General features: G+C 38.7%; 3 protein-coding genes, 1 long non-coding RNA gene and 1 pseudogene across 19 annotated transcripts in view; 3 read left to right on the top strand and 2 right to left on the bottom strand.

Moving 5' to 3' along the window:
• LOC148738110 (uncharacterized) overlaps positions 1-1390 on the top strand; it is a 6239-nt pseudogene extending 4849 nt beyond the window's left edge. Inside the window, exons 1-3 of the transcript XR_015996913.1 lie at positions 1-165; positions 612-639; positions 1280-1390. The exon at positions 1-165 is cut by the window's left edge and continues 4849 nt beyond it. The product of XR_015996913.1 is annotated as an uncharacterized LOC148738110 (transcript). The remainder of the gene's footprint in view (positions 166-611; positions 640-1279) is intronic.
• LOC111319920 (uncharacterized) overlaps positions 1-5763 on the top strand; it is a 29586-nt gene extending 23823 nt beyond the window's left edge. For 5 of the 7 annotated variants that reach the window (XM_088749892.1, XM_088749891.1, XM_088749896.1 and 2 more), the window contains 3 exons: positions 612-639; positions 1280-1390; positions 2577-5763. In XM_088749892.1, the coding sequence (XP_088606018.1) occupies positions 612-639; positions 1280-1390; positions 2577-2857 (420 nt within the window). In that variant the 3' untranslated portion in view covers positions 2858-5763. The remainder of the gene's footprint in view (positions 1-611; positions 640-1279; positions 1391-2576) is intronic. The other 2 variants (XM_088749895.1, XM_088749897.1) reach the window with 2 other exon arrangements.
• A 13181-nt stretch (positions 5764-18944) lies between these two features.
• On the bottom strand, positions 18945-21952 carry LOC148738109 (uncharacterized). The gene is made up of 2 exons (XR_015996926.1): positions 21509-21952; positions 18945-21204 (listed from the first exon to the last, which is right to left on the bottom strand). It is a non-coding gene; the product is annotated as an uncharacterized LOC148738109 (long non-coding RNA).
• Positions 21953-22008: 56 nt separating this feature from the next.
• Positions 22009-54470, top strand: LOC111342742 (uncharacterized). Of its 7 annotated transcripts, XM_088749918.1 has the most exons (12): positions 25468-25669; positions 25950-26050; positions 30485-30811; positions 31969-32125; positions 33945-33984; positions 41031-42188; positions 42664-42977; positions 43472-43739; positions 45054-45713; positions 46015-46203; positions 51712-51756; positions 53013-54470. In XM_088749918.1, the coding sequence occupies exons 3-12, from the start codon at positions 30507-30509 to the stop codon at positions 53015-53017; spliced, it is 3141 nt and encodes a 1046-aa protein (XP_088606044.1). In that variant the 5' UTR covers positions 25468-25669; positions 25950-26050; positions 30485-30506; the 3' UTR covers positions 53018-54470. The 7 variants fall into 7 exon arrangements, with proteins under 7 accessions (XP_088606041.1, XP_088606042.1, XP_088606044.1 ...); XM_088749915.1 differs by lacking the exons at positions 25468-25669; positions 51712-51756; positions 53013-54470 and adding exons at positions 22009-22507; positions 47594-48835; XM_088749916.1 differs by lacking the exons at positions 25468-25669; positions 51712-51756; positions 53013-54470 and adding exons at positions 25353-25371; positions 47594-48835.
• Positions 52073-59721, bottom strand: LOC111342753 (uncharacterized). Of its 3 annotated transcripts, XM_088749956.1 has the most exons (6): positions 56486-56597; positions 55441-55661; positions 54952-55247; positions 54208-54322; positions 53110-53355; positions 52073-52750 (listed from the first exon to the last, which is right to left on the bottom strand). In XM_088749956.1, exons 3-6 carry the CDS (start codon positions 55126-55128, stop codon positions 52425-52427), a joined length of 864 nt encoding a protein of 287 aa, XP_088606082.1. In that variant the 5' UTR covers positions 55129-55247; positions 55441-55661; positions 56486-56597; the 3' UTR covers positions 52073-52424. The 3 variants fall into 3 exon arrangements, with proteins under 3 accessions (XP_088606082.1, XP_088606080.1, XP_088606081.1); XM_088749954.1 differs by lacking the exons at positions 55441-55661; positions 56486-56597 and adding an exon at positions 59288-59721; XM_088749955.1 differs by lacking the exon at positions 55441-55661 and having other exon boundaries at positions 56486-56622.
• Between the last annotated feature and the right edge of the window lie 7779 nt (positions 59722-67500).

Genomic DNA, 67500 nt, shown 5'->3' with positions numbered 1-67500 from the left:
TCGTATGATGTTGATCATGTCGCTGACCTTTAACCTCGCGGTCTGCAGAATCCAATTTATTCATGGCAGATTTCGACTTAGAAGTCAAATATTTTCTATATACCATCAACTCAAAAGATACGGAAACGCCGTCTGTAAAGCTGTGGTGGTGTCGAACGACGTTATGTGAGTAGGGAAGCTTGCAAGCTCTTTAGAAACGCTTGAAAAGCTAATCCCAAAAACTAGATCCTAAAAAAAGCCAAGATTAGCAAGAAAAATGCGAAGAAAGCGAACACCGTGGGTAACCATAGAGTGGTTCAGTATGGCGATTCCTTGGCATCCAACTTTGAAAAAAGCAACCAAAACTGGACAGTTCCCTTGACCTTGAAAATAGCGCGAATTAGTTCCCCGCCAATTCACGGGCTTGTGTTCGTTCGGGCATGGTAAACAAGTTTAAGACATTTTTCTTCCTCTTTTTAAGAGCTTTCTAAGTAACTTTTTATGTCTCCAATACTCTTTCTCCACTGAATTACCTAAATCACCTTCCTTATTGTTCAGTTATTATTTAATTGATGGACTTTCGTTATTCCTTAAACATTTGTGATATTGCATGTATTTCCTCCGATTTGCAGGCTTTGTCCGACTTTGAAAAAGGAGCTGGTAAGTTAAGTTTTGGTGTTGTTTTTGTGGTTGTCGTGTTGATTAGATATTATAAGATATTCCATATTGTTAAATTTGCAAACCTAGAAATGCACGACTGGAGGTTTTTTTTTTCATTTTTGTTGTGTTAATATGGCGACCACATCACGTTCTCTCACCGTAAGGTCAAAATAACTTGCCTAATTTCATGTTGGAATAAATCAAAGCATGTTTCCCTCACGATGAGCAGCGATGAACAGTAATGCAGTTTTCTCTCCTGTCACCTAAACTCGGTACAGAGCCGGTGGGTGTGTCCCTCCTTCCTCTTTGAATTTTCAAGTGAAAATGAGTAGCGCGAACCAGTTTGGAAAATGCGTTAATGATAAATTTTCAGTCTTACTCTGGTTATCATTAAAATTCTAGAATATAATAAGCCCGAAAAATCTAATGCATCCTAACATTGCTTTTCAACTGTAATCTTAGATCAAATTTCGTTCTTAGAAAAGTCCCCTTTGGAAAATGTGACAAAGAATTGTTGCTCCTTTTTGATTAGAATAGAACTATTGATACACACTACTCTATATTAACGTCATCGGATACAATTAATCCTACAAACTTAGGTAGTAGCCTCTATACGCTATTAACTTTTGTTATAATGCAGGCGTTTCCACCCAAAGTGTGCACCGGTCAACATGCAAGCGCCCAATTGAACAATTATTGTCACACAGCCCTGTTAAGCCTCCAGAGGAAAAGAAACTCTGTCTAGAAAAAGGTAGTTCTGCCATTTAACGTTTTGTGCTTAATTTTCTTTTTTATTGTATATCTTTCTAGCTGCATGTTGCTATTGCATATTTATTCCCCGTAAAACTCAGGTTGTTAGAAAGTGTTGCATTGTATTTATAATGAGAATACAACTTTGTATTACATTACTTGTCAAATTATCATCATAATTGTCAATACTATTATCGATGATATTGACTGTTGTTGTTACAACATTACTATTATTTTTAGAAGTTCTTTTTGTGATTGAACTAGAATCGGTGTTTTTGCAAATTTGGGAACTTTAACCTTTTGTAGCATTAGTAGAAGATCTGATTTCTTTCATATTTAAGTACTTGTTAGCGTAAGGCACAACTTAAGTAACGGTCGATCAGTGCTGAACTTTTTATTTAAGCGTCACGCTTATATCTTTGTCCACGACCCATCCTCAGCTTATTTGAGCTATTTCAACTCGTGCTGAAATAGCTCAGTGCTGTTCTTGAAACCCAAGGCACAACCCTAACTGTTACGTCTCGCTCTTTGATTCAACTGATAGCCAATCTTTTATCTTCTTCTGGCAAATTTTATAGCTGAAGCGTCCCTAGTTATGGTTGCTCGTTTTTCGTGCCCTAGAGCATTTACACCGAACCGCTGCGGGTAATTTTGTCGACTCAACAGTCTGAAGACAACAGTCTGTCGTGCAGCCTTTCTTTCCTCTCCACGTTTAGCTATTTAGAAGGAAGGGGGTTGGAGAGGAGCAATGATTGCTCGTAGTTTCAACAATATCCTTTATAGACAACAACAACAGCAGTACAATTCTGATGGTCAAACACCACAAGAGAGTTGCAATGGTTTGAAGTTACAGCACAACGGTACAGTTATCTTGGACTTCGAACGGTAGAGACAACTGAACTTCTAATTCAGGCACTGAATTCATTTGTAAAGTGAATAAGGAAATAAGATTGCAAAATGGCCCAATATGTGCCTAATTAAGCTTTTTCATTTTTAACTTTTGACCAAAATTCAATAGCCCTTTCCCTTCCCGCCTCAGAGAAAATCCTAAAAATATGAAAAAAAAAGAAGTATAATATGTTTAGATATTAAAAAGGGAAAGGAGTTTCAGAGAGACTTGGCGAGGGTTGTATTTGACATTCGACTTGATTAACATTCGCCCTCCTTTGCTATTCTTATCTTTTATGTCAAAGAAAGAGTGCCCAAAGACGAAGATTTAGAGTGGCTGTCACAAGAGATCGCCGAAAGCTGGCAGCCACTTGGACGTCGCCTACAAATCGCGGAGGCAAAGCTTACAGCGTTTCACAAGGAAAATGAGGAATATTCTGAAAAAGCCTACAAAATGTTACTGCACTGGAAACAGAAGGAAGGACCAGCTGCAACATTTGAGGTCCTGTGTGATGCTTTGTGTCATCAGTTAGTAAAGCGAAGAGACTTAGCCAGTAGAATTTTAGAGTGGAATGAGTGAAATTACTTCCCAGGCCCTTATTTTTGAAGAGCCTTGTTAGAACTTCACCCACCACAAATTGCTCTTAGTATCGCACTTGAAATTGAATGCTTATCTCAACCCTCCATTTTTGCTACATTGGCAAGGCAAGCATTTAAGGTCATTAAACTAATGTCTTTCTTTTATTCGCATCCTTGGAGCAACGATAAAATTATCATTTTCAATAAATATATCAGGTGACTCACCACAATTTGCAAGAACCGTCCAACTTATCGTTGAAAGGATTCTTTGGGCTCAAAACCGACGTTCTCCTTTGAATCAGGCGGCAGCGCATCACTCTCAAATCTCCAGACCTAACATTTAAACCTAATAGGTTTCAAGACCGTTTCAGTTTCATATAGCCCAGAAGCAGTCGTTGCCCTGTTATTGGCTAACATTTCATTTTCTGGAAAATTGACCATGCATTTTGGCCCACACCCTCATTTCGGCTAGCTTGTTTCTGTTTATCTCTTGTGAGTTTTGCATTCAAGAGAACATGCGTGCAAAAAGTCAAACAAAAATGCAAACAAAAATGCAAACTGTCTCCATCTTTGCTCACAATTAGCCCCTAGTAAGAGAAAAAACGCTATGTATTTTTCCCCTCAAATATGTTTTTACCTGTGAGATGAATGAACTTATCCCTTTAACTCTCAGGAATTGATCGATCGGGTCATAACAGGTCAACAGTTGAGCACTTTAGCTCGCTTCGTGTCAAGGTAAATCTTACTAACATGTGCCCTTGCACAGACTCTCCCTTATTAGGAATATGTACGTTTTAGAGGAATTTGTTGTTAGTGACTTTGAGCCACACGAAAAAACAAAGTGCCCTCTTCAGTTCCAAAAAAATGTTGGTAAAAATGACGCTTTTTAACTCGTCAATTGCGCGCATGCGCAAGAGCGAGTTGTAGCTATGATGTGATGAATGGCGCTTGCTCGCTCGATTGGTCGATTCCTGTATACTTTTTCTATTTTAGGCTTTTGAATGCATTTGATAGTTTTTGGCGAGTGATAAGCAGACGAAGTGGCGACCTTTGTTGCTAAGAATAGTGTTGGGGCGAAAAAGAAGGCAATGATAATCTTGAAAGAGTAAAAAAGTATAGGTTTTTCATTTGTGAATTAATTAAAGTTTGCCCAATCTCCGAATACACTTTTACCTCTTGCAGCGTACATTTCATTTGTGGCGTCAATACTTCTATTTTTAAATGTATATATCCAGAAAAATGATTATTGTGTCCGAAAAAGAAAACAAAGAAAACAAAGAAAGGAAGTTAAACAAAATGCGACGTTTACTCGAGGACGGTTCAATTGTGGTTCACAATTGGAAACTGCACTGAAGGAAGCTTAAGCATAAGTTCAATCAATCGATATGCTGTTTTTTCAATTGTGTAACTCACACTGTGTATGCGCTATTAGTGCACTGTTAAGTTTGTATGTTTCCAGATACCTTTCAAGAATTAAGGATTTTTTTTTCTTAAAAATGCGTCCTGGAGTGAGGAACAGGAAGTTCTAAAGATGAAAATTGATATTACTCAAAATGAGTGTAATTATCAGTTCTCAAAACAAGGAATATGCACTGACAAATACAGCTTAAAACTGATAGCAGAGTCCTTACTTTAAGGTGACTGAAGTTTCTCATAGTAAGACCTATTTTTTTAATAATGAGTAAGTAAAGATCTCAAAAGAGAGCACTTACTCCTCAAAGATTTTTAAATAATACATCATCCCTATGTCCTTGAGGCAAAGATCTTCACTCCAGGAAGGGGTTCTTTCTATCAATATTTTGTGCATGTAACACAGTTTAGCAGGGCCATACTACAAACTCAACAACAACTTTTAATCTGACATAATCAACCCAAATTGTTCTTTATTTAAAATGTTTTACATCATTTTGAACTGAAGATACCTGCACAGCAGCAAGTTTTATTTTGAAGCAAGACTTAAGTTAGACCTTGTAGAATTTAGCATTCTTTGCATTCTATTTCAGTTTATTAGCATTCCCTCGGGAATACGTTTTGTTTTTCTTTCCCGCGTTCGCTATGATTTACATGTTGTAATATTCTAGCTTTTTAGTTTCATCGTTGATTTCACCGAGAGAACATCTGGTGTAGTTGCCCTTTTTTCGCGGCCTACAGCGCCGATACAATGTAAGTTCCTAGTTATTATGTTCATCGCGTTCGCTTTAGCCGCCTTTCAGTTTTATATTTCTGCATTTTGTAAACTTGTATTTTCATTGTGGTTCTTTATTAGTTCAAACCTCTTCCTCTATCGAGCGTTTGAAATCATTGCTGTCAGTGGCCACGAAAGGACACGCCTTTTGGCAGTTACAGACCTCACTTCATTTGATGTAGATCAAATGTACAGCAAAGTGACATGGGTTTATACCTAACACCAATTCTTCAAGAAATGGCACAGCTACATGTTAACGTAATATGCTGAAATTTTAACTATTCAATAAAAATCTTCATGCAGATTTACCAACACTAAAATAAACAGTATATAGCGGCTTCATGACAAACACAAATTCCTCAAGGAATAGGTAAAGTAGCCTTTCCTTTGAATCATACCGAAAATTACTCTTCCTCTTTGTCAAAAATCTTGTTACAGATTTGCCTGTAACTAAATGTTCGTCATAGAGACTTTACACCTAGGAAATGTTCTTCAAGAAATTGATACAGCAACTTTTCTTTTGAATCCTATTGAAGATTAAAACAATAATTAAGTTGACAGTGACAACAACAATCCCTTCACAAGGATAAATATCCTTGCTGGTGTATGACTATAATTCTGTCAACTAGTGGTTTATATTTAGTTTGAGATTCCTTACTCTGGTTCAGTAACTTTTCGTATAATAATCACATGATTGTAAATAAAAATTACAAATGGTAGCAGTTTACAATCCATGCTTATTCTTCTGGAAGTTATAAATTTATGATTTATTTTGACAACCTCTTTGATTGTCATTTGGAAGTAAAATTTTTTGTGAATTACATGCAACAAGGATATTCCTAATGCTTTATATTTAGGTTGAACTAGGAACACTCAAAACTGTGGTCTTGTTTCATGAATCACAGATATTGAGTGTGTTGAAAGAAAAATTAATGTAAAAAAGTTTTTCAAATTATATTTATAGTTATATTTCCTTGGGAATTTGACAAGCACAATTCCACAGTTAATCTGAAATTTTGGCAAGCATTCATCATAAATCTAGTTGGAAGAAGAACCTTTCTACATAGAATGAATACTTGCTAAAAGCAAGGATTTAAGATATTTTTTCAACAGTGGAAATACCCTTAAAATGAGAATTCGAAGTCATAAATCTTAAAGCAAGGAATGTAAATCTTATTTTTAATGGTGGTATTCTTAAACTGAGGAACTTTTATTGGAGAGTATAAAATTCTTAAAAGCCGAAATCTTGATCCTTACATTTCAAGGAATTGACTCTCAAAATAAGGAAAAAATCCTTGTTTTCAGTATCCACTGACTTACAATAAGAATTCCGAAAAACATAAACTTTAGAGTGGTGTGAACATCCTTGTGCTTGTTTTCATCCCTGTGCTAATAATTATCTCAGAAGTGCAGGACAGGCTTCAAGCGCGGTACTCAGTTGCAACACAAGCATAGGCATGAACATAACAAGCTAATGCGCAGGTGCATAGGCACAGCTGCAACATAAACATGAGCACAAGCGCTCAGTCGATGTTATGTTTAATACGGACATGGTTGGTATAAGCAGTATAGTGCTTGCTGATTGCCTGTTAGTCTTTCGCTTATGTTAATCCTTACGCTTATGCCAACCAAGTCTTAACTAGACAGTATAAGCATAAAAAGAAAGCAACGTTTTGATAACAATATGCATATATGTTTATCCTTATGTCCGTGCGTTCCATACAGCGCATAAGCTTTTACATGCCCATTCCTATGCTTGCATCGCAAGCAAATACTGAGTTCAATATTGGAACAATAGTTTTTTGATAAACAAAACAGCACTCTTTTGAACTTTCATTACATAAACCTTTACAGTAAAATTTAGAACAGTGATTGTCTTGCACTAAATCCTAATTAGGCCATATTTTCTGTCTGAGGCCTAGTTTAGTTTGACATCACACTCCTCATAATGATCATTTACCAGTCTAACAATTCATACCTTAGTATGGAAATCAAACCCCCATTTCTATTGACCACACAAATTACATTGGCTTATCCAATTCGCGATTTGGCTCACAGAGCCTTTGATTTTCATCATGTGCCATTTTTCTGAATTCCATCAAACTACGTAGTACGTTTCCTATAAAATGACCTTCAAAATGACGCTAAATCTAGTTTGGGTAAATGATTTCTCGCAACGAGTTTTTCCACTCACGCACGAGCATGAACAACCATGACGTGTGCGCAATTCGAGTGCGTGTTCAAATGATTGCACATGCGTAGTCAAATGATTGCACATGTGTACACTGTTCAGAGAGCTCGCAAACGCCTGTTCGCACTGCGTTGTCTGAAGAAGTCAGGTGTTTTGGAAAGGTAGTTAGTTATGGTGTATTCCAGCCTGATTCGCTCAGTGTTAGAGTATGCCTTCCCAGTTTGTGCAAACCTGCCTGATTATCTTAGCCTCCTAATTGAGAGTGTGCAGATAAAAGCCTTGCAAATAAACTTTCCTGGGCTTCCCTACAGGGACGCACTTGTGCTGTGTGGTCTTTGCACTCTCTCTGATCGGCGTGCCGCTACATGCGCTAAGTCTATCCAGAGAGTTCGGGACACTGGTGTCCTTACTAACTTGCTGCCACATCGCACAACTGTCTCCCGTGGATACAATGTACGCTCAGGCTCTCTTAGAGATGATCCCGCTATGGCTTTTACTAACCGTCTCGACAAATTTATTGCATATAGATATTCTTAGTAAAATGTTTCATGTTATTGTAAAGATATGGTTTGTACCTTGACCACTCTTGTAATTTAGCTGTAAGCTACAAAAAGAGTAATTAAACTGATTATTATTAATATTATTATTAAAAGGACGTAAAGACAGCAGAGTGACAATAACTCTCAATAAAGAAACGACAACTTTGAGTTTAAACTTCCAAGACCTGTTTCGACATTCTTATGTCATCCTCAGTTGCAAATGAGCTTTTAACGGTTGTATATTTGAATTTATATTCAGGTACGTTACAAACTACGTGTAGGGCTACGTTACAATTTAATATTAAATACGCGAAAAATGTAAATAGCGCGCGCTTGACTAGACCAAGAAAAAAATAATGATAATAATAATAATAATAATAATAATAATGATAATAAAAATAACAATAATAGGCAGAATGCAGAAGTCTGTAATCAGCAGTTCACTCAAGATTGCAAGATCTTTGAAAGTCATGAGTTGGAGGCTTCATCTTAGCCAAGTGTTATTTTGTTGAGTTTTTAAGACATTAGGGACTAACCACTAGGGTTTTTTTTTTTTTAGAAGCTTTTTTTTATGATTTTGTATTAGTTTTTCTTTCTTTTTTCTTTTTTTCTATTTTTTTTTTTTTGGGGGGGGGGGGTACAAATGTAAATTCTAAACATGTTAGCTGGCCACGTCCTAGACGCCCAGCTTTCGTGTATGTAGGTTCTGGCATCCAGACGTTTTAACTGCCATAATTAAAAAATAAAAGACCAAGGAACAACATAATTAAAAGGAAAGAGACAATTCTAGATGCTTCAATTGCTGATTAAGAATGGGTTTTTCCCACTTAATATGCAATGCCTCTTTGATCTTAATTTGGTATTTTGAAGCGGTAGAATAAGACCGTGAAACATTCTGTATCACAAGAGTCAAGAGAGGCCCTTGATGATTGCAGGTGCTTGTAATTTTGCGTCCATCAGGGTATATTTTGACTATTTAGAAGACATGCAGGAGTTAGTTTTGGATATGTGGGTTGAAATGGGACACTTAGTAATATTAGAGCGTAAACGTAATGGAAACATGTGACTTGTGACGTGGCAACATCCGGGACAGTTAAAAGAAGAGCAGTTGTTGTGGTTTTTGGAAAAAACAAGAAAGAAGAAACATATTCTTCTAGAAGTGTTAGTTATTAAGAGTTCTTTGTGGTTCTTAGAGTACGGGTAACAGTAACATATGCTGGTGTTTGCATAGTTGGTGGCAAAAATAAACTGCATTGGCACCACGCTTCCAGCAGTCCTTCACAGCCCTAATTTGAATTCGTCACGCAACGCCATTTCTCCAACGTTGCGTGACGAGACCAACAACGACCTGCTCGTAGGCTATAAAAGTGCTTACTGCCGCCTCTGTCAGAGACAAAGCCATAAGTATTATTCTGGCTGCAAAAGGCCTGTATGGTTTTTCCTGTGGCGGAAAATGCACGGCAGGCGTTACGTAGCACTTTTTAATTGGCGTAAAGCAATGTGGTGGACATGGCCTAGAAAGAGGCTGAATTTTGGTATCTAGTATCAGTCAGGCTTAAAGTGCTGGGCCGATAACCAAGTTTGTTTAAGTTTATACTTATCTTTCGTGTGAACTTAAATATATTTCTTTAAAGCACAAACCTAATACTGTAAATCACTTCTATTGTTAGCGTACTGATGAGAACAACCATCCTTGGGAACAGTAAAAGTTCATTTGCTGATTGTTTAAATTAGATTAATTAATACAATCGTTTTATGTAAACATTGGCGATTGGATCCTTCAGTAGATTTTTATATGGAGGATGAAACCACAGGCGTCCCAAGTTCACGTCTCGAGCAAAAGCGAAGGATTATTTATTTGAAGCGTCACGCGTTGTGTGACGCAGTGTTAAGTTACGCGAACAACCTTTGAGAATTTTAATGCGTTATAGGGAATAGTATAGGAAATAAAATATGATCCAGTTAAAACACTAAATATTCCGAAATATGAACATTTTCCACGCTAGATCAATAAAACTTACTCATTCTTTGCGTATTCGTCGTGTTTTTTGGCGATTTCTGCTGTTTTGGGCTTGCTTTGCCATTACTGTTTTTCCTCTTATCTATCCTGGTCCCAGAAATAGGATAAATCTCTTCTCCCTGAAAAAACGGCGCCAAGCGCCGGCTATTATTTTTTCGATACCTGTGATTGGCCAGTGAAAAAATATGTGGGGGAGGGTGTAGTATTCCGATATCGTACCGAAGGACCGGCCAGTTGGTAGTTTTTGCGTTGCCAATATTATACACACAGGAGTGTGGCAAGTATCACACCTCAAGACCGCATTGCTCTACGAGACTTGTAAACACGCTTTAAAAGAAGACAAATTTTAGTATATTTATCATCAGAACAGGGTGTTATCGGAAAGTTATTTTAACACAATAGCCTCTTTTGATTCTGGAGAATCGTTTTCCAGAGATAGATCAACTCACAAATGAACAAAACGACGCCTTGTTTGCTTTGCTTAATCGTGAAGATGTGTTCGCCATCTTGCCAACTGGTCACGGCAAGTCCATCATTTTCCAGTTTCTCGCTGACATTTGCGATGATCTTTCGCTCAGAGGATACGACTATCCTCGCAATGCAATCGTATTGGTAATTTTCCCATTGAAGTCACTCATTGATTCGCATACAAGAAAACCACATTACCGTGGAATCACAGCCATAAGTCTAACCGGAGACGTATCGGAGATATAATCGACTGCCGGAAATCAGTAGTAGTTGTAAACTTGTCCGGCTGCCCCACGTGCCTTTAGTCACTGCGATTTAAATTTGAAAGGCAACATTTTAGTCATAATTTTTCGATTAAAAACTCAACTAAACTTAGAGAGAAGAGAACCTCTGGGACCAGGGTAAAACCAGTTACAAGAGTGTCGACAATATAACAGAAATCAGTGCTTTAAAGGCCCATTTCCAACCGAGATGCCTTGCGCGCCCGTATCATTTTTCATATATGAAAAATACGCTATTTTCTTCGAAGTTGCGGAATCGCTTTGATATCTTCTTCCATCTTACTAATTAGGGCTTTCAAAGTTCCATCTTGAATCATGTGCGAACAACAAACTATCGTAGTATCCATATCAGTAAATAGTTTTTAATTCTTACATGTATGACGGTGAAAAACGTCATTTGAAATGTTGATGCCGCCGAGGAAGCCGCTAGAGGAAGGCCGAGTCTGCCCGGCTCGGCAAAGGTTATTCGACTTCGAGAGTCTGTCTATGATTTATGGAGGGCAAGGAAAACAACCATGGGTTTCGTTAACACTACAGACAGTGCTTTTGCAGAAATGTTATTGTATTGTTCCCACGATGGAACTAGAGACTCCGGGGAGATTTTTTCGAGGTGAGAATAATTATTTGACTGATTTTTACATGAGATCCTGAGATATGTATGTAAGCGACTCATTTGTACAATTCATTGTTCTATAATTGAAATGCGTAAGGTAAATCCGTTTTGGCCAATATTGGTTATTTGTTTATATTTTATTTAGTGTTGAAGCCGAACAATTTCCTTCAACATCAAGTAAGCTTTGTACAAGTTTTATACACAGACTCGATTTATGATTTTTCAGTCTCAAATATTTAGCTGCAAATTTGTTTACTGTGTTCTTCACCAAATCTTTGTTTTTCTTTTTAACAGTGTTTGTGAATGACTATCAGAGTTCGCCATTTAACAATAGCGCGATTCCAAAACAAAAACAAACGACTACAAAGGATCTCGGATGGAAATGGGCCTTTAATGCTATAAATGTTCAGGCTCACCAACGTGTACAAACTGTGGTAAACCAGGAGGCCAGCAAACCGTGGTAGAATCCAGTCTCGTCGCTGTTTTAATTAACGCTTTCATGAACGACAACGAATAAATGCAATATCGGCAGGGAAAAATAAAGAGGAGAAACTTACCGAATTGCCTCTGCATTACGATAAGGCGAAGTGAAGACTCCGGCTTAAACATAGCGACTACACTATGTGATGGTTTCGCGCCAGTCTTCACACTGGATGACGTCATGCCTCCCAACAGATCATTGTTCCATTTGTGGTTTGTATTTTGGGTTGTTTCGGCGAAATGGGCTTCACGTCACGCCTCAAGCAAGCTCGCGATCGACGATTGGCCACGACATCGAAATATTTCATGTAATGCTAAGCAATTTAATGTTCAGCTAGAGCGTCTGATGTTCTGCAAAGCTATTCGACGTAACTCTACACCATTTGTGTGTACGCTGTACCATTCGACACTACGCTGAGAAAATTCGCGCTACGCTACACCGTTTGTATGTTCGCTGTACCATTCTACATTACGCTGAGCTATTTTACGCAACGCTACACCATTTGTGTGTACGCTGTACCATTTGATATTACGCTAAGCCATTTTACGCAACGCTACACCGATTGTATGTACGCTGTACCATTCTACATAACGCCGAGCCATTTCACGGCACGCTTTGTGTGTATACTGTACCATTCGACATTACACTGAGCCTTTTCACGCTTAGCTACACTGTTTGTACGTACGTTGTGTCAGTCGACATTACGCTGAGCCATTTCGCGCAACGCTACACCGTTTGTGCGTACGGTGTGCTACTCGATATTACCCTGAGTCATTTGACGCAACGCTACACCGTTTGTGTACTGTATTGAAAATAAGTGCTAGCCTATTCGCAATTTAGCTAGTCCATTTCACAATTTCATGTTCCAACTCGACATGAGCAACCAAACCGTTTATCATTTGACTAAACTATTTATGTTTAGGGTGTTCTGTTTCATGAAGGAAACTAGACTGTCCATAATTTGGCCATGCCATTCCTTTATTATAGCTATGCTATCCTGCAGCTGATCCTTAAACCATCTTTGTTTTCACTGATCTATTTGACATCCTTGTATTTTTTATTGTGATGGCCGCCCATAGTTATACCGTGGCATATTTCGCGCGTTCCATTGCCATGATATGATAAAATTACGTAATAGTGGAATAATAATAGTGGAATAATAAAACCCTTTTTCCATGGAATAACACATAATACAAGCGGAAATTTTTGCTCATAGCATGAAACTCGTAAAATATTGTGCTTAAAACCATAAAAATGTTTTCTTTTCCAAGCGAAAAACTGATCTGTACATCTGACACTCTCAAACCCAAAGGTGGTAAAATTCCCAAATCAGTTTGCTTGTTAAATGAAGAATAATCAATTTATCTCTTTCTAACCGATTGCTGATTGTAGCCAGTCAGTGTCCTTGTAGCACTTAGCAGTTGTCAGGTAAAGCACTTTTATAGGAGCTATTAAATATCTTTATCGTATGACTTATGCATGTGGCTGACGTAACCCGCTCTCTGATTGGCCGAACACTCGGGAAAAGTAAGGTATTACTCTCCTGTAAACTCCACACTTGGAGGAACACTAAAGCTCATTCAAAGACGGCAGGCTTTTTCGTCCTTTGTTTTATATCTAAAAATTTGAGGGGATAAAAACGAAGAAGGTCAATGAACACCCAGCGGTTGTGAATTCCATTATCTACAGCTTAACTTTCTGCGGAAAAGCGGAGATACAGTGTTAAATTACCCAAGCTATTGCGCCGAAGAGGACAAAGAACAAAACCAAGAACACAATTAAGCTTTTACCTGAGCAAAAAAGAAAAAGAAAACCTTTTCTAGGAAACTGTGACTGAACTGAATAATAACTTTTTAACGTATTTTCTTGTGGAAGATATGAGAGGTAGAGGTTTGATATTTATTAGCTTGTAACATAGTTATTTACCAACTTCTTCTGTAAACCTCAACCCAGGCAAAGTACTTCTCATAAATTTCCCGCGCTGACATAGAGCTTTCGTTTACAACTATTCCTGTAATCTCATCTTTCGAATAGCTTTGTATGATCTTCCTCATTAAGAAAAGTACATCTCATTCACGAATTCGTTATGTCAGTGGTCTGTTGCTTAAACTTTTCATTCATTCCCGTGGGCTCAACAACTGTGAATGGCGGAAAAGATGATATACAGGACTCCATTGGCTATCTACCTGACCTCAATTTTAAGCTTCCAGATTTAAAGGGCCTTCCCACGTCAGGCAGGTGCGGGAGCGATATTGAACTTCCAGTCGATATCCTGTTGTTAACAGTGGAGGACTGTGAGTTCTTAGCATGTTTCCGCTATCTCGATCAACCCTCAAGGAGGTACCACAAAAGCACTGGGTATGTGTAGTACGGATCCATGGGACATGACCAGAAGAATAAATTGAAAACTGCTTTGATCAAGTGTACCAGAGGTTCTGCAGTTGCTGATGGTTCTTTGATTGCTGTCAATGATGCAATTCGAGCTCTGGGACCCAAAGCTGTGTTTTCTGTTGGTACTTGCATTGGTTTGACTCCTAAGGAAACCAGGCTAGGAGACGTAGTTGTGTCTTCAAAGTTGACAACGCCGAATATCACGCCGAAGGTTGTCTGAATGAATCGTGCGCAGTTTACGTGACGTGATGGTGAGCTTAGCTTTAGGTGGTCTCTTGATAGCCAAGGTGCAATGAACAGCGAAGTGAGTACCTGGTGATTACCTTTCATTGGCAAAGACAGAATACTAAAGCCAGTAAACACGAGTTAAAATAACTTCAAGTACATCATGCGATTTAGTCATACTGTTAGTGGAAATGCAGATTCATATTTCTAGTTTCACCACCTACAAATTGATCTAAATGCATAGTGCAGTTCTAGTTATAAAGGTGTTTAGGCGTGTACTGGAAAAATATTACATAAGTGCACTAAGTTGTCTGCTAATGAGTCTCTTAATGCCATGAACGATGACAATTTCTTTAAGGTAACATTTCATAAAATACTTCGATGTTATTGAGAGAAAACCGATAGCCATCGGCAAAAATTGAACATCCCGGAATATCCTGGGAGAGGGGGGTCATAAATCCACAGTGGGTGAGGGAGTCAATGTTGTTGACAGCGTCACTCACTATGCGGATATCATCATCATCACCAAACGAGGGTCCTAACCAGAAACAGCTGCTGAAACGTCTTTGTGAGAGTTTCACGGGAGCGTATCCAGATGTTGTGGAGTGAGGGGATAAAGGAATTATCGGCTGGAACGCAAGGGCATCTATATCTGTTGCCTGCAGCTAAGGCATATATTGGTTCGCTGAACGAGGGAATGACAGCGGGAAAGCTTGGAGTTTTCTGGATTTATTACGAAATAGTAATGGTATGCAATCTGAAGCTACAAGAAAACAATCACGTGTCAATGATTTGAAATACAACAAAATGGAAAATGAAAGCTCGACGAAGTGGTGTGAACTTACGCTTGTCCAAGCTTGTCCAACAATAGAAAATTACAAAAAGAAAACAGCATTAGGCATCAAACTTTGAACGTCAACGAACACAAAACTTATTAAATCGCAGAAAACGCTTAGGACAAGGAAAACTAAAAACTTCATACAGTTCACGGAGGTCACGCTGTGGACTTTGACTGTCTCGTTCCAGTCCCCCTGGTTTTTTGAGTCCGCGTAACATACATGTTGAACTTAAGTCGACGAAAACGGCATCAACCTGATATGAGAATTAAGTAAAGAGGTAATGAAAGTTTTTAATGGTCCATTTTTGGACTTAGATAATGGGAAATCCGAAATGTCACAAGTTGAATAGTACACCATGGTTCGCTCATAGTGTCCGTATTTCAGTGTAACTGGCTAAACATGATGTTCATTTTCTTAGTCATTGTAAAAGTTGCCCAAAGGTTGGCTATGATTGGAGGGACAAGAGAATTAAAAAATGAACTCATTGCAGATAGAACGAAGATCAAATAGAGATATTGGAAACGTTGTGCCTGCACTACCAGTTGCTTTCTGGAAAAAATTTCCACAGAGTTTAAAAAAAAAAAAGGGCTAAAAGTGTAAAAGAAAAAAAAAACGATTAAAATTGAGAATATCGGAAAAGTGAAAATAATACAGATTCTTATCACGGTCGCATTTTAAAACAAGTTCGCACTTTGAATCTAGCGAATAACTGTTCCTTGAATAGGTGAATGATTATCTCTCAGTTAGACTTTAGTATAATAGAAAGCTATTATTTCTCCTCTGCAATGTTCTGAGCTCAAAATTAAACAATTCCAAATTTAACTACTGATGTGCTTTGTTCTTGCCATTCATCCGGAAATTACTCGTTACATCACTTCCGCTTCACTTAAGCCTCCAACATGTTTCAAGCAGAAAGAAAAGTCATCACAATCTACTAATAGCTACACTGCCAGACAAAAGCATGGTGAAGCATGCATGATAATTTACACGCTACTGATAATCTCGATTTATCGGAAGGTTATTGTTCTGACGGTCGCGATATTTCGTCAAACCTCTTGTAAACGGTTGTTTTCGAAATGTTGGCATCAAGTTTTGAAAGTAACTACTTTTTTCAAAGTTACAGGGGCACAAGAATCGTAAGAGAGTGAGGGAGAGAGGGAGAGAGAGGGGTGGGGAGGGGAGGGAGAGAGGGGTAGGGAGGAAGAGAGGGAGAGAGGGGTGGAAAGGGGGAAGAGAGCTCAGTGTCAAAGCTCATCGCTAAATATTACTTTTCAAGGGAAAAGAGGCTGACATTTTTCCTTCCGTAACAGTGTTTCTTGAAAAATTGATAATAAATGAATCTTTTGAAAATGCTGTTACACCTGAGTCTTGGCTACACTGATTATCCTTTTCTTTAGACAAGTTACTTCAAAATTACATCATCTTACTCATTGACAGCAGGATACAGTTTTTTCTGGTTTTATGGATTACAGGGGGATTACAGATCAAAATTAGTAAAGAGGCAAATCATAGAAAAAAATTAACTCAGTAGCGTGCCATGTTTTGAAGAGCTTCTGATCGCCAATTTGATAAAGACAGATATGCCACCTTTCAACAAGGGCTTGAACAAAAACGTGAAGACATATGGAGAATATTACATGGCCGCGCGGGGATACGAATTTTATCTTCGAGTGCTGAAAATATCTCTCACGGGTGAGCTGCGCTCACTCGTGAGAGATACTTTCAGCACGAGAAGATCAAATTCATATCCCCAAGCGGCCATGTAATGTTTTGTTTATTATATAGATACTGATGAAATTTCCACGTAAAAGACAACTTTTTTTATTCATTTTCGAAACAGCAATTGGGTAATTATGTTGGTAAACATGGCCACACCAATATCCTCACACGTGAAAGATAAAAATAATATCTTCACTGCGCGCGGTGAAGATAAGATTTTTCAGTAAAAGGAGAAATCCTGGTATTCCATCAGTATCTATACGAGTACCAAAATGTCAACTTCTTAGTAGCTGGTTTTTATGTTTCCTTCGACCCTTGTTGCGAAGGAACAGAAGTGTGAAATTAAACCTATGTCGCTGTTTTAGGTGGATCTTTGGTAGGGTTGTGCTTGCATGCAAGAGCTATAACTAGAACCTGAACCAGCCAAGTTTGTTGGGGTATAGTTTGTAGACACTCAAGATGGCCGATTTATTGTCTGTTGTCTTACACTTGCATCTAATATTATAATTTATCAGCGTATTTTAATTTGTTAAGCTTTAGCAAACGTGAGGGCATGAGTAAAAATGTCATTAAGTACTCATACTACGAAAAATACATAAAATAACGAAGGTAGAAGAAGGAAGAAGGCGGTCAAAGCTGCGGAGTGTGTCAGGTCTGGTACAAATCAGTAGTAAGAACTTGTTACACATGCGAAACACACGAGTGCCTTGTGTTTTTGTGGTTCATCAATTTTGGATGCTACAACCCTGGCCCCGTTTAGTTTGACCCTTCCTTGACTCCCTACCTTTCCTCGTTGACTTGATGTCTTAGTTGAAAATAAGCAAAAAAATACAAAAAAGTTGAACCAGAAGATTAAAAGAGATTACGGAGGAAAAGTATTTCTTTTTTTGAAACACAATAGACCTTTCCATTCCGTCATAAAGGCTATGGAACTTCTTCAGGCAGACTCTCCGGTTTGTAGTCCAAAGTAGTTCACTACTGAAAATTGTATACCGGAGATATCAGAGGTGTACTCAAGAGCTGTGGAGGCCATGGATTGATGTTTAGGAATGTTACTGATATAATAACATATTTTAATCCCATTGTTTCCTAATAAATACCCCCGAATTCCTCAGAAAACAAACAATAATTGTGAGAAACTAATAACATGGGTTATTAAGTTTGTTATAAGTTGTGGTAAGGGTGATCGAAAGGGCCATGGTTTGTTGCCATACACTTAAGGTTGTAGACTTTTCTTCAAACAAGTGGAAGTCTGGCTGATCTCAAACCATTATTTTTGCTATGGCTATAATTGTTATCTTGGGGTTTCGCTAAAAACAATCCCTTCGCCCGCCCCGATAATCACTGCACGCAATCCCGCAAACCAATTTTTTTAGTCAGCGGCTTGTATGAGAGCATGCCCGGGTTTGGATGACTGTCTAATTTCTTAAGGTAACCCACTGGGCTGCACCACTTAGAAAACGTAGTTGTAAATCTTGTTTTACCATATGATAAGTACAGCCCCGCCAGTGCAATCCATTGAAAACCATTCTGAAACTGACGTGTGTAGGCTGGTCCTGTTCTTACACGGGTCATAAGCATTTTCCGAGAACGTGACTTTAACTTTTAATAAAAAAAATAACAAAAAGAGGGGCAAGTCTTGATGAATTATTGTTTCTCTTTCTGACTTAAAGAAAAAAAAAAGGATTTTTTTTTACTGTAAAATATTTTTAGCAGTTTTCCAGTGCGCGCACTTTTTTGTATGCAAGTACGTTCTTTTTAGGTTAAAACAAATTTTTCGAAATTTTCAGCACATAGTCATATGATAAAATACTTATCGGCTGAGTTTGGTGGGCTAGAAGGAAAATGTTGGCTCTATTTCATGACGCACGGACCTCGTAGTGTTCGGTCCGTAAATCATGATGTCGTGTCTTTCTCCGCGTTTTCGGAAAAGTTTCAAAGATGATAACCAATTTTCTTTGTTTTATGCCCCCCATGGGGCAAGTAGCCTAGGTGTGTGCGAAAATTAAAGTCATCGCTCAGTTTACAGCTGTTTTCCTCGTAAATAGCGTTTATGTTCTGCGCAGTAGCATAGATAGTTGAATACCCATGTCAGATGTAGTTTGCAAATCAAGATTGGCGTCGATTACTCTCAAATAAAGAGGAAAAGTCATCATCTTTTAATAGTTACATCCTCGTGAGGTTTTTCAGAAACTATTTACAAACTTTTTATAATTTATGAAAACATAAATAACGATAAAACTCATGGTCAGAATTTAAGATAGTATTCCACCAAGTTCTAGAGCTTACAAAGGAAATGTCTGCCTCAATAGTGTGTCTTGCAGAGCGCGCTTGAAAGATGCCAATGAGGCATTTTGCCTAAGTTCTTTATGCAAGTTATTCCATATGTTGGCCCCTCTATAGGAAAAAGTGCGCTGGCCAGTAGTCGTTCTGTATAGCGGAATCTGCAAAGAGTTCCGCGTACGAGTGTTACGAGTATGTATATTTGATCCTCGGTCGCTTGGTAAACTTACTCGTTAAGTATTGAGGCGCAAGACCGTTCTGACATTTAAAGGTCAGAACGGAGTCTCTATAAAATAATTGTTCTTTAACAGGAAGCCAATTTAGCTCCCGAAGCAAAGGTGTTACATAGTCGAACTTCCTAGAGTTTGTTATGATCTTACTGGCAAAATTTTGAATAGATTATACTCTGTTTACATTCTGGAGTGTGGTATTTGACCATACAAATGAGCAATAAAACATCTTACTAAAAACTAGCGACGTTATTAAGAACTCTAGTGTTTTTTGTCGAAGCTCCTTTTGACTCTATTAATTTGACAAAGCTTTGCGAAACAAGATGATACTACACGTGAAATGTGGTGATCGTAGGTCAGATGGGGGTCAAGGAGGACTGCCAAGTCCTTGGCAGAGTCAACTGGCTTCAGTGTTTTACCCAAGAATACCACACTAGGGTCATTCAGTAACCTACTTAAAATCTGTCTAGTGCCAAGGAAAAGGAGTTTGGTTTTATCGGGGTTGATAAATAGATAGTTCTCACAACACCATTGGGCTACGCTGTAAAGATCTTGTTCGAGCTTTTCAATGGCAGCATGAAGCTCAACGAGTGGAAATGACATGAATATTATTGAGTCATCCACATACGATTCCAAATTGCAGAAAGTCGGTGCCGTGGGTAAATCATTGAGATAAATGCAGACAATGGTGATAGGATTGCGCCTTGAGGGTAGGTAGAGTTTCGGAGTAGGCGGAGCCGATTCTCACATATTGCCTGCGACCAGTTAAAAAGCTCTTGAACCATTTGACAGTAGAGTGTGAGGCTACTATGGTGAAAAGTTTGTGGAGCAGTCTTGCATGGTCTATACTGTCAAAGGCTTTGGATAGATCTAATAGTACTAGAGCTGTTATCAGCTTTTTATCCATTGCTTCGAGTATGTTATCCGTAAGCAGGATGTTTAGGGTCTCTGTAGAATGAGCATTTTTATTGCCGCTTTGGTGTGTGGTGAGTCGATTGTTCTTTTTGATATTGGCGCTGAGCTGATTTAAGACAATCCTTTCAAAGACCTTTGAAACTACGGCTAGCATAGATATAGGTCTATTGTTAGCAGCTTTCTCATGGTCACCGTCTTTAAGAATCGGGATCACCTCAACCTCTTTCCAGTTGAAAGGAAATGTACTAGTAAGTATGGAACAATTGATGATGTCAGTGAAAGGGCCCAATATGACAAGGAGACAGTCTTTTAATACACGAGCGCTGATCTTGTCCGGTCTCGGCGATTTATTCATTGGGAGAGATGTTACAATTTGCCAAACCTCTTCAAGTGATACTGTCCTTAAATTGAATGATTCCATAGAGGAAGTATCCATGTCAGTTTCGGATGAAGAATCTCGGACTGTGATGTCATGTTCTTCCCTCAAGCGCTGTACCACGTCAGCGGCATTTAAGCCGACCTTAGCAAAAAACTGATTGAATTCGTTGGCTAAAACTGTAAAATCCTTTGTAAAGGAAGGTCTCTGCTTATCTTTGGAGGGGATGGCACGATTTATAATTTTCCAAAGTGAGCCAGAGTTGTTTTATTGGCTGTGACCTCTTCAAAGGTGTAATCTCTTTCAGCTTCTTGTAGCGTTTTCTTGACCAAGTCACGGGAATGTTTGAAATTTATCCACTCGGTGTCATGGCGAGACTGAATGTATTGCTTCAGGAGGAGATCTCGCGATCTCATAAGATCCTTGATTTCCTGGTTCAAGAAGGGGCAAGGTCTACTCCGTAGTTTAATTTGTTTCACAGGAGCGTGTAAGCTCAGGACAGACTGCAAAGTGTCATTTAAAATATTGAGCTTAGAGTCTACATCGGTTTGATCGAAGATGGTGAACAGTGAATCCGCTTCCTTAGCTAGAACTGTGACAAAAAGATCCGCATTATACTTTTTGTAACTTTAGTGGTAATGTACTGAGGGGTAGTCTTGGGTTTCCTAACCATGAGCTCATTACCAGAAATTTGGGTCAAAATGCCGGATGCGCGTGCGTATTGAGAAGTTAATGGCGGCGAAATCATGTAAGGAAATGTATGGGATTTCCACAAAAATGCAAAATACAACAAATACGAGTCAGAGTATTCCCTAGCTCCGACTCGAAACAAGTTCAGTAGAGATTAAGCTGTACTTCTAGCATAAAAATAATTCAAAATCTGTTTGTCTACTTACTTCCAGGAATGTCAGCAATGTTCGATATTCGAGGCTAGTCATTTCCTCTAGTCTGTTTCAAATATAGCGTAATCCATAGCAAAGGATCGTCGATTTGAGGAGCAACCCTCCAAGAAGTCAACTAGCTCTGACTCGCATTAAATAAAGGGAAGTTCGAAGTAAGCAAATCGTCTATAAAAAGAAACATTTCTTGACAATAAGATACTTCCAAAAGAGCTTGAAAATTGCTACTTTTGCTCTGTGGTCTGTGATCTGAGACCATCATTGAGAACGCACCAGAAGGGAAAGCTTTAAAAGAAAAACCCTCTGCGAAACCTTTAATCTGTCGCCATATTTGTTTTTCTTATTCAGCAATGTTTGACGGGAAATAAACTCAATCCAGACCCTCTCATACTAAAGTACGCCTTGAACAAATTTATTTTCTCGAGGGAAAATTAGGAAGCAGATCAAAGAGATCTGTATAGTACGTTCGTTGATTTGTGTTTTCAACTGGGAGAAAAAGCCCTTTTCAAGTAAGATTTGCCTAGATCTTCCCATTATTTAATGCAAGTGGTTTAAGCTACAATTTCCAAAATGTCTGACATCCGTAGACGATTACAAATAAAGCCAGTTTGAACGGGCATTGAAGCTTTGTACAGATTGTCCCTTGCATTACATCAGACAGCAAATTGCTATAAGTCGCTCTACCTTAAAAATACCAAGAGATATGTTCAAAGCTGTTTTTTTGTTTTGCTTTTTTCTCCATAAAGAAGGTCAACAGAACGTAAATCGCTCGATTTCTAATATGGAACTTGTCCTAACCACTATCTTTGTTTTCATCCGACTCCAATCCGCTGACCAATGAATGCGGGAGTAAAATGTCCTCGATTTCTGGCGATGTTGACAAAAGCGATTGAATGGTCACTGATTGATCGATGTATTACACCGCTATCACACACTGGACTGTTGGAGGAAACTAGGATAAAGTCAAGCAGGGATTGAGTGGTCGCTGTTATCCTGGTTGGTTTTGTTATGAGTTGTTTTAAGTTCATATCCGTATAGAATTTCTCCAAAGTCTTGAATTCAGTGCCAGTTTTCTTGAGGCCATCGCAGTTTAGGTCGCCTAGGATTGTGATCGGTTTGTCAAGCAGCAAGGCTTGGATATAACTGGGCTTCGATATAAGTGGGCTTAAGTACTTCTTCGAAGGAACTCAAAGGAGAGTCGTCGGGGCCATATGTCACGCAAATAATTATTGATTTGCGTTTCTTGCACTGGACGTTTATCCAAAGCTGATGGAAATTTCGGTCCAATATCTATGAAAATTCCTTCAGTACAGATGATTTAAGATCTTTTCGGACATAGGCACATATTCCGCCGCCTCCTTTGTGAAGTCGATCTAACCTGTGTATATTGTAACCTTTAATTTGTATCTCTGCTGAAGGGACGTGTTGAGCCATGTTTCAGAGATTGTAATAACGTCGCTATTCCTTTCAGATGCAAGTTGCCGTAGTTCTAACAAGTGAGCGCGATGTTTTAGCGATCTAATATTCAAATGAAGGATTTCAAGCCCACCGGGCGTTTTGGAAGGTTGTTTATTTTCTCCAAAGCGCTTTACTGAGCACAGATTATGCAAATTCACTCCTCTCTCGCCGGGTTTATTGTTGCCAGGTTTCCGTTGAACATTAGAGATTGCAATATTATGCTGACGCTTTCAGACAGCCTGAGCAGAGCGAACTCCTCGTATTCTCAATATTTCATTGCTTTTCAGCAAATGGAAGGTTTCGTCTGGGATTTTAAATAGCCGTAACCGCAGCTGTAGAAGATCATATCTTGAATATTTAATTGCATTTGAAGCACGATTATTCAAATTTCGGAAGCTGTTAGCCGATGTCTGCAGATGATTTATTTGAGAGTTTTCCGGCCTTTCGGGTCCTGGGTTGCTTTGAATATCCATATGAATCGTTAGGTCAAACCAGAATAGGCGTCAAGGAAGTATGAGCACTGTGCTTCCTTGTTTGCTGAGTCTTGAAATCGAATATTTGATTGCAAAGACTGTAGACTCGATACGCTTCAATGACGGTCTGAAAAATAGGCCAGGGAAATTCCGTGTACCTAGCGAAAGGATTCCCCATTGATACTCAATAGGTGGCAGAGGTTCTTACCACTTTGCAACTTGGTAATGGGAGGCTGAAACCATGGAATAAGTTAATTGAAGACCCCTAAACAGAGCAAGTTACAAAAGCGTGCTGCCATCTTGGCGCATACATAGACTAAAGTTTTCGTCTAGTTCATCTTCACTTTTAAGTATACGATCAGTGACAGCTTTTCTTTGCTGATAGTCCACATATGACCTCGAGTCATATACTTCCCTGTCCAGCCCCCCTGACTCAGTCAACAAGTAGATATCATTCATTCCGCGCGTTTCGTGTGACTAACACACCAACAATTTACTACACTTTCATATTTACCGTAAAGAGCAATAAAGTAGAACATAGCTTTGCAAGGTGTGACATGTTTTCAGCGTGATATATAATAAGTAATTACTTGGGACTTATAGTGACATTTTTTGCGTGTTTTTTTTTTTTTACGAAATATAAACGCATTGCTCTTAGGTCAGTAGATATGCAGGGGTAGTTGATTGGTTGTACTGTCACAATTCCTTAGCAGAAAAATTACGGCGTGAGAAATGGCTTTATTTTCAAAAATTACGACTTGAAAAATGGCTCTATTTTCAAAATGGACAACCCCACGACACTGAAACTTTTCCAAAGGGTTAATTTTTAGGAGATCTTTCGTGTTTTAAAGGTAAGACTGCAATGGCCCTGGTTATTTTGGATCTTGTATTTTCTGAGATGTCACGAGAGAACCAAGGATACGTGTGCAAAAATTAGAGCCAAAGAAATCTACGTATACAATTATTGTAGGTATTCATACACAGTACTTGTCATGTCTGATGAATCGAAAGAGGTTGCTACAGATATATGTTTGATCAGAAGACTATGCCACGACTTTAGGTACATGAAACAAACCTAGTTGGGGAGGCAAAGGATACTCTTTATTATTACATCGTGGCAGCACCCATGGGCAAGATAAAGCGAGTCGTGAACATGTATTCTCACTGGCTACCCGAGCGGGCAAGATAGGCCCATCTCACGCGCCCGGGACTACCCGCATTGATCTCGCGGATGAAAAAAAATTAATTACAAGGAGTCACTAAGTTCCTATTTCTTGGACAATATCGGCGATGTAGACGCAAAAAGGAGTAGAGGAAAGTCGAAACAAAGAAAAGAGAAGCGACTCCGTGGGTTTTTTGTGCCACAAACACAGTTGGCCTTCTTATTGACTAAGCTTGTTTGGTCGAGATGGATATTAGCCTCGTTCCTTTTTCGCATTTTTATGGACCTCGCCTTCGTAGGGGTCCATAAAAGAATTAAAGAACTCGGCCAATATCCAGCCATTTGACCTCACGCCTGGTCATAAGCAATAACAGTCCAAGTTTTGAAGTGTAAAAAAACCAAAATTCCTCCCCCGACCCCATCCCTAGTTGGCAATAAATGATTCCAGCCCCACCCCCCCTTGGTAATATATGATGGCTGGTTCCTTACTCGTATGAAATCCTTATCTTTTCGTGCGTAAATTGGAGATTTCGTATGTCCCTCGTAGGTTACTCGAAATACTCGCGTGATATTGAAAGCAGTAGCTTGTATTTTCTTTCAAATCAAAACGTGACATCTTCGTTCCTGCTGCGTGAACGGATACATTTAAGAATGACGTCATTGTCTGATAGGGATCCTTTCAGTTCGCTAATTCAAACTAGTTTTCTTGGTATTTGTAGAATATTTTAGGATTGTGTCCGTGTAGACATTTCTATCTCAACACGAAGGTATCCCAAGTCGACTCATTTTTAGCGCAACTTCTTTCCTATCCTTGAATTGTCCAAGGCTCAAGTTCATTTCTTACAAAGGGACTTCCCCGTTGCTAAGGGTATATCCAACCGGCTTTCAAATAATGGCAGTACACGGTCTTACATTTCACTCGCCATTTTTATACTCCATTCGAGTTATGAAGGTATTGGCGAACAAGGGGCAGTGCTAATTCGTAGCCATTTGTTCAAGCAATCCCGCCGTCTGTTTGCAGCTTCAAACTTATGAAGATAATTCTCAATTTAACGTGGTGTTAAGGTATGCTCAACATGTCTTCCTGAGCTGCCCTGTGCGATAATTCAAATGAAACCGAAGCGCATCTAAAAGCGTCTTAAACTCAAATGGAAACTTCAAATCACAACTATTCGCTAGAGGTGTATGTCGAAGTTAGTTGATCCCGTTTTTAGATTAGAGTCATCCTTGAAATCATGACACCTATCGACACCGATCTAAATCGGTGCAAACGGATCAGCATGGTTTAAACCTTCCTTAAAATCATCCTGTATTTACATTTGGTTTATATGGTTTGCTCCATTAGGGTCCAGAAGTACTTTCTTCAAAATGTAATCTTGCTTGGTATTTTGTTGATGGAATATTTGTGAAGAACAACGAGGAAAGACAAAGAGGTTTCCATTTAAGGTAGGCTATGGAAAATAATTTAGTTTACTGTGCATTTCACGAGACATGCGGTTCAGTTGAAATGAATGGCAGTGTAATTATGCATCTTATGGCTCAAGGCTCGATGATTCCAGTCAAACAACCCAGTTAAAAAATACACAGATTCAGGAGTTGACTGTTTGGTTTTTGCTGTATAGTTGTGTCAATATGCTGGAAAGCAAATGCACAGAGTACTCGATCAAACTAATCGTGGTTCAATGACTGCTGTGAGACAATTTAAGTCTCAGCAAAGCTCAATCAATACGAACCGAAAATTTTAGTGTGATTTCATGTCCGCATAGCAAAAGCAAACATCAGTAAGGATTTTAAGTTTTCGATTGAAGCTCTCGAATGCTTTACATCGTACTTATTTCTAGCTTTGAAACCTCAGGAACGTCGAAATTTCTGTGTCAAGTCGGTGCAACAGCATTTGTAATTTTTGCCCTATTGCACAATGAAAATGTACTCACGACATGTGCTTTCAGGCGTGAATTATTTAATCACGCTATTTTGCTTCGTATTGCTAGTAAATAACGAAGCATTTTAAAGCGTAAAGACGTACAGCTTATTAGCTCGGACAATTTATGAAAGAACGACAAATTGTTCCTAGACAACTTTGGGATTGTCCAACGTTGTATTCTTTGTATGAACTGGTAGCTCCACCAAAGCTGCCATTCGTGTTCAAGTCCTGACTCCGGTAAGGCCTGCAATGTTTTGGAGTGTTTCAAATGACGTCTGCGAGTCCATATCACATAACTGGAAATTTCTAAGTTGGAGAATTCGAACACTGTATTGTAAAGTTAAGCATAGCGTGACAAAGCGTGACAAACAATTCTAAAGTAAGCTTTGATTACATAATTACAACCGGAAATGTGAGTTATGTGTAACCCTTTGTTAGAGTATTCGTGAAAATATTCCTGCTACGTGTCGCATAGAATATGGAAACTTGTCCGTGTTTTCCGTCTAAAAACACGTAGGAACACTAGTTCTGCAGGATCCACGAAAGTGTCCTCCCATATCTGTGAAATTGCGGATACGTGGTAATTAAATTGTTTATTCCAAGGGAAACTTGTATTATGTTCTGTATTTTGTATCACGTATGATTTAGCCACCATTATGTATATAAGAACCTTGATTCAAGCAATAAAGTAGATTCAGTTGATTGTAAAGCAGTTGAGTGTTCTGCACCCCGTGTGCGAGCTGGAGTTAAACCCAACGTTTGCCTAAGCATCAAAACAGCTCGACGCTAACCGACCCTCGGCCGAAATTATACTACAACTGCGACTGGATGGGGACCGCGGCGAGAGTTTTCGTGTTTTAGTGGATAAAACAGGCGCGCATCAAAGATTAGTTCTTGTCTCAAATCTAATCAACATTTCACACGAACACCCACTTACAACCCCTTCAAGTGAAATATTAATAGCTGCGTGAACTCGGGCTTTCAATATCGCACATCTGGAGTTATCTTTAAGGGCCAAATTGCCATTGTCACGCTGTCTCGTCATTGCCGGACACCAATAAGTCTACCTGTGTTTATTTTTGTCTGCTGGAGTGTAATGAATGTTGTCATGGTACTTGACAACAATCAAAGTAATATATTACCATATAAGAGTACGTTCCTACAGAGGCCAAAGGTTGAAATTCAAGGACTTTCCAATGACCTTGAAGGACAAGTTTTAGAAAATTGAAGGACCACTTTTGGAAAGGTTTGCATAAGCAATTTAAAAATCATTTAATATTATTTCTAAGGTTTTCCATTAAAGTACTTTAATTTTGAACTTGAAAACTGCTAAAGAAAAAGCATTGCAAAAATCAAGCCTTAGTCCTCAAATTTAAGTACTTTCAAGGCCTTGAGTTTTTAATTTTTAAATTCAAGCATCTTGAAGGACTTTCAAGGCTTTTACAAACCCTGAGTAGGTAATGTACTTGTCTTTAAGCTGCAAGGAGAAGGGAATTTTTTTATCCATTATTGGTACCAAGTCAAAGTTTGTTGCCAAATGTTCACCCAAGGAGAGTTGTCAGAAATCAGTAGATCGAGGCAATATTACTGTTCAATTGTTCATATTGTTTTTAATAGAAAAATCCCTGAATATTTAATACTGCGGATATCCACAACAAGAGAAGCAGTGCTATTTACAGTTTTAGTATGTTCAATTAAAGACATTCGACTTTCATTACATACCAAGAGGGAATACACATATTTTGACCACTTTGTGGGTTTCAAAATAAATGTCATACAAAAATCTGAAAACCCCATCAAAAACCCTGTGCATTCAACAATTATTTCTTACAAGATTTTTGAGAATTGATTTGCTGTCAACTGAATCAGACAATATTCCTTCACTGTAATCATTTTGAGATCTAAACTTGCTTCAGTTCCACAAACATCATCTTTTGGCAAATCATCTGACAGTAAATACTTGTTCAAAGATGAATTTCCATAATCCTTTGCCATACTGTATAACATTAGACAAGGTGTTTGAATTCCAATAACTACATGATTTTATTACGGAATAGCAGAGTGAATAAACAGCCACAGCACAATTCACCTTGAACTTTCTGGTTTCACATGCATGACTGAAAATGGGCACTATTTTGAACTTTATCAATTTTAACCCCTTTCAACTCAAATATATCGTTATGTGTACTCTGAAAATAATGTACTAAGCTATTCAGTGATGATACTTCAAGCAGCACACATGTATCTTGAGAATGGCTTTTACTATAAATATCACTTGTATGAGAATCGAATATTTTCAAGCCCACAAGGCTCTATCTAAGGTGGTACAGTACTGATATCCCTCTATTGTAGCTTCTTGATGAATAGTGCCAGTGTAACTTTCACTGTATTGAAGTTCATAGTCAGTCTCGAACACATTTAAAAGTGTGGGTAATTCTGTCTGCATTAAAAATGATTGTCTGGCTAACTGAGACAAATTTGAATAGAACTGATTTCCAATATTGATTATTGACACCAGATCATTGGCAGAATGGATTCCTTGTTTGTAATTGTAAATCAAAGTGCATAAACTCATTGCAACGCACTGTTGTCCTGCATTTTGTCCAAATACCAACTCATTAGCTTGGCTATATGTTTTGCTAGGGTCAATGTAGATTGGAGCAGGACCAGGGTTTTTCTCTATATCTGAACTCAGTTGAAATTTACAGTAGTTTGATACGTGTCTGACTGTTACAAAGACACATGGGTCTATTACAAGAAAACATTGATAAATGCCGACCTACTCTATACTTCAATTTAATTATCATTTAATATACCCTCACAGAACAATTCAACAAATACCTCTCATGTTGTGTAACTTTATATAATCTTATCCTCTTCGTATTAAGCATACAAACATTCTTTGTAACTCTTCTAACCTTCACATGACGTAACCAAGAGGAATTCGGTATGCTTCGACGAATACGCTCATAAACGAATTCCTTCAGTTTTCTGCCCTTTCTACTGAGACGTTGCAGAACAGCTTCTTGTATTCTACTGGGTTCTCGATCACGTCTAAATACACGATTGTATTTACATGTAAACATAATACGAGATAGCTCGTTTGATATAGCAGGTTTCGCTTGATATTTCTCGATAGAAGGTTCACTCGTAAATTGATCTCTCGCAAAGTTCGCGGACCGACCCGTTCCCAAAACGCACTACAATTTTTTGTGTGGGTCTACTGATAACGATGTGTGACTTTCTATGTATACTGAACGTAGTAGCCATCGAATTTCTTTCGCGTACATCAGTCCACGAAGGTAGCCATTGCTTTACCATGCGCTCTAGAGTTTTGGGCGGAGAACTACACTGCTTCGGTTGTAGTTATGGAAGCTTTCTTCCCCCATCATTTAAGGATAAACCTTCAATAGTTCCTGCAAAGATGTAAAACACCGTTTGTAACTGGAGAGAGTTGTTGAAAAAAACGAAAAGTCAAGTGAAAATTCTGAGCAAGTTGATAACGTCGCATGCTTGAACATCAACTTACATTTATGTGTACATAAGGGCCCTTCTATTGCGTGATTTAAAAAGTATACAAACACGGGCACGCCCACGTGTGGGTAGAGTACCCCCTCCCGCACCATTCCTCTGCTCCTCGTACTTATCCTACTCCTTCAACATTTGGTGATTTGTAAATCAAGCTCTGGAGCTTCCCGGAGTGGTATCCAAGCTGTCTCAAACTCAAAAGTTCCTCTCAAGAGTTATGAAATGGAGGTGAAAATTAGTGTTGAGCTAGGTAACTGACGAAGGTGGAAATTCTCATTTGAAAATGTCAAGATAGTTGTCGAGGGTTTATTTCCCTTTAGCAAATGTTTATTCATGAGAGGCCGATATACTTTGTACACGTGTAGATGCGCTTTTTAACTTGGTTGTTTGGTATATGATGTGTACAATTTCCTCCCATTTTCTTGCAGGTTTTGGCCTTAGTAGCTAAGGATGTCCGCCAGCGTCCCATGGAAATATGTCTCGCCCCTTCACGATAGCATCATGGAACAACGAGCTGGCTTTTTAGCATGCCTGTGCAAAGATGAAGTACCCTCAAGATACCTACTGACTTTGTATTGTTTCCCGGCGCATCTAAGGTCCAAACTGATTAGCGATATATCCTCAACATACTTTGTCAATATGCAAGGAGAAGGAACTTCACAGATACCTCTTTCGAACGGAGATGAGATACTTGTGTCTCTTTCGGATGGATTTGAGGTACACGGAGAATGGAGTACGGAGGACATCGTCTTAACGTAAGCACCACTCCTCGTAAATGTGAAACAACATAGTGATCTTGCCTCTTTGTCCATGCCGACCTTTCAGGCACGACAAATTGACATGAGAAAAAAATGGGACAGAGAGGCCAATCAGGGTGGTGGCCGGTCATGTCAAAGAAGGTTTGATATCAAAAGGACCCAGTCTTACTGTTCACCAATACATCAATCCTACTCACAAGCCATCGAAGCTCGCTGAAAGAGGAGGGATATCTTTTTCCATTTTCTGCGAGCAAAAGCCATATGCGAAACGAAAAGTGAGCAAGTGATCAATTACACAAGATTCGTTTCGGATATAGCCCTCACCTTGCAGCATATGGAGGTGTTGTCCCACAAATGTTTTTATTTTAGAAAGCTATGGACATTTTATTTTCCAGTGCTTAATCTATCTACCGTCATAGATTCCTAAGCCCTAATTTTTCGATGGTTAGTCTTCTATGTCAACGCACGCACGGCATGGCCTGGGGTAGTCCGGCTACGACTATCTTTAACTTACTTTAGTGAAACTGATATACGGTATCCAAGGCCTGGACCAGAAACCTCCTTTTCTGCCCCATTATGTTCTCTTGATATTGACTATCATTACTCTAGATCGCAGTAAGTGATTTATTCGTTGACTTCGACGAAAAAAATGACCAAACTAACTTAAAGATATATTGCTCATTTGTTCGGCAGTTTATGAAAGAATTGTGCCCCGACAACTTTAATGAAGCAGTGCGGCGTTGTATCCTTTGCTTGATATGGTAGCTGCACCAAAGTTGCCATTCGTGTTCAAGCACTGATTCCGTAAAGCTATGAAATGTTTTGGAGGGTTTCCAAAGACGTCTCTTTAAAAGTCCATTGTACATAACGGGGAATTTATAAGGTGGGAGAATTCGAACATTGCGATAGGATGGGCGCCGATTATGTTCTCTTAATATTGACTATTCTTACTATGAGTAAGCGATTCTGTCGTTGACTTCGACGATAAAAATGGCCAAAGTAACTTAACAAGTATTTCTATATTTTTCACTGTCTCCGGCAAAGATGTAGGCTTGCGTAAATTTTCGAGTCCCCAGTATGACTGATAAAAATTCTTACATAATTATAGGAAAAAGTTGATGTTCATCAAAATATTTTTTCTTTTCTTCTGAAAGGTTTTTTGATCATAAACCATTTCGGCTAAAACTACGTATTAGCATCAGAGACAGGAGAAGTCTGCAAGTCGACTTCTTAAAACGGCTGGGAGGCAAGGAGCGGAAGAATTCGGTATTGGCATGTTCAGTGCCCATAATGTCAAGATCTCCAGTACAGGTATTTACCAACAAACAAATGAAACTTTATCTCACGAGGTTAGTATGAATTAATCGTAACTTAGTGGTGTGCATGCCCCTCCTTTAACTAATAAAATAAGCATAGAGTTTAAAAATGCCAACTGGCTAGTGGCAAACCAGTTGGCTACATACACAGTGCAGTCAGGGAGTTGAACTCGCGGTAATCGAGAACCAATCCATTGAGTTGCAGGAAAGTGGACGAAAAACCAGGGGCTATCAGTGCACTACCCCTGTGAAAAACAGTGGTTACACCCTTTTTTTCTTAAAGTGCACCTAAACCTAAATTTTTGTTTTCGCTTAACGAAATAAGCGTATTTTTTGAAGTATTGCTGTGCAAATTTTTTTTTATTTGCTCAAATCTTCAGTTTTCTGTGCCCAGTCAAAATACGGAAAATCGGCCACCATCTTGCCCCACGACCGAGTTTAAAGAGGAATGGCTCTAGCGGGTAATGTGACGTCAAATCGGGAACATGAAAGTCTGCATTTCACACATTTTCACTTGTTTGGGAAGGTTGTCGTCGATATTTTCCGAAATATGACGACTAGGTGTGGTGTATGAGGCATGTATGAAGCGCGATACCCTCTTGCAAATTTCGCACGTTGCTACATCCTTCTACAACACACAAATTAAAAAAGTTTTGCACAGAAGTACTCCAAAAAATAAGCTTATTTCGTTCAGCGAAAAAAAATTTTAGGTTTAGGTGCACTTTAAGACTAGGGAGCAAGGACGTCTCGATGCATTGATCTATCAGTGTTTACTCTTCCTATAAACATCTTTCCCGCACATGCTCCTTACGCGCTCAATATAAAATTCTACTTGTCTGGGAAAGACTTTTCCCCAGTAAAAAACAAACAAACAAACAAGTAACCTAGCTAGAGCTTAAGAAGATAAAGCGACCATTCTAGGATGCTTTCGGTCCTTCTGATGAAAACGTTGATCATAGACAACCACAATACTTTCCGTAGTCTGGGAAAAGACAGGTCACTTCTTGATAAACAATTGGTTGAGATTTGATAAGCTTTGCTGAATCTATGATGGGTATATGGGTATTGAAAAATTTGCCATCGAAAGGGTTTTCATCGAGGCTAGAAATGAGATAATGACATAATTTAGGGCGGCATGAACTTATTTTGAGGAAACCTCAATGGAAGCACGAGACTAATGATCAAGTAAAGAGATTTGGCGCCCACAGGAAATAGTAGAAGAGCATAAAGCAGTTTTATTTTTAGTTGTTTTGAAGCCACTTTTCGTGCCAATCTGTCTTTTTCATCTCAGAATGGTCCAAATCAGTTTCCTCATCATTCACTTGGTTAATTACTAACTCAATTACATCATCTATTTCATGAATGTTCTCGTACTAAACAGTATTGGAAATATTTCAAAAACTTTTGGTTTGCACTTTCTGGTGAACATATTGAAATTTCATTGCAGGATGTTTTGATCGACAAATTATATGAATTAATTGACTTATTAAATTACTTTTTAATTATTGCAAAGTGACATATCTGGACGTAAGTCTCAGCCCAAATATTACTGTTGTTACAGAGATGACTAATATGAGGAAATTTCGGGCCAAATGGACATTATTTATTGACAGTTAATTATCATCTGTAATTATGTTACTGACACTGGATAACAGCGCTGTACTTTGTAATTAAAAATGGAAATAAAAGTGGGGAAAATCAAGAAAAAAAAGAAAAACCCAATTACGTTTTACTTTTTGCTAATATCCTCCATCTCTTCGGTTTTATCAATCTCATATACACCCGTAATTTTTAATTTTTTCTGCTCTATTTAGGTTTCTGGCCCTGCGACCTTTGACTTTGAAGAAGGAAGTGGTAAGTTGTGTTGTTTTTTTTTATTGTTGTTGCTTGAATGAATATAATTTACTAGATTGGTCAGCATTGTTTTGACACATGCAAACCCCAAATACACAGGCTCTGTGGGTTTTTGAAAATGTAGCTCATTGACTATGCAATGTAAACTCGCTGCAGTTATAATGATCTGATTCAGTTCATGTTTCAATAAATCAGAGCATGCTTCCCACAAGCTCAACAGTGATACCGTATCCTCTCTTTTACTTATTGTAGTGAAGTTCGGATAAAACGCACGCGGTCATTGATTAAGAGAGCGTCGTCTACCAGAGTTCAAAATACGGAGCTAAATATGTTTGACGATTTCTCGGACTTCTCTCTGGCTTTTTTTCGTTAATCGAAAATGAAATTTCGGAACAAGCGAATCGACAAGTAGTAAAAGACGAACCAAACAAAGGTTCATAAACATGCCAAGCGCCGTAATTGACGTTATTGTATCGTGAGAAGAGACGAAATCCATAAAGAGAAAACGAAATGTACAGTGCGAGCTTTGAAGGTTTTTACGCTCAGCTAGATTCTAATCTTACATATGGTAATAAAAGCCAAAGAAAGCTCACACTCGCATAGTATATACAGTTTCGCGCTCACAACAGCAACAACAACAACAAACAGGAATGCATGATGAAAATATAACCAAACCGGCATAACTGATTGAATTTACACAAACTGACGGTGTCAGTGCGACTGCGATGATGCTGTGCTCCACTGAGTTTAGCTACATGGCGATCGCCGGGCATCACAGTGAAGCAAGCGTCAGAAATTACATCGGCCGCCCTTCGAGGCAACAACCAAGAGTTGCTCTGATATCCTTTTACAACGCGTTGAGTGAAGGCCACATCAGTCACTGCAGCCGACTTTTACTGGGCTGTCAACCCACGCAATCTTCGCGTTCCTATGATTTTTCCCGTCGTACATTCATAAAACAAGCTTCGAGCAGTTTGTTTTCTGACTGTCATGAAAAACCGTATTTAGATTCTGGAGTAAGATTGAAAACGTTAATTCAGGCAAAAGTGTTATTTATTTATTACAATTTAATGGTAATGATGACAAATAAATAAATCTAAATATACAAGCAAACAGAGCCATAAGGATAATCTGTAAAAGAGTAGAGCACTCCATGCAAGACAGATCACTTTGTAGCTAAGCTAAATAGGTCAAGTATAACAAAGGACACGTTAAATTTGATCTGTCAAACTATTTCAGTTTGTGAACTGTTGCAGATTGCGAAATTTGATGATTTGATACTATTGACAGCATTACTGGTTCAATCAATCAGATTATTTGAACCATGCTAACGAGGATTCTGATTGGCTTATGAGAGTATAGAGCATGCTGACGACGCTGGTGTTCACTTTGAAAATTGGAAGTTTCTTTTAGAAATTGAACAAGAATGTTGTGACCATCCGGGAACTGCCTGGCGGTGGCTTTGTTCTATGTGACTTTTCGGGTAGAAATAGATTTTTGAAGAAAAACGTTTTCGAATCGATGTTTAAGGATTTTACAGTCAATAAATTTCTTGGTTTGGTTAATATTGGATTTAACAAATAATGAGTGAGGAATTTAATGGATTGTTTGTTCTTAAAACGGCTGGGAGGCAAGGAGCGGAAGAATTCGGTATTGGCATGTTCAGTGCCCATAATGTCAAGATCTCCAGTACAGGTATTTAACAAATAATGAGTGAGGAATTTAATGGATTGTTTGTTATAGAACAAATTGATAAGCCTTGACTATGATCTGTTCTGAACTGGGGAGAAACACCCGACTAGGTCTTTTGTTACTCCCTACACATTTTTCGTGCTCCAGCCGCTCCCTACGTGCTTTACAACATAACAGAGTGCATTCAAGAATTCTCTCTTTGCTTTTTTCTGAAGAAAATATTAGTGAATGTGTCACAGAACTTCCCCATCATTTGGAGCCGGAGCCTTATTCAAGTGAGAAGAGACAGGAAAGGGAAGTAGAAGATGAAGAATATGGAAAAGCGTCAGGTTTTAAATTTGAAAAGTCGATCGCCGATCGAACAATTCATGGGGAAGAATGGTGACATAGTCACCTCAAATTTTCTTAAAATTACGGCATTGAAGCATAACAAGAACGAAAAAGTACACCGCGAGTGCTCTGAGCAACCATTACACATTTCAGCCCAGAATGCTTTGTATGCAATTCAAATTGGCGGCCGCGGGAAATTTGAAGTGGCTGTAAAAACCTTTCCTTAGAAAACTATAAAAAGTTGGATTGCTTAGTGAGGCAGTTTTATTTCCAGATCTATTGAGAAGTGCATTTGGAACATTTTGAGCCTTATTTTTAAAAAGAGCGGAGGTTCCCTTTAAATGTGTGCTCGTTTATTTGCCTTGTCCCTTCCAGCACAATCTCATAAGTAATTTAGACCTGAAACTTTGCTGTTATTCTAAAACTTTAGCTGTTTCAGTGTATTAAATCGAGTTTTTTCTCTCTGGCTGTCAATGGGCCTTCATTGTTTCCATGCGCTCGAATTTGCAGAAGGCGAAAAGAACCGCCGCACTACTTTTCTAACATTTTGTATTCTTTCTAATATGCATAATCCACAATCGGCTCGTGGAACAGCGAAGGTACAATTTGAAATTACCGTGTGATTGTGCTGAAAGTTTGACATTTTCCTATTAGGTAGTGTACCTAATTCCTTCGCTCTCATTTCTACTTATGTCATACTCCTGCATTCTTAAAGATAAGGCACACAGGCGTTAAAAAACCGAAGTAGTTTTTTTTTTGCTTCCAAGGTTTTCTTAACAATTCACGTCTTTGAGTGACCACATGTTACATGCCACATTTTCAAAAATCTTGAAATGCCGAACGCAAACAGAAACACAGAAGCATCCTGCAGTGTTTCAGTAGACTCTCTACAGCAAAAAAAAATATTTTGCGGGTAACTATCGAACAGTTATTCATCACAAATACCGAGTGCAATTACGTTAATTTTTTATTTCAACTCTTCAATCTTTTTCGACTCAAGTACGCCGCGGTAAAAATTGATGGCTGCTGATCGAATGCGAGCAGCGAAGACTGTTTTAAGCAAGAGTCTTAATCGGTTTTTTCTTTCTCGGAAATTATAGTTAAAATAGTATTTCTCAGTTTGGTATAAAAAAAAATGAGGAAAAATTGGCCCTCGAAGGTCTACCATATCCTTAAATTTGCAAACCTAGAATGCACCATCTGATTTTTTTTTGTTAATATGGTGACAACGTCATGCTCCCCTCATGATCAACAATGATGCATTTTTCTCTTTTCACTTGCATATATCCGTGAACTCGATACAGAGCTTCTTGGTGGATGTGTACCTCCTTCTTTAAATTTGAATAAATATTAATAGCGGGAATAAGATGGAAAAGACATTAAACATTTTCGGTCTTTGTGGTAGCACTTTGCTCTGGTTATCGTTGAAATTTGAAAGTGTGCTAACCGCGAAAAATCTAGTAAAATTTGATATTAGATAACTCATAAACAATTATCATTCCTTGTGTATTAGAATAGGAACTGTCGACACAGTATCTTATTTTCTCGTTATCGGACAGGTTAATCCTACAAAACTTGGTTTCAGCCGGAGTTAGTTTTCCTCAAGGTCGTTACAGTTCCGTTTACTTTAATATTTTGGACTGGTTCCTTTTCCGTTCGTCAAGATGTAAATAGGCGAAAAAAGCTTTCGATAACGTTCCATTCACAACATTTACAAGAAGTTCTACACAACACGCGCACTCACCTTTCCCCCCGGTGTCTGACGCCATGTTGCAATAGTTTCGACCATCGTCATGTGTTCGCATAATCCAATCAGAAATGGATTTCTGATTTGAACAATGATCCGCGCTTTTTCAAAACGGATACGGTTGTCGGGTTCAATATTCAAACAATCAATCCATTATTGCACTCTTGAAACGGCTAGCGGGTTCCATGTTCAAATATTCAATTCGGTATTGCGCTCCTGAAACGATTAGCGGGTTCAATATTCAAATAATCAAATCATTAATGTAATCCTGAGGGGTACACTTCACTTAGTTTGACTGTAATGGTCTTTCTGGAAAAATTAGTTCACATGGTAGTTGGCAGCTGAGTTTATGCTTTTAGCTTCAATTTCCCTTTCATAAGATCAAACTTAACACCAACCTTGCTCAGATAAGCGGAAACTTTGAATTGTATTTCTCATTTTATTTTGTAAGCTGCTCTGTTGTAATTACCATGGGTATATCAAAGCTGTGAATTCTCACCTAAATTTCCTATTTTTAATGGCATAAAGTTTATTGAATCGACTCTTTCATTTTCAACACATGAATATTTCAATATAAATCATTTAGCTTCAAAGAGACGTTTTCCCTTCCTATTCAAATATTGTCGATTTTGAAAACAATAGAACCTCACCCTAGCTCAATACTTAAGTAAGCACTTTGTAAAGGTTTTCCGATTACATCCTCGATTACCATCTTGAATACGCTATAAAAGGTTATGTCAGTTGTTGGCCTGACCTAGAGTGAAGTTTACTGTGGAACCAAAAGATTGTCTCGTCCTTGACGTCCGTACACGCTCACTTGAAAAGGTCGCCTGTGCCAGGAAATCGTGACGAGTTTCCATTCTAGAAAGCCGAGTAGTCTCTACCGAATTATTTCCCCCCGTTTTGTACGTTTCCCGCGAAGTCTAGTTTCCCACGCCAAAAACTATCGTCACACGACTGCTTGTTAGGATTAGTTACTCTGGCTGTAATCACTTGGACTTCAATGCACATTGCAATTCGTTCTCCTCAGGCCTGAATGAACCTATTAGTCCTATTGTTCTCCAGAGGGGACTAGTGTTTTCACCGAAAACATAAGCGAGTTATGGTATCATGACACTGATGATGGTCTTCCGCTCAGTTTGTGAGAAAGACAGTTCTGTCATCGACTAGATTTCTTTCTAGGACGAGGTCTCACCCTGATGATCACTCCTCATTTATTCTTTAATAGTGCAAAACAAAACAAAAAAATCAAAACAAAACAAACAACAAAAAAAAAAGCAACAATACTTACAAACCTACAAAGATATGTATTAAACAGACATGGAAATACTTTGAATGGAACGTACGCTAGAATCATTAAGGTGACTTTTCCTTCTTTAGGCCTACTCTGGGGCCTTAAGTCGCCGTAACTTTGGGCGACTTTGGGCGATTAAGGCGACTGCGACTTAAGCAAAATTGGCGATTTAATGCGATTTAAGGCGACTTAAGGCGACTTAAAGCGATTTTAATTGACTGAACTGATAAAATCAAAGTTAGCAAGAGTCTTTCCATAAACCTTAAAAATATATACAGAGTCCCTTGCAGTAAACACAATAGTCATTTTGGTTACTTTTGTATGCTCTTAAGTCACAATAGCGACTTAAGGCAACTTAAGGCGCCTTTATGCGACTTTAGGCGACTCAAGGTGACTTAAGGCAACTTAAGATCCCAGAGTAAGCCTTTCTTTCGCTCCATTCTTGATCAAAATGCACCTTTTTAGACCTCAGGAACCGGCAGAACCGGGCAGGAGCGATAAAGCTCAAAATCACCGATTTGACTCAAAGTTGGCGCAAATGCGAAACAGCATGACTTAACATATGTGTGAAAATAATAGGTTAAAATAGTTGATTCCCTGGGAGATCTAGTGTCCCCCTCTGGGAAAACCCCCTTTTCCTGCATTTTTTGCATAATTACTTAGGTAAATGTGCACGCTGGACAAACCGAAAAGCCATCTCCGTATTTCATCCACTGGGTTGTGTCTTATATCGATCAGGTTTCAAGAATATTGTACTGTTTTGACTTTTTCATTTCATTTCTTCCCTTTCATCTCCCTTAAGTAAAGACAACTTTTTCTGGGTATTTTAAGGCCCAATATCTCCGATACCCATCCACTTAACTTTTTTTTCCTACACGGATAGGGAAAGCCATCATTGGACTTTTAAAATCAGCAATAAAATTTTGGGGCAACTGATTTCATCACCCGTGCTGACGTGAAATTTACATCTAACTCCCGCTTTTTAGTCTGTATCATTAAAATCCCGTAAACCCCATCTTTCTTTTATTAACTTAAAAAAGCTTGAAATTTTTAAGAAATTTCTCAGTGAACATTAAGGGTACATGTAGTCGAACCTTTTGACCAAAGAAATCTAGGAAGAAACTTGATAATACGTACATGTCTCTGTGATGCCTTAGTTGCAAGTATTGGCTTGATAAAAATTTGAGAGATAAGTAGCCATACGTCAACACCATACCATGCTTAAACAAGATCTAAGCCTGCGTGAGCCCAAGCCTAGCATATAACCCAGCAATGCGTTGTTTGTTTATTCAAGTGTGACCTGTGCGATGCAGATTTTTTCGGGTACACAAAGGGCCACCTTCACATGCGCGTTGAGGGACACCGTCAAAAGGCGTCATCTATTAACAGGCATTATTCAAAAGAACATAACACTGCTGTTCCGAACAATTTCGTAGCACGCTTCAATGTAATCAAGAAATGCAGGAACAAGTTGGACTGCCTTGTTAATGAACTGCTGTGCATTCAAGATCTTAAACCAGCATTGAATTTCCAGTCGGATTCTCTTGGTGCTGTATTCATGTAATTAGCTTGGCACTTTTTTATGCAAATTCGCTTCAACTTAGCCTCTTCACAAACCGTAAACTTGAAAACGGCGCAAGATGTATCGAAACGTCAGTTTCTATCACTTATATTTCATCTCTTATGTATTTTCAAATCGTTACTTAGCATTTTTGTCAAGTTTAAGCCGTATCGATGATTTGACCTTTATCGCCCCCTGCCCGGTTTTCTCTCGGACACGCTCTTAATTCTTCAGTTCAGCAACCTCTTTCCAGATGTGTTTCTTACAATCGAAGGAAAGATTTCCATATAACCCCATACATTAATTATGCATTCCATTTCATTAAGACTAAAATATAAAGGTTTCTTTGCAACAATGCATAATCAATGTATGGGGTTATATGGAAATCTTGCTCAATCGAAATATATCAAATTAATTTTCAGTATTGAAGGTGACCCTCTTAGCCAGTGAGTGGAGTTCATCGATGGGAGGCTTGTCTACCATCAACAGACAGCTTGCCATTCTTTTGGGAAAACGCGAGAAAGTGGACGTTACTTTCCTTGTCCCACAGTTTGCCTGTTCTGAAGAAGAGAAGAGATCTGCAAGAAGGCAAAATGTTTCCATAAAAGAAGCGAAGAAACTCGCAGGCTTCAATGATCCTCTTGATTGGCTGAGTTTCCCACCGAGCGACCTCAATATTGACATTGTGGTGGGCCATGGAGCAAAGCTTGGAAAGCAAGCCCAAGTTATCAGAGCGTCTCATAATTGCAAGTGGATTCAAGTGGTGCACACTGCACCTGAAGAACTTGGAATACACAAGAGCTATTCTATGGCTATATCCATAGGGGAAGAGAAGAAGACAGCTGAAGTGGACTTGTGTAAGTTGGCAGATGCTGTTGCAGCGGTGGGACCAAAGTTGACAAAGGCTTACTCTTCCTACCTGCGTTCATGTGAGAAGCACGAAGATATAATTCAACTGACGCCAAGCACGTTCGATGAGTTTTCCGACGTAAAGCAAGCCGCAAAAGAAATGGACGAGTTTAAGGTTTTGACGTTTGGCCGTGGTGATCCAGAAGACTTCAGCTTGAAAGGCTACGATATCTCTGCCAAGGCAATAGCTGAATTGAGCGACAGATCATTTTGTCTGATCTTTGTGGGTGCACCTGAAGGTAAACAGGATGAGGTTGCAGAAACACTGCTGAAAAGTGGAATTCGTAAAACTCAATTGACTGTGAGAAAGTTCGTGCAAAGCAAGAAAATTTTGAAAGAACTATTTTGTGAAGTGGACCTCTGTATTATGCCATCCAGAACAGAGGGGTTCGGTTTAACAGCTCTGGAGGCCATGTCTGCTGGTCTTCCCATTCTTGTCAGTAGCAACTCAGGATTTGGTGAAACATTGTCCACTATACCATTTGGAGAATCATTTGTGGTGGATTCCGAGCAGCCTAAGAAGTGGGCAAAGGCAATTGCTGGTGTCCGAAAGAAGAAGAGATCAGTTCGACTTCATGAGATTCATCAACTGAGAGCAGCTTACGCAGAGAAATTCAGCTGGGAGAGCCTGTGTACCATTCTTTTGGATAAGATGCGGAGATTAGTTAATGGTGAGAATATTTTGAATATCTTTGGAATGTCTTTGCTCTTGTTGTTGTTGTTTAATTTTTTGTAGCAACTGTGCTTTCAACCTCTTGATAAATCAAAAACTGTAAAAACCTTATTCCAAAAAGGTGTTAAACTCCAATGGTGATTAATGCTTTTACATTGTGTACAAATGAGACGTGTTTTCATGAATAACTCAGCTCTCTTAACCTGCAAACTCAAGACGTGCATAAACTAAGTTTCGGTTCTCTGAATTCCTATCAGCCGTGAATGACAGAGTTAACTAGTTCCTTTAAGTCATACTTGTAATTTTCACGGCATCTTAGCTTGGGTCCAGGACGAAGTGCTCCAAACCGGGATGTTTCGTTTCCTCTTTTAAACCAAGGCTCAGTTTTACTGGAAATTGTCGGTATTTTGAAGTCTTACCTTTTTTGTGTTAGTAAAGTTCATCCTTCCACTTGCATGATTGTTATTTTCCAGATGAATATTTTTTCGGTACTGAAGAGCCACAAGATAAAGTGAAAAAATCTCGTTTGTCAGGTTCTGTGGGGGTAATCGCTCAGCTTCAGCAGATGCAATTGGATGCAAGCAAAGTCGGTAGCAAGACAGACCTAACATCGGATTTGAAGAAAATTGCATCAGACAGGGGTTTCAAAATTTCTGACAATGAAGGATCAGGAAATTGCATGTTCTATGCTTTGTCAGATCAGCTGGAAATTGCCGAGGGAATCAAAATAAACCATGACGAGCTAAGACAAATTTTGGTCCAGCACCTCAGCGAGAAGCCAAAGCTAGTAAGTTGATGTCTTAAACTCTATGGGACCTGCTGTCACTTTAAGAATGTGTAAAGATGAGACTATGTAGGTCAACTGACCAACAACATCAATATTCCTCTTGGCGATAATAAGAATCATAATAGTAGATCATAAATATTCCAAAATTACCTCATATTAGTTATCATTAAGTCGAATAGTGCATTCACGCGCACTGTTTGGCCGTTTCGGAAGAGATTAGCTAGTACTAGTAATGTGCTAAACTGTTCAAAGCCTCAAGATCCGCCTCTCCCTCCGGCAATCCGCGGGCTTTTGACGTCATCCCTGCCCTGGGCAGGGGATTTTGAACCCTGGCCAGCTGGGCTGTGGAATTTGAAGCGGCATTGTCAAGTCTTTCCAAAGGAATACGAGTATTATTTACTTGCTCAACAACTCCTTCAAACGTACTCTTTTCATTCCAGTCGACATCAACAATTCACTCTTAAGTTCCGTTCTTTACTTCACTTTTCTCACAGTTGGATGGAACAGATCTCTTTCGCTTCGTCTATGGACATCAATCATGGGCTGATTACTTGAGGCACATAGAACAAGATGGCGCTTGGGGTGACCATGTGATTCTATGTGCCGCAGCAAACCACTACAGAACTTCCATTCGTGTGGTGAGCAGTCTTCCTCGCATTAATGATGTTATGATCAAGCCACAATGTCCTGTTGACAAAAGTAAGAGCCTTGTGTTGGGACACATCCATGAGTTACACTATGTCAGCCTTCGACCCATACAAGGTACAGTTCTTTAGATTACAACAAGTAAATTAAGTGTGAGTTTCTAGTGATATTTCATGTATTTATCTATAACACCTTAATTCGGAGTTGACAAAAAGTGACGCTCATCCGAAGAACGATTCTTTTCCATTTTGGTGTACACTTTGTTAGTGAAAAGAGGTGCAAATTGGGAACATATGGATCACCACTCGTTTAGTATTCCAGTACTATGTCATTTCACCAAATAAGGTCATGAGATTGCACAAAATATTTAGACCTTATTCGATTGTTTAACGTATGAAACACGTGGTTACTTTGCGGGTTGCGTAATATTATAGAAGAATACGAACAATGAGCAAAATGTCCGCTCGTCTTATAATTATGTCAAACCATCGAATAAGGGATTTATCATTCCACTACTGTTACATTTTCTAGTATTTTTTCTCATCTAAACAACTTACCGATCACATAAGGCGAGCGTGAATGAAGAAAACAACACAAAAGAAACCATTTAAGTGTCCTTGATGACCATAGGAACACATTTACGGGCTTTGAAAAGTCGTTGCTGAGAAAAGTCATGTCTAAGAAATTAAGAAAAAATAAAGATCGCGTATATTGTTCCTGTCTGTATCTTTGCCCTTTTCCACAGTGAGGTTCTGTTGTCTGGGTTCTGGAGACAATGAATCCTAAGAACACGTCAGGTGACTGACATACGCTCCTTGACGTGGGGCTTACGAGCCTCCCACCATGATCGAAAAAAGCATACTGTTCACACAATTTTTCTGAAATTTCTGAAGGAAACTGCTCGTAATAAGGACGTCATTATCAAGTCAAAATATGAATTAAAGGACTACGTATGATATATATAAATCGTGAAACAGAGAAAGCCAATTACGCAATGGGTTATGTATAAAGATGACAATAAAAGACAATAACAACGATATTTAAATATAAAGGATTGCAATAAGTCGCTATCTATGAAAAAAAAGACAAACAAAAACAAAAAGGAAAAAAAGAGAGAAAAAAGAATGAAAAACTCATCCAGGAAAACTTGACTGATATGAGACCTTTTCAACGTATTTTCTTGTGGAAGATATAGGAGATAGAGTTTTGATATTTGTTAGCTTGTAACCTGGGTAATTACCAACATCTTCTGTAAACCTCCACCCAAGCAAAGTACTTCTCACAGATTTCCCACGTTGGCAAAGAGCTTTAGTTTACTACCGTTCCTGTAATGTCATCTTGCAAATAATTTTATGCGATCTTCCTCATTTAAGAAATTCATCATGTTGGCGGTTTGTTGCTCAAACTTTCCATTCATTTTCGTACCTTCAGCAACTGTGAATGGCGTAAAAGACGATATACAGGACTCCAGTGGCAATCCACCTCACCTCAATTTTAAGCTACCAGATCTAAGGGACCTTCCTACGTTAGACAGCTGCGGGAGCGATTTTGAACTTCCAGTGGACATCCTGCTTTTAACAGTGGAGGACTGTGAGTTCTTAGCATGTTTCCACTATCTCAATCAACCTTCAAGGAGATACCACAAAAGCACTGGGTATGTGTTCTACGGATCCATGGGACATGACCAGGAAAATAAATTGAAAACTGCTTTGGTCAAGTGTACCAGAGGTTCTTCAGTTCCTGATGGTTCTTTGATTGTTGTTAATGATGCAATTCGAGCTCTGGGACCCAAAGCTGTGTTTTCTGTTGGTACTTGCATTGGGTTGAGTCCTAAGAAAACCAGGTTAGGAGACGTAGTTGTGTCTTCAAAGTTGACAACGTTTGCCCACAAAACTCCTGTAAGCAGGGATATTGGTAACCTTATCAAACATGCAGCTGATGGCTGGAGAGCACCCTTAAAAGACCCACAAGCTTGTAAAGTAAACGTGAAATGTGATGGTACTGTCTTAAGTATTCCACCGTCACAGGCCAGCAGTAAGAATATTCTTCAGAAATATTCTGAAGCAACTGCAGTGGAGGTGGAAGGTGAAGGTAAGACTTACATATTAAATACCACAACAACGTGTGGAGCAGTCTGAGGTATCCGTCAGTTCTGGCTACAGCTATAAACATGGCATTTTTAGCGAGGCGATATTATCGAGTTACAACCCTTCCCGAAATCATTGTGTTACGTCCTGGACCGACCTGAAAGGCCTAATAATGAGGATGAAGTACTTAAACCCTTCTTTCAGAAGAGGTTCAGGCTTTTGTATCACTTTAATAAGAGAAGGCGCTAGAATTGAGGACACAGCATCGAAAACACTAGTCTAGTTATCGCTTCTCTCCATCTTAGGGGTGTTTGCTGCAGCTCATCATCTGAAAACGGAATGGGTGGTTGTAAAAGGCATCAAATGCTATGCCAGCGAGAATCAGTCGTCAAGTTATGAGTGGGATGTATTCGCAAGTGTTATGGCAGCCTCTGTTGTGTCCAACATTTTGAGGAATCCAAGCGTATTCCAAGATTGGAGCCATTATAACGAAGGTAACTTTCCTCTACTTCTCTCTTTTCCCTGAACGCTTCGAATTCCGTTTTCACCTACCTCGACAAAAAGAAAGGTTTTCGAACAACGCTTGTGCGTTAATCTAAGACAACAAGGACGTGTTTGCTTTTAAACCAATAGAGGACCAGTCAAAATATTGGTCATTTGTAGAGCAAACTAAGAATTTGGGACAAAGAAAAAACCACCATCCACTAACGAGTATCCGAGCCTCTGACTTTCCAATTCCACTGCCAAATGCCTTTGGAGAAATAAAATCTTGAGAAGCTAATGTAACATATATCAACATGCCACCGCCATGTTGGATTTATAACAACACGTGTTTTATTTAATGCTGTGCCTACAAGTGGTCAGAGTGTACATAAATGTGCTTAACATAAAAAGTTAACGCAAGCTTCACATAAAGGTCATTGTAACTGTAGACTGATTTGATAAATTCTTGTAGTAGGCAATAATATTCAACAATTATTCCATGTGGGTGCTCCAAATATGAAATGATAAATAACCAACGAGGTGCTAAGCACCAAGTTGGCTATAATAATCTCATATATAAATAACCAATGAGTTGCTAAGCACCAAGTTGGTTATAATAATCTCATATCTAGTAAACCTTAGTAGAATAATTGTTAAAATTAACTAGCTTTTAGTGTGGTTTTACAACAACGAGAAGACAAAAGCAGCCTCCATTGAAGTCTTATCTGCTAGTCTCCCCATTCTTGTGAGTAAAAACTCGGGACTCGCTGAAGCACGAAAGGAAGTGAAATTTTATAAATTTTACTGAATTTTGAGGATAGCAATGACTGGGAAAAAAATCAAAAGCAATAGCCAAATCTGAAAGAGTGAAAATTGCGACTTGAAGAGATTCGAAAACTACGCACATTCTGGAAAGCGTTTTACAGCTAGGAGAGTCAGTGTAAAGACTTTGTGGTGAAAATGTTAAACATGGTTTATGGTATACATGTGATATACGATTGTTTTTTGATTGCGTTTTCGGCAGGAAGGATGTATACAACGCATAATGGGAACGGATTATTCAGTCTGATTCTGCCTTAATGTTTTTTTTAGTGGTACATGGGAGTAACAACATCGATTGAGATTCAATTCACTTAAAAATCTTGTAAGGAACTATATCAAATCAATTTCTTTGGCAGCTTTTCAATTGCCCTTGACCTGCATTGAAAAATAAATCTCCCTTTCCAATCAGGATTACATGAAATTCTCCATTGCTTTTTACTCTGATTCATTTCACGTTGTGTTTTGTTGTCCTAATTTACTTTCAGTCCTCAAAACTGCACTTGCAAGTCCACCGCCATTGTTTTTCCCTGTGGACTAGAATAACCTTTTTGATGTTGATTTGTCCTCCTTGTTGTCTAGCTCAACCTTTGCGTTTAAAATTGGAAGTGAAGACGAACACCAGATGGAACGCACCCATTAAGGTGGCCGTGGTTGTAGGCCTTTTAGCCGCTTTTATTTCTGTCCTACACCATACAGGGTGGATTGGTTCCTAAAGTTCTCTGCTGTATTGGATCATTGTGACATTTCAACTTTCAAACAAGTTGTAAAATGGTATTAAAATGTTTGATAATTTTGGTACTGAAATAATAAGTTGTAATAATAATTATAATAAGAAAACAAACATGAATATCAAATAAGTTGTAAAACGGAAATTAAAATCTCTGATAATTTTGGCAATGAAGATAATAAGCTAACTTCCAAGTGTAGAAGTGAATGAATCACGTTGAACTTAAGATTTTCGAAAAGCTCTCATTTTTCTAGACCAATAGCTAGAGCAGCCTTTTTTAAGGAATTAGCTAGATAGATGTTGGTAGTCATTTTTCTCAAGAAGAACTAAAAAGGTGGAGAAAGCTGAGCTGTTAGCAGGAACAGGAGTAGTTAAAAGTCTCAGCATACCAATTTATAAGAAGAACTTAAGTTGGCTTAAAGACGTTTGCAACACTGTTTCTGCAATGAGGCGTTTACTTCGTACACTTCAACTCTGTATCGGTTGTTCTTAACGGATGGTCTTATCTTTGAAAAGCGTGTCTGATCTTGAATACCTACTTTGCCAGACAAGACACTGGAAAGTAAATAAAGAAATACGAGCCCGGTTACCGTTAGAATTTATTGCTTAAAGTTAGTTAACAAGGGTATAGGGGCATTTAACAAAGAGAATGCGTCCATTAATAGTCGTTGCGATTCCGCCTACCATCCTTACCTTCTTGATGGATTTGCGCGCTATGCATCAGCTCGCCGTCTTTCGTGTATATTTCCACACTCATGAGGTCTACCTCCACATCAGTACTTAATTTTAATCTCACAAAACTTCGCACTAATGCACGCTGAAGGTAAAATCTTTTAGAGAAACAGAGACTTTATGAAAGCTCCTGTGAGCTTGCAGTTGTGTTTGAAAGGGGTTGCATGATAGCATGCAGATTTGGCAATTAACTGCTGGTGTTACAATGCTATTGAAAATTATATTGTCCCTTTCAACTTGGCCATTCCATGAAAGCACTTGAGTTTATTAAAAAAGCCCACAAGAAGCTTATTTAAAAAGTTTGTAAACAAACGTAAAAACAGGCACAAGCTACAAATAAAGTTGTCCAAGGTTCAAACGTGTACGCTTGACCTTGCTTTCTTTTCGCTAACGCAATGACAGTTCTGACATATGACTTTGAAATGGCTTTCTGGTGCGTGCGCTCAGGATAAAAAACAAACAATATTATTGCTGTTTTCTTTTTTCTTATTTTCATGCGATTCAAGGAAAATTCACTATCTGACTCATGAATCTCGCGTAAAATTGCATTTGAAAACAGATATCGTGAGCACTTTAAAAAGGGAGACGAAAAAGAAAAAAAAACCTAGAGAGATTTTTTTTAATCATAGTTTTCCCTCTCGATCATCTTAGGAATATACTGGGTTGTATAGTAATTGAATTACAATATGGTTACGTTTGGACATGGAAAAATAACTTAGGCGCAAGACTTGGGCTTTGTCCTTTTCCCCCGGAACCGCACTAATACGAGCTTACTGTGGGAGAGTAAAGGGAAACGGAAGTTACCGAGTATAAAGAGGTTTTCTTTCGTATGATAAATAGGGTCAGAAGCAGATATTTCCAAAAGGAGACTCACTGGAGGGCTTGTTCCCTACTCCATCAGCATTTATGGTAATGAAAACACAAAGCCTATATTGATTGAACAGTCAATTATGTTATAAAATCAAGTTTCTCACTAGGTCTTTTATTGTGGTGATTACCTTTCTCTGACAAAGACAGAAAATTAAAGCGAGTAGACACGGGTTAAAATAAATTCAAGTACATCATGCGATGTAGTCATGCCGTATTAACTGGAAATGCAGATTCACATTCATAATCTGACGACTTACAAATTAATCTTAATACACATTGCAGTTCTAGTTAAAAAGGTATTTATGCGTGTACTGGAAAAAGATTACATCAGTGTCCTAAGTTGTCTACTGATGAATCTTGTGATGCAATTAGCAATGAAAATTTCTCTAAGGTAACATTTCATAGAATACTTCGATGTTAGTAGGAGAAAACGTAATGGTGCCGGCAAAAAATGGACAGTTCTGATGTGAATATCCTGGGGAAGGGGTGTACCTGCATCCACAGTGGGCGAGGGAGTCAGTGTTGTTGACAGCGTCACTCACTATACGGATATCATAACCAAACGAGGGTCCTAATCCGAAACAGTTTCTCATAGCGCAGTGCAAATTTGTGCGTGGTGAGAGTTTTACAGGAGCGTATACATTGATGTTGTTGAGTGAGAAAATAAAGGCCTTACCGGCTGGAACGCAAGGGCATCTGTCGCCTGCAGCTAAAGCATACATTTTGAATTTAGGTCGACGACATTAGCATTAACCTAATATGAGAATTAAGTATTCTAAAGAGGTTATGAAAGTTTTAAAAGGTGCATTTTTCCGACTAAATAATGGTGAATCCGAAATGTCACAAGTTGAATTGTACGCCATTGTAGTGACCGAATTTCAATATAACTGGCTAAACCTGATGTTCCTTTTCTCTGTCACTGAGAAAGGTGCCCAAAGGTTGGCTTTGACTACTGGAGGGACAACAGAATTAAAAAAAAATTAATTAGTTGCAGATAGTACGAGAATCCAATAGAGATCTTGGAAACGTCCTTGGCCATTCCTCCTCGACGGGTGGTCACACATAGACGTCTAGTGCAGTTTATTAGTTTGAGTACTTACCGTTCCAAAATAAATTGGTATTTCCACCAAAAATATGAGAATTGACTTGGATGATCGTCACGGTGGGTCCTTTTCCGTTGCAGTTGTTGTGAAATGTGGCTGCAGCTCATCCGTCTGTCTTGGCATGCCAGCATCTCACAAATAAAATACGCCTCGAATCCGTGAGAACTGGACTCAAATATGATACCAGCACTCCCAGATACTTATCACGTTCAAGACCACTCAGGATACTGGAAGCGATCAGAGCTGTTTATGAAATAAAAATCAGTGACAATTGTGTTTAATACCTCCCTCCAACTTGGGGATAAAAACTATAAACAACTATTATTAATCCATGACGATAGATTCAGTTTGCGCCAGTCCACGATCATGTACCCCTTAGTTTTAAATTTGAAGCTTTACATTTCACCTTTTTTTTCTGTTTCAGAACATAAATTGAATTGTTGATGTGTTTTGTTTTTGCCATTTGTCTAGAAACTACTCATTGCAACATATTCGCCTTGCTTAGGCCTCCAATATGATTCACGAAAAAAGTGAAAAAAATCATTTCAACCAAATAACATATACAGTGCCAGACAAGAGCATGGTGATGCTAACCCTAATATCGATAGCGTTGAAGGCTCGCTTTGATTGGCTGTTCTTCGGATCAGACTCCGAATTTCCTTTGCTATTCACCTGCGATATGTTACGCCCCAAAATATTCTAATAGCTGCCGGTGTAGGTAAGTAAACACTAAAACAACTTTTAACCTAGTGTCAGTAACTCATGGTGGATATTTCACTCTCCATGGCTCAGTAACTAACCACCCCACCTTCGCTTCGCTGAAACGTTTTTAATTATCTTACAGCTGGCTGCGCCCATGCTCACCATGGAAATGAATCATTTAATACTAAGCTTTACACCATGATGTACTAAGCGTTCGTGTCTCTGATTGGACGAACGAGGTATTTTCACAGTCGCTAGCTTCCAATCTTTGAAATGCATCGTAAGTAAAAATCGTTCAAGCGCACTTTCTAAAGAAACCATGGTGCTGCGTCGGTGGGAGTAACAAGGTAATTTGGTAATATCAACTAAGTTGAAATTGTAAATTGGCCACCGTAAAGAGTTAAAAAACTGACGTTTTGAGCGTTAGCCCTTCGTCGCTTAGAACTAAGCCCCGAGCGAAATGCATCTGGCGAAGGGCTAACGCTCGAAACGTTAGCTATTTAACTCTTTACTGTTTCGCGTTTGCCGTGTACGTAAGATTTTCTTCACTTTTTCTCTTACAGAGTACGAGTCAGATGCCGGAAAAAAGGGCACCGAGACTATTCTTTGTAAGTCATACAAGGGCGCCTTCAAATCCACCAGGACACGAGCTCACCCGCGGCTGTAGTAGCGGGGTTCACTCTATTTTAGTGAAAACGTTAAAGGGCAAGCTGACTTTTGCCGTTCCACGTAAACGCTATGCTAAATTTCTCTAAATGTATCCAGATTGCGTGGTAGGTATCTATAGGTGAATCGCTGGTACCAGCGAGATCTCCTTTACCCACTAAACGCGTAGGGCAGGCTACTTGATTAGAGGTTGATTTCCATTTGCGAATAAAATGGGATTGACCTTTTTTTAATTAGACGATAAGTAGGAACAGCACGATAAATTAAGTATTTTTTTATTCTTTTTTATAGAGGTCTGGCTTGAGATTTCTGCTATCAACTGATGCCTGGTTCCTTTCTTCTTTTAATTTTCCTTACTAAAACATGAACGCTAAAACCTGAAGGAGAGAAATATCTTGGCTTGAAAAATCCTCATTATATCCAATTGACTGAGTTGTAACGTCATTTATGATGGAAATGCATATTTTCCATGTATGATTTGACAACAAACAAGATACGTACTCTTATGCTAAGGACGCACTGGTCAGCCTTCTTAAAAATTTTTCAATTCATGCACAGGGAAACTATCGATATGGTTAGCTTTCTGAAGATAAAAAAGATGTCAATGTCTTTAAATCAACTGTTCATAGAATACTTCGATGTCGGTAGGAGAAAACTGAAAACTGCCAGCAAAAAATGGGCAATTGGTATGGCGTGAATATCCGGGGGGAGCGGTGTACGTGTGTCCACAGTGGGTGTGCGAGTCACTTTTGTTGACAGCGTCACTCGTTACATAGATATCCCCTCCACCAAACGAGGGTCCATATCTAAAACAGTCATACATGGCGGGGGTGGAATCACCATATTGATAGAGTTTCACGTGGGCGTCTCTACTGTTGTTGAGTGAGAAGATAAAGGCTTTATCAGCTGTAACGTGACGGCATCGGTTGCCTGTAGCTAAAGAATACATGCTGAAGCTAAGTCGACTAAAGCATTAAACGTGATGTGAGGTAACTGAAAATTTTTGCGAGCCCATTATTCCGACTTTAATACCTGATGATAGAAATGATAGCATTGGAATAGTATACCATCGCTCGCTAATGGAAACTGATCGGAAATAATAGACGTGCATAGCTATAGATGGAAAATGAAATAGTAATAACAGTAAATCTAAAAATGAAGGGTGTTTGAAAACGTATTTGGCTGTTTCACCTTGCAGGTTAAAATGTTTCTTTAGCCACTCCTAACAGCCTTCAGGGAAGCAACCCACTGGTGGTCCGTGTAAGCAATTATGAAAGTTTACTTTCAAGCCTTACCGTTCCATGGCACATTGGTATATCCTCCAAATATGTAAGAGTTGACCAGGATGAGTGTCACTGTGGGTCCCTTTCCATCACAGTTGTTATGAAATGTTGCTGCAGCCCATCCGTCTGTCTTGGCATGCCAGCATCTCACAAATACACTGCGGCTCGAATCCATGAGAACTGGACTCAAATATGATACCAGCACTCCTAGGTACTTGTCACGGTCAAGACCGCTCAGGATACTGGAGGCGATTAGAGCTGTTTATGAAATAAAACTGAACCAGTGACAATTGTGTTTAATACCTCCCTCCGACTTGGGGATACAAACTTTAAACAACTATTATCAATCCATGAAGGTAGATTCGGTTCTCGCTAATACATTAATGCACTCCCTAGTTTTAAATTTTAAGCCTTACTTTTCACCTTTTTCCTGTTTTAGTCAAGAATTATAACTCTTAGTTTAAAAGCTGTAAAAGACATTCCAACATTTGGAGGATTATCCTTTGGCCTCAGTCAAACAAATATCTCCAAGAGTCTGGAGTCGTGCTTCTTCATAAAACTAAAGGACCATTTTCATTCAAGCTTATTTAAATTTTTGAAAGGAGGAGATTTTACGAAGATTTTAGAACCATCTGAAAATTTGGAAAGCGGTCTTTTCGTGAAGAAAGTCATCAGGGAAAAAATCGGACGAAAATATCGCTAGTTGTGATCTGCAAAGACCTGATCTGCATGTGTTCATTATTTAGACCATTAATCAAACTTACTCAGTCTACATGTTTCGCCACTTCCATGACAAGTACGCATTCCTCGATGTCTTTTTATTTTTTAATATAATATTCAGATAAATGTTAAGGAGCTGGCAAAATCTTTCAGCTAGGACTGAAGGGTATATGGTGTGAACAGTTGTGCTGTATGTGGATCAGATGTTCTAATGTTAAAAGAGCGAGAGAACTAAAATTTCAGTGCGTTATACCTCCATCATCAGCTGGTTGCTGAAAGAATCATCAAATTCGCCTTACAACTGTCATTACTGTAGATAAGAACTATGCCGGTATGTAGTGTGTTGAAAGTTGGAAAAGGTCTTGGCTTATAAAGTGTAAGATTTCTTACCCGTTTCGCAATGTTTCCCGGTGTATCCTTTTGTGCAAAGGCACACATAATTGTTCTTCTCGTGATGTGCGGCGCATGTCCCGTTGTTCTGACACGGCCAACTGATACATGGAGACTAAAGGGACAAACGACTAATTTACAATTTCGTGCATGCCTTCCATTCTTAACTTGTGGTTGAAGAGGATTAAAAGGGTCATCGAAGTTTTTGCCCAAGAAAAAATATTTAAGTTCCGATGAATTAAAACACGTGAATTTTACAATCACTTGCTTGTCTTCTATAGCTTTGTAGCACCTAACATAATGTAAAACAGCAGTTGTGTGAGAATTTGGCAGGAGAAAGACAATATCAACCTTGCAACAGAGCATTTCTAACATTTTAAAGGAATTAAGAATGTTTTTTTTTTCTATTTTCCGGATTTTTTATTTGCTTGTTTCCAGGCCGAGAGCCTCCTCAGAAATTGGAAAAAATCTCGATAGCAAAAATTGTACATCACTACGTTTTATATTAGACCCAAGAATGACCTAAAGGTGTTTGGAGCTTCTGGTCAGAGATGTATCTACGGTTGCATTGCTCCATATCTGGTTGTTCAAGTCATCTACTCTACAGAATCTTAATGGGACAGGAGAAGATTATAAAGGCCTTAATGTTTTGACTGGAGGATTAAAAAAAAGTTGTCTTATTTTGAGTCCAATCTTTTAAAATGGCTTTAATTTATTTCTGAAACATTCCGATTTCCAACTTACTGTGACGCTAAAGTGATGGTGGCTCTGACTGGCGATGAACTTGTCCGAGTTGCTGTAGATATCCGATGGAAGAAATTCACACAGCAATCTACCAATGATGTCTTGAATTAAAGCCAGGTTAAAGGAGAAGCACGAAGGCATGTTAACACAAGCAAATCCACACTCGTTGCCTTCCATAACATAATCTGAACCAATGCTGGTGATGTTGAGATAGGAGAACTTGTGTACCTTAAAATTTGCGTGAGTCAGTTCTTGGTCTGGCTCTCGGATGACAGTTTTACCTTGTCCATTGGCGACTTTGTTCACAAAAAAAAAACAAAATGAAAAGAGATACATGAACGCAAAAAATCACGCAAAAAATCTATTGAGCTAACGCCTCCCGGTTAGCTCAATGTATAGAGCACTGGACTGTTGTGCTGGAGGTCGAGGGTTCGAGCCCCGGCCGGACCAACACTCAGGGTCTTAAAATAATTGAGAAGAATTTGCTACCTTTCTATAACATCAAGAAATGGTTAGATATTCTAGTCTTCTCGGATAGGGACGAATAAATGGAGGTCCCGTCTCCTGTAGGGTTAGGGGTGGGAGACGTTAATTTCCCACGCACGAGATTACTGTGTGATGGATGTCCTCCCCTGGGGTGCGATGGGTGGGTTTACTGGGCCCGCAGTAATTGGCGCAAGCTGTTGCGGTGTCCCTGCCGGTCTGCGAAGCTAAATGAATAAATAGAACGGAGTTCAAATACGCTATATTACACGCAGCAGTACTGAGTCCTCCAGATGTGTTGGTCTACGGGTCTCAGAGATATATACCTTACTCTATGATTTAACATAAAACACGCGGAGCTTTAAATGGCTGAAAAGAACACTGTCTACACTTTATAGGGCAGCTATATTTTCATTCAAAGGTGTGAAAATTTTGAAAGTCAAGCTAGCAAATATAAATTCAAACAAATGGTTAATGTAGCCTTAGCGGCGACCAAAAAATCTAGATTCTCAAGTTCTAAGGGACGTCGCTCCAAGACACGGTTAACAAGGTGTTTGGGGACCATTCTACGGATCGAGATAACAAACCAAGCTGACTATTTGCACGAATATTTATTCTTGAAAAGCAATCGACCACGGACCACGAACCACAGTCAACGGTGAAATGTCGCATTCAATCAATCTATCGATCGTAAGCCGAAATAACAATGCAACGAAGTTCTATCAATCTAATGAAATGTCGCGAAATACATAATCGGAAAATCGCGTGTAAAAAACTTAACGCAAATAACGAGATTGAAATGACAATCATGATAAACAATGCAAATAAACCAGTGCAAAAGTTACGATACAAATTGCAAGAATTTTGGTGGCTGGTTAACAGCCCATTTTTCTTATCTAAATGGTGGGCGTTCAATCGCATTTAGAACAATTTTGGCCTTTAAATCTTAAATTAATTGAGAATACGGTAATACAACGGAATATCTGTTCGTATATTGTCGCCCAACACTGAAAAAACTAGATTACAAAATCAAAGTTACAAAGGTACCCACATATCGGTCCCGCTTGTGCCAAAGTTTTGAGAAAACGAAAGGGCGAAAGTTCGCCAAGACCATTCAAAACTTGCGAAGAACTGATTGAAGGGAAGCTAAACTCACTGAAAAGGTCCCATTACAAAACCAATAGAAATCTAGAAAAACAGATAAACATTGTAACTATGTTGGTATCTAGGATCATTCAGAAACTAGTAAACTAATCAATAATAAATTTAATAAAACTGAGCCTTCTGTCTAGTGTCCTTAACAGTGAAACTGCCAATGGGGAATCTACTTGTGTATGTAGAAAGTTCTCCTTCTGGTTTTTATCAGAGCTGAAGTCTCGACAACATCCCGGGCGATTTCGGGGCCTTTCAGAAGCCAACGTTGAAAAGATAATAAACAGCTTAAAAAATATTATATTAAGCTGAATAATCTGTGTTTAAGGAAAAAGGAATAAAAATTGAAAGTTCCCTACTGCCGCATTCTTTTCGCTAATTCGTGTCAAGTCTTCCGAGGTCAAATCTGTTTATATGACTGATATTTAAAAATGTTACACAAAGCGATGTGAAGTAATGCGCTAGTCGGACGACTTTTCCTTCATCCACGTTTTGAGTAATCATTAAAAGATGAGAGAAATTTTAAAACTTAATTTATTTGGGAAGAATAACCTGTAGTGTCACTCACGCGCGATATTAAACCTTGTTAGCACGAAAACCTTGCTCCTCTAAACGTAACCGAAATATATACCCCGGATGCAAGACACGAATAGACGGTATTTTAAAAGGATTTCACGTTCATCGGAGTTATTTGAACTTCTAAAACAGAACTTTCTGTTACTCGCAGTCACATAATTAAAGATAAACTAAAGAAAGCTCTAAACTAAAGCAACCGATCGCCTGCTGTTGGTGATGTTTATTTTTTCTCTTGTTTAATTTTCTTTAGTAAAAGCATCAGCTGGGGCATTTTCCATGTTTGTTTTACCCCTTTGGCCGCCTTTTGTGATGCATTCTCAGTGTGTGAAGTTACCGCTGTGCAGTACAAGAGGAGCACGCTGAGTGATAATAAGTCCTGTAAGTTTCTCCAGGGGAGGATACTCACTAGCTAAAATGGGAATAAATATGGCTTAAATGAAAGCATTTCTATCAGGTGTTTCCTGTAATTTTACCAATTAAAGAGTATAAATAATAGATTCGCATTCTTTTCAGCATTCTTTTGTAAATTTCTACCGATACGAAATGTTTTGGTTGTTGAGAAAATTTTACACCCTCTGAGACAAGTATTTATAGTGGTTATTATATTTTGGCATGAATAATTTAAACAACTATGGTGAAACACTCAAGACATGAGTTCCCGTTTTTAGAGCCAAGAACGAGAGGCGATGCTTCCCAATTTTTAGCAAAGTTGGTTCGGTTTTAACGAATTTATTTACTTGTCGACAGTTTTATCAAACGTAAATCAAATCACCTTTTCTTCACAATTTCTTCACAATTTCTTCAGTGTAACCTAGTATGGACGATATAGAAGTCATGATTTTTTTTCTTGTTTTCTATGGAAGTTACGTAACTTTTTGCTCTCCTTTATGGTGAATCATTTACAACCAATACTTTTTGCAAGTTTGATAGCTCAACGGGGCAATCTGCAGTCTTTGATGATAATGATCAATAAAAACATTAGTCTTTCTTCATTTCAGCAGTTTTCACATTACCTATCAGTTATTTGATATAAGTACTTGACCGCAAAAACCAACTCCTTTCATCGAAGACAAACTGAACGGAATAACAGCTTAGTCAAAAACGTCCATGTAATTTTTATTTGACCAATTTTCAAGAGGACAGTTTTGCTACGAATTTTCTAAATTCCTCCTCTTAAAAGCAACTGTCATCTTGTTGAGCTCGAATTCTTGCAAAGTAGTCTTTGATATAGAGCCGTAGTCGAAGGTTTAATTTGTTTACCTCCCGTGCGAAATGTTTGATATTTCTAACTCTTGCAATGGACGTTTGAAATGCAGATCCTTCTGATGAATTACTAATGACTCGTTGAATTTTCGCTATTTGTCAGTCTTACCAAGGATTTAAAGCACGAGTCTGTTGAAACAGGCTCATTACAAAATCAAAGTGACACTTGCCGAGACGTACTTTTTTTGGTAAAAAAAATCTAAATATATTCCTTTTCACTGAATTTGTCACCATTCGTCCAAGACTGGTAAAAACTTGAAAACTTGTTCTAATATTAAGGTTCAACGAGCTCGTCTTATGTAAAATCCTAACAATTCAAAGAACGTCTAAAGTTTTCGAAATGTCCAGAGGCCGTAACTTCTCATTTCCTTCGATAATCCAGTTTTTTTTTTCCACGAGTCTAAAAGCGGTTTTCGCAATTCAACAGCTCAGAAAGTGCAGAGGAATACAATTTATTTTGAAACATGCCTGCAATCTCTCTAGTAATCTAATGAAATACAAAATAACGGTTTTAAAACTGGGTTGTGATACCCCAAAGATACGGTGAGAACAGTCTAAACGAAGCCAAGCTGGATTAAAAAATTATCTAGTTAAATTTTCCGGATTAAAGTGAACTGCGGTCTGAAATACTTATTTTTTTTCTCGGAAACAAAATTTTAAAAAGGCATCTTTTCCGCATCAGAATAATTTCAGCATGCGATCATGACCTAACAGGTCGTTTGCTTCAAATATAAAGGCAAGTAACAGGGCTGAAACTACTACTGGACGGCTCTCAGTCGAGGTCATGAACAGTTCGTAAAGATTAATGAGCAGCATTTGGTTGACCTACGCTTAGGTTACAGAGATAGGAAAGCTCACTCACCAGGGTTTGCAAATATCCAGCTTCCAAACATGAGGAATAGAAACTGAAGGAAAGAAAGCTCCGGGAAGCGACAGCAGTTCATATTCAGGGACTGGCCACGGTCAGAGGCAAGTCCTTAATCTGCCTTCTAACAGTAGCTTACGTTGTTAAAAGACTTGGCAATGACGTAAGACTCGATGTTTTTAACCATCCATTAGTTTTCTGTCTCCGGCAATTTAGCTCTTGATGACTAAAACAGCGATTTTTCTGTGTCATCCTTGTTGATAAGTAATCATACAGCTGCGAGATATAAGAGATGTCCACCGTTTGGAAGCTCTCTCCTGGAGTTGTTTACAAAGTTACTTCTGCGTTTGTTGCCCGGAATTAGTAATTAGTCATTTGTAGTCTCGAACTATTTTTTTGAAATACTTTCAACCGAATGCGCACAAAAAAGGGTAAAGATGTAAAAGCTAAAGAAAAACCGATCAAATAGCGTGGAATATAGGAAAAGTGAAAGCTACTGTGGATTCTTATTACGGTCATAATTTAAAATTCGTCACTTTGACTCCTGCGAATAACATTTCCTTGGATACGAGAATCATAGTCTCCAAGTTAGACCTCATTATGATGGTTAATTATTATTTCTCCTTTTGTGCTCCTTTCTGAGGTCAAAACAATTCCGTAAGTTTTAAAAACTAACTTTTTAAATACAAATTAAATTATTGATGTGTTTTGTTCTTGTCACTCGTCTAGAAACTACTCGTTGTATTATTTTTGCCCCACTTAGGCCTGGTTATTTACTAAGCCGTGAAGCGGCGAGTGAAATATCCACGACTAGTTACAATTTGGCAAAAGTTGTTTTGGTGTACACTTATGCGGCAACGATTACAAAATTTTCGGGCGTAACATTTTCGGAGGTGAATAGCAAAGAAAATTCGAAGGTTGAGCAGCCATGAAAGCGCACCTTCAATGCTATCCCCTATCTTAGTACACACGAAGACGATATATCTCTGATTGCAAATGTTTTCAAAGGGTTTGACGAAATATCGACAGTTAGAAAAATAACCTTACGATATATCGGGACAATTGATAACATGATAATCGTCGATATTACGTATGATGCACGATCCTTCGCAGTAGATAGCGCTATTTATACAATAGCGAAAATCAGACCTGAAAAAAAAAACACAGGCCTGTATGGGATCCGGACAACTGACCTCTGCGATACTAGTGCAGCACTCTATTACTGGGTTTCTTTTGCTGTCCATTATCACAACAACAACTTATCATAGTCTATAAGTATTCATAGGGATAATCTATGATAATGACATCAACAACAAGGATTAAATGACATCAGGATTGAGGGCCGTACAAAAGCCTTATATGTTTACTACATTGCACTCTAAATTATGCGGTCTGAGTTAAATTCCTGGCTGGGTCATTTCACCATTGAGCAAGACAGTGATCTCTTATAGTGCCTCTCTCTCCACCCAGTGAATAAAATCAATAATTATGATGGACGATAATTCCATGTAGCAGAGGACACTACTGAGTCTAAGCACTACCATGAAAGTAATTTATGTTAAGGATCCTCGCCACATGTGCCAGCCTGACTGGTCGATTTGCGAGAACAGAGGCTCAATAATGATAAATTCTATTTTCGTGATTTCTTAACTGTTGATTGAAGAAAAACCAATAACAGTATGAGAGACCAAAAGCCTAAAAAAAAAGGAAGGATGTGATGAAAACAAAGTACATGTACTGAGCGCAGTATAACATTGAATTTCTTTTTTCAGTGTCTTTCCAAAAAATGAATATTTTGAAAGTAATATATAGATTTAGTCAAGCCTAAAAGCGGAGCTCCCAGTAAGTGAAAATTCTGCAATAAAATTTCTTTACAGGTATTAAATATTTTTAGCCAAAAATTCATTCGTTATAGATTAAACCCATTGTCACTTACGTATAGCACGTGCCTGTGAAAAGTCAAAATTTTGGAGAAACCAAGAAAGCAAACACAATGCGCTGTAAGTTTTTAAAAACCATCTTTTCCAAAAAAAAAGCTCCAGTGAAAGAAGACTAATTAAAGAACTTATTTCCGTTGAAAAAAGAAATAGGTGCTATTACGTTTTAACTCAAAAATCAAGATGAAAGATAAAAATCGCTAAATATTTTCACATGTGTGCAAATCTGTGCAAATCATATTTCAAAATGGAATATGCGAGCTTGTCCGTGAGTTAAAAGATCTGAAGTTCCATGGAATCTATCAATAGGAAGCAAGACTAAAATGGCCAAGAAATATTTCGGGACAACAGATTTATTCAAAACAGGGCCACTTCTGAAGTTCAGGTACTTTACAAATTGTCATGGTTTGTAGTTCTAACAAGTGACTACCCACATGGTGGTATCAGTCACTCAGATGACAAAGAGACTTGTTTCACAGAAGAAATAGCTTTACAACATTTGGTGTGAAAATTTGTTCAAGTGATTAAAAATTGAGAATAAATGTGCAATTGAGGATCTGTAACGTATTGAATAATTTACAATTTGTTCTTTTAACGAACTTTGTTTATTCGCCTTTTTATTGACTGATGAGAAAAAAATTGTTTTAATCAATTTATCCAATCAGACTTTGACTTTGCCAATCACTGTCACTTTTTCCTTCATTAAAGGTGATGTTGTAAGGGAGAGGTGACAAATACTTATCTGTCTAAAAGCTGGTCAACCAGAGTCATGTGGACTATTTGTTACCAGGCTAGTGAATTACGTACAAAATTGTACATTTTTTACAACTCTACAATTAATTGTGCTTGTCACACTTTTTGTTGACTGTATCACGAGAAATTGGTTGAGTGATTCCTTGCAGATATTGATACTTTAAAATGTTTTCCTTTCTTGTTACGAGTATAACCCCTTTTCAATTGATTTAACCCGTCAAGTCTCACGAGTGACCACGACCCAGTTTCTCTCCTCAATCTCAACGCAGTATAGTCCAGTTGTGGGCTTGGTGGCCAGGCCTTTGAGCAGAAGTGAGGCTAAGGGTGACCTTGTTGTGATAGAGACCTGTATCTAGTTAGCATGATAACAAAGAAATTTGTATTTGAAAAGCAGCAACATCTTTATCATAACAAGGTCACACTTAGCCTCACTCCTGTTCAAAGGGTTGGCCACCAAGCCCACAACTGTAAAATGGACTATTAAGCAAAAAAGTGATGAGAATCAAGAAAAATGTTATTTAGGAGATAACTAGTTGATTGAATGCCAAATTCGCTGAGCCAACTTTGAAAAAGAATTGTATGACAGACAGTAAGGAAAATATTAAAAGAGATCTTGGTAGTGAAAGGGTTCAAAAAGTGTCGATATATTCCACTAAAGTTCTCCTTTTATACTCTCTGAAGTATTGATTTACCTTTGTTTTCTTCGGGAGATTGGTTACTGATCCACGGATTCTGTACTAGATCTTATCTCCATGTTGATAGCTAACTTATCTTGTTGGTAAACTTCATTTTAAGTAAGTTTTTTTTAAATTGATAGTGTTATTCCCTTTTGATGTCCACGTTGAGTCAAATACCTGGATGAAAAGAAAGCTAAATAAATAACTTAGAGTAAGGGGAATTGGAGGGGGTAGAGGGGGGCGGGGGAAATGTTCCTCTGCCAAGGATCCTCTCTTCTTGGCCACGTGTGGAGACAAGTAGCAATTGACCATGTTGGGATGACTGGTCTGCTACTTATTGAAATAGATTGTTATTAAGAAAATGTAAAACATGGAATTTAAAAAGATTGCTTGAATTGTGTAGTAAGGTGAAAGTAAAGTGGTATATCTGTATATTAGAGGGTACAAATTCATGTAAACTACCGGCTGTTTTGAATCATGCCGTTCCTCAATCACAGAAGATTGAAAATTCTATTACTTGAAATATGAAGAGTACCATTTTTATGGTTAGGGTAAGTTTGTTAAGAACACGTTGACCTTTACATCTCAGGCTGTGTGGGTGAATTCATTTTCCTTTACAGCCAATGACATCATCAGCTGCACCATTATTGCCTTCTACCCAGGAGACAACCAACTTTGCTCGACTTTATCGCCTTCTGGTCGATGTTGGATCCCCCGTCTTAAGAGACACTTTTGATACCATACACCCTCCAGTAGAACTTCAATCAGTTTTGAGGCATCATGCAGAGCATGCAGCATTATAGTCTCTATAGGAGAGGAAAGTCATGAGTTTTACAGAATGGGGAAAGTTGTATCCAACTGTCCCATCATCTGTTTCATCAGCAAACTTTGATTTTGTGTTACTGTATGCGCTATTGAGGAATATCTGTGCGTTGACTCCTTCCAGGACTGGATAGGGACAGTCTACCACTTGACTTAGATTTTAGCAAGGATGCCAACATAGTCAGGCTAAAGTACTTCAATGATGTTGTGTACAACCATGCCAACCAAGCATCTGTGGACGATGCAACATTCAACTTCTACTGGCAGGATATCAGTGCTGCCAAAGTAGTTCTGGGAGGATTTGGTTATAGATCTGCTATCGGTAAGCTTAAGAATAAGTGTATGGACCCTCTTATGGAAGTGAAAGTGAAAGAAGTGATTGGAGAGACTCAAGTTATTGTACATTAATTAATAAACTCCTCTAGTTTACACACGCCGTGGTTTTTCTAGCCAGAGATTTGAAATCAGAACATCGAACCCCTGCAGAGGTTGGACATTACCTCTAGAAGAACCTTTTATTATGGAATAAGTTAGCATAAGGAAAAAGGTCATTATTATATCATGTTGTATGTATCATGATGTGCCAACAAAGTCACAGATGAAAACGAACAGACAAGAATTCAGGTTAAAAAACTTAGTGACAAGTTGGACACCTTGATGCTACAACAAGGAGAAACAAAGATTCGAGGTCAGTAGTAGAGGAAAAGGATATTTCAGTGGTTTAAGAAATAAAAAAAGACAACCATCCAAAAGTAATAAAACAAAAACACTATATTACGTAAGGTAGTGGCCATGGCTGAATGTGTTGTTCTAAATATGCTTTTCGAAATGTCAATGAAATAGGAAAACAAACTGTTTTTGTTACATGTGTTTGAACTCTGGTTTGAATATATGCAGGTATTTATTGATGAAAAGCTCCAAAACCTTACAGTAATGGTGTGACTAGACTAAGCTAAAAAACAGCTACTGATACAAAGCAAAGAGCTGAGGACAAATCGTACCAGTGATTCCACAGACTGAGTTTCCAGCCTTTTAATACAGGGTTTTGCCTTATTTAATTTACACGGAGATCCTTTATTGGATTGTAAACCCAACCATGTCTTCTGATGACATTTGTCTCTCCTAGAAAATATCAGAAGTGGTTTTGACCAGCTGAGGGCAGATATCGGAAAATTAATTGACTCTTCACTGCCTTTGAAGGCACTACAAGTTACAAAGGATTAAGGTAAGTTGCGTCCAAAAAATAGTATTACGATAAGCCAGTCTTTTTGAGGATAATATTTGGCATTAAAAAATTGTTTACGGTGGCCACAGGTAGTAACTAACAACTCCATATATTTTTCTGCGTCCCAGAGGTTTCATTGTTTAATGTTTACAGCAGAAGGGTGATCGGCTGCCGCCGGTGGGCAAAACATTTAAACTTCTTTATGAGATTAACTTTGCTGCAGATGGTCAAACCAAATGGGCAAAACCTTCCTCACAACGGCCCATAATGTAACCTTTAGACTGCCTCCCCCCCGTACTTGATGGTGGTTGTCTTTATCTTGAAAATTGAATACAACTTGCTCATTGTGCTAGGAAAAAAACTAGGTTAAAAGGGTGTGTACCAAATTTTTATGCAAGGATTGTAATGTCACTGCTGAGCTGCAAGAATTTGAACCATTGGACTAAATACTAACCACGTGACTCCCAGAAGTGATCAAACTGTGACTTCTCACGGTGATATCTTCGCATTATTTAGCAAAAGGTTTGAGGGAATACTCAAACTTATCAGATAATTGGTAAATCAACCCTTTCAGGCAGCTGGTATGTTGGCTGCTAATGTCCGCGGCTGAGATTTTGTTCGAAATATTAGTATTCGGTCGAGAAGCGAGGCTAGCGAAGCTAGTGTAAAATTTCGAGGACAATCTCTCAGTCAAGAACATTATCAGCTGACATGCCAGCAAGCAAGAAAGGGGTTTATTCATTTCATAACCCTCCCATTAATTTTCTATCGCTCGTTGACAGCAAAATGTTGTTGACTTTTTTTTTGTACTTTCCAAGGCAGTGTTTGAGATCAACAGCCTGTTTCCATCTTTCTACCAGTCCAATAAGTTTCACAGCTCTGGCCCTTTCGATATGCAGTCGAGTTCTGGCTTAGCTTTGGGTCAATAAATGATGCCGGTTGTTTATTTAGTAGCTGTTCGAGGACCTTTCCTATCAGTACTGTTAGCACTTTAACAGGTCTATAGTTCTTAATGTCCTGTTTACTGTCTTTCTTAAACACTGGGACCCGATCCCCTTTCTTCCAGTGCAGTGGCCAATCACATGATTCAATGCAGCGGCTGTATAAGTCAGCCAGGGGATGAGAAAGCTCCCTACTCGCTGTCTTTAAGATCTTAGTAGGTATAAGGTCGTAGCCAGTGCTCTTGTTAGAGTCCAAATTAGACAACGCAACCGAAATTTCCTTGGGCTCAAGCGCGTGGAATTTAAATTGTGACGTATCGTCATATGGTCGACGATTACAGCTTTGTGTTATTGCATATACACTCTCGTGATAGTACAACTGATCCCCGGACATTCCTAGTAAGCGAGTATCGCCAATGTCATTATCCCCTGAGGAAAAATATTTGGCGAAGTGGTCCGCGATCTTGCATTGATCGCGTTCAATGACGCCATCGATGTCAAGGATGAGCAAGGTGTTTTTACACTTTTTCGACTTTGAGTGAAGAAAAAGCTTGAAAACATTATAGAAATTCTTGGGATTTGTTTTCAGATCATCAGCTTTTTGTTCCATTACTCTTTGATTACTCTCCGGCGAAGTCTTGTAGCGGTGTTCCTCCCTGTTTTCATTAGTTCCCGGTTTCCTTCGGTAGGATTTCTTGCATATCTCTTCGCGTACCTCCTCTTTTTTCTAATTGCCTTTTTCCACTCGAGCGTTATATGGTACTTCCTTTGCACGCACTCTCATTCTTTTCAGCGGGGCATGATCATTAGTAATGCTGGCCAGGAGGGTGTGCCAATATGAATATTGGTCGTCGATTGAATCGAAGATGGTATACTTACATGCCACGGAGCTATGTATAAGTCCATACGCAGTTGTTGTTCGTTCAGTTCTTTGTAGCTTCTTAAAGTCAGGACCTTGCTTTCGTAAAAGCCGTTTCGTTCTTTCAAGAGTCTATACACCAGTGCATGGTCACGTATTCCTACCTCACAGACACCACAATCCATAAATACCTCAGGCTTGTTGGTCAAGATAACATCTATTAGAGTTTGGCTGTTGTTATTAATCCTTGTTGGTCTGGTTATGACACAAGTTAGGCCGTGTGTGTCTTCCCTTCCCTCGAAAGCGGTCGGAACCTGTCGAGGTTTAGGTCGCCTGTTATCACCAAAAATGAGTTTTCAACTGAAGCCCATAATATCAGGTCGTTGACGTCTTTTTCGAGGGTGACATGGTAATTGTTTCCAATTGGCTTGGGTGGTCTTGTATATTCCCACAATAACTACATCGTGTCGACCAAATTTGGACTGAATTACCAGAGACTCGATCGTGGTAAATTTGCTTGGCAATCCCAGCCGTTTGGAAGGTAGCTTGTCTGAAATATACGCCATTACGCCGCCTCCTGCTTTTTTTCGATCGTTTCTGAATATATTATAGCCACATTGTACAAACTGCGAATCCGGATATGTGCTATCGATCTTGGTCTCGGTGAGGAAGAAAACTTGAGCTTTTGTTTCCTTGATTAGTAATCCAACTTCTTCCACTTTATTTTGAAAACTGTTTACTTGAAAGGAATGAGAAGAATTTCACGAGCCTTCTTTGTTCTTTGTAATGGATCGGGCAAAGAGTCAGCATTAGCATATTCCTGCTCGTTGTCCGTACTTGCATAGGACAATTCATGTATTGGCTCCTCAGTGCTCTGATCAAAAAAGGAGTTTCCATATTTCGGCAGGGAGCAGAGAAGACATGTTGAGTGAAGATTATAGTTCACCAGGTAATGCTGGAAAATAGGCTTTCCATGTTGATGCATTTAGCGTGGAA

This window comes from Stylophora pistillata, chromosome 2 (genome assembly GCF_964205215.1).
Source record: "Stylophora pistillata chromosome 2, jaStyPist1.2, whole genome shotgun sequence".
Taxonomy (NCBI): Eukaryota; Metazoa; Cnidaria; class Anthozoa; order Scleractinia; family Pocilloporidae; genus Stylophora; species Stylophora pistillata.
Note: the sequence above shows the minus strand (reverse complement) of the source record. Positions and strands in the feature narration are given on the sequence as shown.

What these genes read in the sequence shown, in the direction of transcription:
- LOC111342753 (XM_088749954.1), bottom strand. Translation starts at nt 59,369, where the DNA reads ATGAACTGCTGTCGCTTCCCGGAGCTTTCTTTCCTTCAGTTTCTATTC. An exon ending in CTGGATATTTGCAAACCCTG is followed by an intron (nt 55,248 to 59,287) that starts GTGAGTGAGCTT and finishes TTGTGAACAAAG; the next exon opens with TCGCCAATGGACAAGGTAAA. An exon ending in CGGGAAACATTGCGAAACGG is followed by an intron (nt 53,356 to 54,207) that starts GTAAGAAATCTT and finishes TTTCATAAACAG; the next exon opens with CTCTAATCGCCTCCAGTATC.
- LOC111342742 (XM_088749915.1), top strand. Translation starts at nt 30,507, where the DNA reads ATGTCCGCCAGCGTCCCATGGAAATATGTCTCGCCCCTTCACGATAGC. An exon ending in GATGCGGAGATTAGTTAATG is followed by an intron (nt 42,189 to 42,663) that starts GTGAGAATATTT and finishes GTTATTTTCCAG; the next exon opens with ATGAATATTTTTTCGGTACT. An exon ending in TTGGAGCCATTATAACGAAG is followed by an intron (nt 46,204 to 47,593) that starts GTAACTTTCCTC and finishes CTTGTTGTCTAG; the next exon opens with CTCAACCTTTGCGTTTAAAA.